At 35.8% G+C, this 69,627-nt stretch overlaps 8 protein-coding genes across 11 annotated transcripts in view; 3 read left to right on the top strand and 5 right to left on the bottom strand.

The window, feature by feature from the left end:
• LOC113781908 (probable protein phosphatase 2C 38) overlaps positions 1-1,493 on the top strand; it is a 4,957-nt gene extending 3,464 nt beyond the window's left edge. For both annotated transcript variants that reach the window (XM_027327771.1, XM_027327773.1), the window contains exons 4-5: positions 43-279; positions 782-1,493. In XM_027327771.1, the coding sequence (XP_027183572.1) occupies positions 43-279; positions 782-1,012 (468 nt within the window). In that variant the 3' untranslated portion in view covers positions 1,013-1,493. The remainder of the gene's footprint in view (positions 1-42; positions 280-781) is intronic.
• Positions 1,494-4,312: 2,819 nt separating this feature from the next.
• LOC113783156 (CDP-diacylglycerol--glycerol-3-phosphate 3-phosphatidyltransferase 2-like) lies at positions 4,313-7,793 on the bottom strand. Its single transcript, XM_027329222.1, has 7 exons — positions 7,042-7,793; positions 6,131-6,228; positions 5,984-6,034; positions 5,762-5,875; positions 5,238-5,294; positions 5,049-5,134; positions 4,313-4,921 (listed from the first exon to the last, which is right to left on the bottom strand). Exons 1-7 carry the CDS (start codon positions 7,583-7,585, stop codon positions 4,801-4,803), a joined length of 1,071 nt encoding a protein of 356 aa, XP_027185023.1. The 5' UTR covers positions 7,586-7,793; the 3' UTR covers positions 4,313-4,800.
• A 6,046-nt stretch (positions 7,794-13,839) lies between these two features.
• Positions 13,840-22,637, top strand: LOC113783288 (TBC1 domain family member 9B-like). The gene is made up of 19 exons (XM_027329380.1): positions 13,840-13,943; positions 14,045-14,229; positions 15,214-15,283; positions 15,527-16,126; positions 16,212-16,397; positions 16,492-16,605; positions 16,918-16,976; positions 17,147-17,213; positions 17,404-17,455; positions 17,597-17,689; positions 17,874-17,957; positions 18,113-18,537; positions 19,089-19,150; positions 19,753-19,822; positions 20,527-20,607; positions 20,713-20,814; positions 21,482-21,606; positions 21,804-21,924; positions 22,105-22,637. The coding sequence occupies exons 2-19, from the start codon at positions 14,153-14,155 to the stop codon at positions 22,228-22,230; spliced, it is 2,514 nt and encodes an 837-aa protein (XP_027185181.1). The 5' UTR covers positions 13,840-13,943; positions 14,045-14,152; the 3' UTR covers positions 22,231-22,637.
• A 662-nt stretch (positions 22,638-23,299) lies between these two features.
• LOC113783324 (probable serine/threonine-protein kinase PBL7) lies at positions 23,300-28,931 on the bottom strand. The gene is made up of 5 exons (XM_027329422.1): positions 28,708-28,931; positions 27,097-27,290; positions 26,167-26,356; positions 25,105-25,496; positions 23,300-24,084 (listed from the first exon to the last, which is right to left on the bottom strand). Exons 1-5 carry the CDS (start codon positions 28,805-28,807, stop codon positions 23,830-23,832), a joined length of 1,131 nt encoding a protein of 376 aa, XP_027185223.1. The 5' UTR covers positions 28,808-28,931; the 3' UTR covers positions 23,300-23,829.
• A 6,714-nt stretch (positions 28,932-35,645) lies between these two features.
• LOC113783325 (elongator complex protein 6) lies at positions 35,646-39,555 on the top strand. 2 transcript variants are annotated; one of them, XM_027329423.1, is made up of 5 exons: positions 35,646-35,923; positions 36,065-36,137; positions 37,775-37,983; positions 38,076-38,222; positions 38,943-39,555. In XM_027329423.1, the coding sequence occupies exons 1-5, from the start codon at positions 35,681-35,683 to the stop codon at positions 39,063-39,065; spliced, it is 795 nt and encodes a 264-aa protein (XP_027185224.1). In that variant the 5' UTR covers positions 35,646-35,680; the 3' UTR covers positions 39,066-39,555. The 2 variants fall into 2 exon arrangements, with proteins under 2 accessions (XP_027185224.1, XP_027185225.1); XM_027329424.1 differs by having other exon boundaries at positions 37,781-37,983.
• Positions 39,556-42,169: 2,614 nt separating this feature from the next.
• Positions 42,170-53,609, bottom strand: LOC113783122 (two-component response regulator-like PRR37). Of its 2 annotated transcripts, none has more exons than XM_027329167.1 (10): positions 53,349-53,609; positions 52,760-52,789; positions 51,924-52,430; positions 49,663-49,824; positions 49,421-49,554; positions 49,017-49,178; positions 44,350-44,533; positions 43,818-44,268; positions 42,927-43,737; positions 42,170-42,643 (listed from the first exon to the last, which is right to left on the bottom strand). In XM_027329167.1, exons 3-10 carry the CDS (start codon positions 52,279-52,281, stop codon positions 42,524-42,526), a joined length of 2,382 nt encoding a protein of 793 aa, XP_027184968.1. In that variant the 5' UTR covers positions 52,282-52,430; positions 52,760-52,789; positions 53,349-53,609; the 3' UTR covers positions 42,170-42,523. The 2 variants fall into 2 exon arrangements, with proteins under 2 accessions (XP_027184968.1, XP_027184967.1); XM_027329166.1 differs by having other exon boundaries at positions 44,350-44,536.
• An 8,424-nt stretch (positions 53,610-62,033) lies between these two features.
• LOC113783131 (probable adenylate kinase 6, chloroplastic) lies at positions 62,034-68,060 on the bottom strand. The gene is made up of 4 exons (XM_027329184.1): positions 67,412-68,060; positions 65,516-65,656; positions 63,429-63,701; positions 62,034-62,518 (listed from the first exon to the last, which is right to left on the bottom strand). Exons 1-4 carry the CDS (start codon positions 67,769-67,771, stop codon positions 62,375-62,377), a joined length of 918 nt encoding a protein of 305 aa, XP_027184985.1. The 5' UTR covers positions 67,772-68,060; the 3' UTR covers positions 62,034-62,374.
• A 1,512-nt stretch (positions 68,061-69,572) lies between these two features.
• LOC113782834 (protein TONNEAU 1a-like) overlaps positions 69,573-69,627 on the bottom strand; it is a 4,823-nt gene continuing 4,768 nt past the window's right edge. The window contains exon 8 of the mRNA XM_027328764.1: positions 69,573-69,627. This exon is cut by the window's right edge and continues 170 nt beyond it. The gene's annotated coding sequence lies outside the window, so the exon portion shown is untranslated.

A 69,627-nucleotide genomic window follows, 5' to 3' on the forward strand; every position in this document is an offset into this window, starting at 1 on the left:
ATTTCATTAATGTTGACAGTGTATAGTTTCATTAATTTGCAGGTTTCAAGATCAATTGGTGATGCTTATTTGAAGAAAACAGAGTTCAACAGAGAACCTTTGTTGCCAAAGTTTAGGTTGCCTGAACCTTTCCAGAAGCCAATTCTTAAAGCTGAGCCATCAATATTTGTGCAGAAACTCTACCCTGAAGATCAGTTTCTTGTATTTGCTTCAGATGGACTTTGGGAGCATCTGAGCAATCAGGAGGCAGTTGACATTGTCAACACCTGCCCACGCAATGTAGGATTCTTGTTCATCTTTTTGGGCTTGTTCATTTCATTGACATTGTTGCTTGGTAAAAAGATGCACATGAGCATGGACATAAGAGTCAAAAGGCAACATGTAATCATATGCTTTCTTATGTCATCTGTCTTGATGCATAGTTAGTCATGTCTACCAATTGTCCCATTGTAGATTCTATATAAAAATTTTTGAGTAAAGAAGGTGGCATAATGTACCTGTTTGCTTTATAATCCACATCTGCATTTGCCACGTAAGACTTGGGGTGAAATTTTGGTAGCTATCAGAGGCATGTGTAGCATTCTTTGAGCACCATTATCATGTGCTTTATCATCTTGGAACATTTTTGCATATTTTAAAGTTTGCCTGATTCAAGAAATCCGGTGGCCTCATTGTGTTTGCCATCATTCTGTCTCTGGTGTAAATGTGTTGTCTATCATTCTGTTTAGTCTTTTATTTGCTGATGTTATTTCAGCTACCTAATATTCATGTATTGATGCAGGGCATTGCTAGGAAACTTATCAAAGCTGCACTTTGTGAGGCAGCAAAGAAACGGGAAATGAGATATTCTGATCTGAAAAAAATTGATCGAGGGGTCCGGAGACATTTTCATGATGACATCACGGTTATAGTAGTATACCTGGATTCCCCTTTGATTAGTCGCAGTTCGTTGAGGGAGTCGGTGGTTTCAGTGAGAGGAGGTGGAGGTTCTGTTGAGGATGCTAATGCCTAAGGAAGAGGAGCTTTTAAATGGTGCACATTGTCCCGTTTGGGTGGAGAAGTTTTATGTTACCCAGAAAGGTAAAAGGAAAAGATGAGAAATATGCATAACTTGGCCTTGGGGATCTCACCGTAAATAGTGGGGTTAATGATTATGCCAAGAAGATGCAACGAGAAAAGAACACTGAAAACTTGCTCTGCTGATTGGCATATGAAACTCAGAAGGTTCTGGTTCATAATGTTGATATGGTTTGCCTTCAGAGGTAATGAATGGTATATGGAGATTAACTGATCACTATTTTGTTATTGAACTGATCACCTCATCTGGTATTATGTTCTTTTTCTTGGTAAAAGTTATACATATTTCTTCTTCGTTTATGGAGTTGAAACTAAATGTCAAAATTTTGTCTCTCTCCCCTTGTACTACATTGTTATGGGACGAAAAGTATTGGATGTCCATAATCCAGTATTCGTGCACCTTTCTTTGTTTGTGATTCTTTTGTGCTCCAATTCTGGCCGCCCGCGAGTCTTGATTGATGCTGCAATAGGCATCAATTCTACACCTACTTCTTGATGCAGCAGCCATAACTGATGGATTAAGCACATTCACTTTACTACATTCTCTTGAGCTTGTGTGGTTACAAATTCTTGATGATCCGAGTTCCAAAATTTGCTTCAGAAAAGGTAATGAGAAATCACATGTAATGTGGTACCTGACTAAGAATTAAACAAGCAAACATATCAAGCATTCTAACAAAATTTTACTACTTATTTGTGTGTACTAAATTGGTCGTTCGTCCATTTTAGCAAGTATCACAGGACATAGCACGCAAGTAGCAAGAATCGAGGCTAAGCAACCCTTTTACTTCATTTTGTTTGGCCGACTGGCGTGTCTTACCTGTGGTGTCACGTTTGTCATTCCTTCAATTCGCTAGTTCTATGAACTGTAGCCATTTTTGTAATGTATAATTGACCTTCAAAGTTATCCTACCATATAAGTACAAATTAAGCATCCAAAAGCACTAAATGATGCGAGTTAGACACGTTGGAATTGGAAGTGTGTTTTTTCATATAATCATTAAGGTTAAATGCAGAAAACTCTCACGAATTATTGTGGCCATTACACTTCACACCCTAAAGTATTGTAATAGGCAATTTATACCCTTGATCAACTAAAAAAAGACGGAAAAATCGACTCTATTATAAGTTATTGATGAAATGACCAATTTATTCTCCATTAAAAGCTTAAGTTCCAAAAATTATCTTTTTGGTGAAAAAAAATTGTGGCATAAAATAGACTAATTTTCACTTCATAATAAAAAACCAATTGAAAATACATAAAAATAAAATTAGGGTTCACTTTGAATGGCAATTAAAAAAAAAAGAAGTAGAATTAAAAAAAAAAAAAAGGAGTAAATCAACTTCAAGAATCTCAACAATCCCATTCCACTACATATTTCAAGTCAACGTAGGTAAGAAAAATTGCTATAAAGGAAAAAGCACTGTGAAATCCCTATTTATTCCTCCAATTCCAAGTTACAATTTCGATTCTTTCTATATGCATATAGCTAAGTGAATAATTTAGCTGTTTTTATTGAAATTTCTAAAGCCAATATTTTGTTTACTAATATCTGGGTTTTAATTTAGGTTTGGTAATGTTTATTGCTATTATTGTGCTAAATTCATATGAAAATTTTTGGGTTCTATTCTGCTTGATTCTTATGAAGATTTCAAGTGAAATTTTGCCTACTATATGAACCTAAGGTGTTATGATGCGTTGAAAGAAAATGATAAGATTTTAGAAAAAGTAGTCCCTCAATTTTTTTGATATTTTGCCCCCCTCGCCCTACTTTTGACAATTGCCATTAAAGTGACCCTATATTTTTATTTTTATGTGTTTCTAATTAGATTTTTGCTAAGTGAAAGTTAGTCTATTTAAAGTGATATGTACTTTCCAACAAAAAGGTATTTTGTTGGTATAGGTTTTAATAGAGGATAAATTAGTTATTTCATCAATTACTTTGATGGAGTTGATTTTTCATCATTCTTCTTAGTTAACCAAGGGTGTAAAAAAAAAAAAAATTGAGAGAGAGAGAGAGTACCAATGGTATAAAGTATCTAAAATACTTTAGTGTACAATTCAACTAGTATAATAATTTATGAGTTTTTGCTTTGAACCCTAATCATTGGATGATATGAGTGAAAAAACATGTACACGTTTAGGCATGTCAATGGGTAGAATTTGTATTAGATCCCTTTCACCCAAATTCAGATTCATTAAATTTAATTAGACCTAGACCCAGATTCAAATATGTCTGAATCTGAAAAGTATGTCCAAACCCAGACCCTCATAGATCTGGATATTCAATGAGTATCCGTTATATTTTTCTAAACATTCTAAAGTAAAAATATATTAAAAATATTTAGAGTTCAAAAATAACATAAATATCATCCAATTTTTATTTTCAAATAATAAAATTATTATTCAAAAAGTTAAATGAAATATTATAAACTCAAAAAAAAGAACTATTATCAATTAGTTCTATTTATTTTCAAAGTTTCAATTGTATCTACCTCCAATCTTTTATTATTTTGTCTTTACTTTTACTTTTTTTTTTTTTTGAAAAAGTTTGTACCGATGACAAGGACAACTATGATTAGCTTGAAAAAGAAAAGAATCATGAAATCTTACCGTATTTGATCTAATGATCATAGAATAATAGATTTTTTCTTTTTATAAATTTACTAATGTAACATGTCTATATACTTTTGTCGATTTTTATCTATATTTTCAAATTACCTTAGCACGTCTCTTTCTGTAATATCGTACACACTCTTAGTACCTTCCATAGGCAAGGATTTGTATAGCAGACGACCGAGGATATACAAGCAAGCACGTCCCTATCATAAGCATTGTTGCTGGGTAAGATTCGGCTACTCGAAGAACAGAAACATTTTGGCATAGCCCTTTTCCTCTTCCAATCACCAATACAATTATTGTTGAAGTATTAGATCAGCTCCCCAAAAACTTTTTTTTTTTAAAAAACGACAACACATGCACCATTCTACTCTAAGAAAAAGGGAGAAGCCCATTTAAACCAAACGGGTGCATTAAACTCTCTTAATTGCTGGGATACAAAGTCTAAACCCGCAACGTATAGCCTAGAGAGAGATTTTAAATCCCTTCTTGTGACCCGACTTGCCTTTGAAACAAAAAAGGGGAGAGAGAGAGAGAGAGAGAGTCTAACAAGGAAAATTAGAAAACAAGGTGTACTTTTGATCAGAATACACTGGTTGATATCCACAAGAACTATTAAGCAAGATCACTAAGATATAAATAAGCAATCATGGCACTACATCCTTGGCAAGAGTTCCAAAAAAGATAAAAGGTTGTTCTGTGATCTGTGTTGAATCATTCCTATACCCACAAATATGACAAGCGTCTACAGACCTTTCATCTCTGCAAATGCTACTGGCCTATCTAGGCAAACCAAAGATTGACAAGACCAGAAACATGAAAGATGTAAACAATTGGTCAGCGCCGAAACTGTTGTAACATTGTGAACCTGAATTTGTTAGAGAGTTACAACTTACGATGAAGAATACCTATTCAATCCACTAACAGTATCAATCAGTAAGTGTAGTTTAATGAGTAAGTGCAGAAGATTCCAAAACAGAGCCGCCTGTTGTCCTTGTGATATGGAAAAACCTCTCTTGTATAAACAAACGAAGGATTTGGTCAACAAGATACCTCAAAGATAAAATATTAAGAGCTCAAAGCAATGCTGATGCAGAAGAAAGCTACATCAACAAAACTTTCCAGATCTTTCTCATATACACGACCAAAGACCATACAGAGAGCCATGCGGAGATGTAGAGCAATACAACACCAGAAGCCACAAGTGTTCCTGCCCCTATCAGACTAAAGAGAAAGAGAGCCAGAGAAGAAGTGTGTCAGTAAACCACAGTTTTAAGGTCACTTCTCGATTATGTCCAACACTGCCCCCACAAAAAAAAAAAAAGGTCGAGCTACAGAAAGAGGACCAAACCTGCTATCTCTGGTGGCCAGCAATATGGTTAACGCTGTCATCTGAGTGGCTGTTTTCCACTTCCCCAAATTATTTACAGCTACAGCCTGGAAAATCAGTCACATTATGAGTTGCATTCAGAGAAGATGTAACTTGATTGGTCTACAATCACCAATGCAAACAAAAAAAATTACATGTAGTGGTATTTACCTCTGAGAGTTTGCCATCTTGAGAAGCAGCCCATTCCCTGACAGCAGACATGGTTATCTGAAGATAAATGAGAGAACCAGTTCATTAGACAAATCAATTACAAACCTTCCCAGAATGTTTACAGCAAGAAGATGATGAGAATGTAAAACAAGCAAAAGTTTTAAACTCAAAGAAACTACTGATCTCCATGGGTGAAGCCAAAATAACTTTATTATGCATTCTCAAGTCATGATCTTCCAAAATTCTAACAGATATCAACTCAAGTAAGCTGACATGTAACCAAAATAAAGGCAGTGGATATCTGCCAAATATATGATCCAACGAAGGTTGAAATTTTAGTTTGTACTTCAAGTGATTTAAAAGCCTAAAAAGTGGCAACCAAATGAAGCCTCGAATGCCAGAAATATGGATGAAGACAAGAACAAATATGTGAAACCAACAGAACACAATTAATACGGATCAAAACAGCCATGTTATGCAGCCCATCTAAACTCCATTACTGCGTGTAAAATCAAGTGCTTTACCTCTCTTCCAATTATGGCAATTGCAGGTACGGTTAGCAGCCATGAAGCTTGTCCAAATATGCCAGCTTCCAGGGGTTTTGAACACAGTAAAACCAAGGTGGCAGCAACCATAAGCTGAAAATATCAAGAAGAACTATGTAAAGAACCAAAGCCTATGGATCTGCAGTGGAAGTTCATTATGTTGTTCAAAGAAGTTTACTTTCCAAAAAAGCAAGAAAATACCTTATCAGCTACTGGATCCAAAAATGCACCAAATGCAGTACCTTGTTTCATCTGAAACAGCATACAGAAAACTTGAGTTGTCAGTTAGAAAAACAAGTTGAATCAAAAGGCCTCACGATTCATTGTTTGGGGTTTGGGAAGCAATACCTTTCTAGCAAGATACCCATCAAGCCAATCTGTAACTGCAGCAGCTATAAATATACCGGTTGCTGCATTCGGTCCCCACCAATTATCGGAGTAGAAGGCTGATACAGAACAGAGGGAATACTGTGAGTCTCCTCAAATATGCAACTATCCAAAGATGGTCCATAATAGTAATATAACATCAATGCGCTTCCTATCTTTTAGCAGCAATTAACATCAATGCACTTTCTATTTTGCCTCGGCACAACAGACATTATATCAAACAAGTTGGGTAGTTGCAAAACCATATTCAATATAAAATCAAAAAACCAAGTAGTTTTTCAAGCTGCAACCGAAGGAATCTGAATTTCATTCTGATTCGGGCACAATAAAATGAAATAGTGGCATTTGCATTCTGCGAATCTACTAGCATCATTCTAAACTTCATATTCTTTCGTGACCTTATCCTGGATTAAGAAAAGAGTAGGACTAGTAGTAGCATTAGAAACACAATTATAAAAGGATGAAACATGCAAAGTTGAAGCTGGCAAAGAGAATAATATGAATATGTCATAGCAATTTGCCAAAAAAACTCGTAAAACAGAACTAACATACTAACATATTTCCAACTTTTGGTAGCCATGAGAAAAAAGCTGCCGTGTAGGAGTGAAAGATAACGAGGAAAGGCATTAACTTTTCAACAACTACAAGTTCCGGATACTTGTTTTTCAATCAACATCCACCAGCAATTAAAAACATGCCAAATCTAATACACATTTACATCCACAAAAAGGGTATAAGCAGCTGACTTTTAAGACTCAAATTCATACATTAAAATAAATAGATTGTCGGGACAAAACCAAGAAACCATTTTTATTGATACAAATGGGTATTGGATCATAGGCAGGCAGAAAAGGGATTTCACAAAAACATACTGGCAACGAGAAGAGGGACGGCGGCGACGCGGCCGATGGTGAGGATGGTGGGCAATGTGAGTAATTTGGCAGAATTAGCCGACGGTGGCGGTGGTTTTTTCCCGTCGTCATCATGACCGTAAGGCGTGGGGCCCATGTGAGTGGCGAGACCACTGGGATCGTCGTTAAATTGAGTACTAAAGCCTTGCCGTTTTTCTTGAGAAGAGGAAGCCAAAGGGGTCGAAGAATGCAAAAATTTCTGACCACCAAATCCGTGTCGCTGTCCTAGTACTAGGTTGTTGTTTCTATTATTAGAACTAGAGTTTGAGGAAGGGAGGGGGATCTTAACATGCGCCGAGAGTGCGCACGGGCTTATCCTGCACCGCCGCCACCACCCCCCGGTCGTGGTGGTTGAAATAGGGTGCGTGAGCTGCCGCCCAGATGCGGCGGCGGCGGTGGTGGTGGTGGTGTTAAGGCTGCGGCGGACCCAATTATTATTGGTGGGTAATTTGTGGGAGCAGTAGAGGGAAGAGATTGTGGAGAGTTTAAGGATTCCCCCTGGCATGGTTGTTTATTCGGTTGGGTGGAGTAACGCGCACGGGAGGCTCACGTTAGCAAGGGGATGGAGTGATGGACAGGGCAGGGGTGGCCAAATGTAAGCTTAGGTTACTTTTGGCAGAGAAATACTGTGTCAGCTCGACAGTCCTGTGTCGTTCCTCCTCCTTGAAACTAGTTAAGGGTGTGTTTGTTTGGGCGTAAAATACTTTCTAGAAAATGTTTTTCTTCTGTGTATAATGAAATCAATCTAGTAATCAACCAAGAACAAGTTTTGTCTCCATATCACCGCTGTCGCCAACTCTGTTGTCAATTGCCGCTACCACCATTGCTGCTTTTATATTTCATCGCCGTCCTCTTTTGCACTTTTTCAAACACATAACCACAATGATGAACAGACCTTGTAACAATTTGTTTTTTGAGATTTAATAGCACATGAAATTGGGAAATTACCCTTTTATGAATTTGAATATAGTTTTCTATCCATAATCAGATCTATCCATATTTGTTAATTGGAGATTTTCGTTGAGTCAATTTATGATTGAATATGAGCTATTGCACGAGTGTGTGTTTATAATATATTTTCAAGGAGTTGGTTGGAGACTTTGGAAGAATTTAATTCCAATTTAAGCTTGTTTTTCTTGAATTCCGGGGGTTTGAGGTTAGAATTTTTATTTTATTTTCACATCAAGTTTATTGAAATATTGAAACTTTAAAGCTTAAGCCTTAAAAAAAAAAAAAAAAACTCTACAATTGACATTAGCAATTGGAGTGGGATGCTAATGTCAATTGTGCTAATGTCAATTGTAAGTCAGCGTTAGTTGACTGCCGACAGGATGTTTATGTTATGGAGTTTTGAGCTTGAGGAACATTTTGTGGTCTGGCCAAACATGAGGGGCTGATTTGTTATTTGGTCAAACCTCTGGGAAGATAAATATAATAAACCCTAGTATACAAAGAACAATTAAAAAAAATTAACAGGATTGGAATTTGGATGCCTATTTTTGGTAGGAGGAAATTGGATGTGTACTACTTTTGTGATAAAGATTTGTATTCTATAAAAGATTAAATAAATTTAATACAAGCTAAAAATAATACAAGAAGATTTGATGAATCATAGATTGTCTATCAAATTTACTTGCTCAAATCAGAAAAGGAAAAAAGAAGAAAAAGGGTTACAAATTCAAATCTTTCATTTATGTTGGATTGATTCATATTAGTAATAAGCCAAAGTGACAGAGTATAGAGGATTGAATCTGGCTAACTAGTGATACGTGGCATTGGGCATAGTATGTATAGTGAGCAGTAGGGGTGACGTTGAATCAAGTAATTCGACTCGAGTTTGCAGACTACTCAATCAATAGTTCGACTCGAACTTGTTTTGATCGTGTTCGAATTCCAATTTTTTGTACTTGAAGACTCGATAAACATAATCGAACTTTTTTTATAATATATATATTTAAAAATTTTTATTTTTATTATTGTCAAATGTCAATAACATTCTTTATTCAAAATTATATGTAAAATATTAATTTTTGTTACGTGAGTTTGATTATATTCGAATAGACTCAGTTATACTTGATTATACTCGAATATGATCGATTGAACTTGATTTGACCCGATTATATTTAATTAAATTTGATATCGAGTTCGAGTTCAAGTAAGGTAAATTAAAATTGAGTTCGAGTTCGAGTTCGATTTCTAAAAGTTCAATGGATTTGATCTCAACCTCGAGTTCAATTATTTTATCTCGACTCAACTTGAATGCACCTGTAGTAACTAGCATGGTGTGTAATTGCTTATTTAACGAACTAGATTAGTCCAATAAATTGCAGTCGCCAATTGCTCGCAAAAGTATCTAATTTTTTTATTATCTGTTTTCTTAATGGGAAAAAAAATCTCAATACATTTTCAATTTCTTCGTCAAGAAAAGGTCGTCTAAAATGTGAGACCTATCAAGCAATGATGTAGAGCAAACATGGGCCCCAAAAAAAGGTGATGGATTTTTTCTGTTTGGTAATAAAGGTGATGGATTTTACTCTTTTTCTTTTTGGCATGACTGAAATAATAGGTCCATTCATATCCCCTGTGCATGTCTGGAGCTTCTGTAGTCAAGTACAGGGCGTGTAAATTTTCTATATGCCCGTTACGAAGAAAAGTTAAATGGTCATGTTTGTCCACCTAGTTTAAGATTTGAGAAAATGACAACTAGCCATTATTTATTTAAGAAAAAGAAAAAGTCGAAAATTTTGGGATCATTATCTCAATCTTTAGGATATTTTGAGTTTACTTGGGTGTGTAGTGCTTATCCGTCGAATGATTTGGGCTACTTATTATGTGGTTTATGTACTTAAAACGCTTTATAAAAAGTTTACTCAATATTAGGGGTGGATTATGATTGTCTGTGCAAAATTGAGGGGTGACAAATTAATTTTTTAAACTACCCAAATAAAGGTCGAAACTCGAAAGGCATGTTGCAGCATCAATGATTATGCCGGGACCAAATCGTTTATAATCACACAGTAAAAGTCCCTTTAAATTGACCTTTCCGACATGTGGGTTTCCGTTTTAAATAAAGAAGAAGAAGAGAATTTACGGAGAAAGCGGCGGTTATCTGACAAGTCTTCCAGCCGGGGAAATGGGGCAGGGACAGTCATCAGAATGACCGTTTCTGAGCAATTAACGGTCATGATTTGGTCAAAAATTTTTGTGCGATCCAGATAACAAATTATGCATCGATTTTTACATCGTATGTGGGATCCGCAAAATTTTATACTAAAGTTACACGTTGTGCAAATAAAATTACACCGTGTGTAACCAAAGTTACGCGTCGTTAAAAATGGTCAAAACCGTTGGAAACAGTTGACGTGCCCCTTGTCCTCCAGCCGGACCTTTCTGCGCTCTTGCATGCGTTTCTAGTTATCTACCATAGCAGTTTATTTGAAATAATTATTACAAATTTTTTAAGTTGTAATATACGTGAAATAAAAATATATACTAAAAAAGTATATTTATAATATAAATAAACAATTTTTTATATAAATAATAACTATCCAAACACAATGGACTAAAGGGGCTCGAGATGAGTTATTCTTTTATTAGTGTGCCCCTAAAATGTTAACAATTCTAAAGTAGTAGTATTTTTGGAACACACGCAAAGTAAGTATGATTAAATGCACATCACATAATCTTTATTAAAAAAATTTTATGTGTGTAAAAAAATCATTACATTAGTAATGTAGAAAAAATTAGTTCAAGATGTGTATTTACTCGAGTTGTTGACTTGTTATGTATTATGGGGCATTTGAATTGTGATGTGAGGCCGCATCTAAGGGGACATTAACACAAATATATTGACAGTGGAGGAGGCGAGACCCTCGGATAAGCAGGATCAATCTTCGATGGCACATGAAATAATGTAATTGCACAGTTAATTAAAACCAAAGGATATTTTTGTTAAACATGCAATTTTTTCCCAAGTTTAGTATGTTTTGAAGTTCATATTGTTCTTAAATTTAGAAGTGAAAGAAAATTTGGTGTGTTTGGATTGCAATTTTAAAAAAAAAAAAAAAAATATTGCTACGTTTCCGTGGATACGTTTTTCAATTATCTTTTTACTTCAAATATATCAGATCATTACAGTAATTTTTCTACAAAAAAATATTCAGAAAAATGCAATCTAAACAAATATTCTTCAAAGAACTTCCATAATTAAAGCACAATTCTCTCTATTAATTGTCTCTGCCCATGATTGACAACAAACCGAAAAAGCTCAACATAGTCAATAGTGATGTTTGGTCCACCACTAAATCACATACCTCACAGCAATAATCATTAAAGCACAATTATAATATCTTATAGTTAGAATCAATCATGTTTACCATCAATCTTTATACTTTACCTTTCATTTTCTGCCGTCGCAAATTCCTGGTGCAGTTTGAAAGTCTTGCTTTGGAGCTTCTCTTCCCCTATGTCCTTTTGAACTCGATCGATGTACACTGCTGAGCATTGTTGGGGCAATCGTCCTTTGGATCTGATAAGTGCCATAATGTCACTTAGAATTATTGTTTTGTCCTAACAATTAACAAGCGGTTTGCACATTAATAGTCGACCACCATTATTCGTCGTGTACGATAAATAATAGTCTTGCTAGGGAAAATTATAGGAGTGTGAAAAGTAAAATCCAAATCAAGCCCACAAACTAGCTCCGTTGAAAATTTATTACTCATCAAAATTTCATTTTTTTAAAATTTTTTTTAATGTACGTGAGAGATTTCGGATTCGAATACACTCTCGAACCTAACCATCGTAGCTTCCCATTACCTACATAGATTGATTCATCTTTACCCAATTTATTGTAGTGTAGTACAGTGCAAAAACATTAGGATTAAAGAATAACAAAGAGTTTGGACTCTAGTATTAGTGTATCCATGGTAGTGCCACGTCTACTAACACCAACTAGCTTTTCTTCGTATCTGAAATCACTGAAAAGCATGCTTAAAAAATTACAAAATACCCCTTTATAAGTACGTACTTTTCCATTTTATCCCCTCATAATTTAATGATTCAATACAGCTCCTAAATTTGTCAATTTGTTCCTAGACTTGTCAATTTGTTGCAACCCATACATTATTATGTCTCACGTGATGTAATACATTATTAGGTCACGTGAGACGTAATAATGTATAGGTTGCAACAAATTGATAGGTTTGGCCTTAATGACATCAACGTTTTGTTAAAAGACATACGATGTCAAATGTAATATAATAAAAAGGCAATTCCGTACCCTTGATGATTTACAAATAAACGAGTCTTGTCGTGCATATTATTTAACCGAAATCTGCAATTTCTTTGTGCTTTTCTGTAAAATATGCACGAAACATGACAAAATCACATTTAATTTAAGTATACTTGTGGATTGCATTACACAAAAAAAGCTTTTTCAAAAGTTGAGGGGACAAATTAATTCAATTGAACAATTAAGAGAACGAAATGGAAAAACATCAGACTGTGTTAAAGAGGACAATGCGTTATTAATCGAATCAGCAACTGACTGGCAGAATAAAATCCCAAGATTAATTGATGCTCATAAAAATAAAAATTTAAAAATGTTTGACTGGCCAGCCAGCCAACCATGCTGTATAATTAATTACCATTTCTTTCAGCATATTCTTAAGGGACGCAAATGGTGTTGTCGACACTGCCGAGTGGTACAGAAAAACCCAAAGAATGAGTCCTAAAAAAATATGTAAAATGAAGATATAATCGATATTCCTTAATAATGAGTTGGCTACATGACCAATATTGATTGGTTTTCGACATTGTCGCATTAATGATAGTAGCTCATTTCTTTCCATCCATGTGGTTTTAAAGGAGAAAAGAATTAAATCCCAATAAATGTTAGGAATAAAATATATCTGGAGCATTGAAATGAAGCAGCTTCCTTTTGTTTTTTTTTTTTTTTACACTTATTGTCCTAGATTAATCCATCCGGGCCCTCCCTGCCTTTGCTTCCTCTTCCAATCTCCACATCCCTCCTGGCCTCCTCTTTTTCTAATCTCATGCAAGTAGTAATATTCCAGCCTACTTTGCCCAACAATTCTTGCCTGCCTTTGCATTTGCCTCGCCGGACGCAATCGCTCTGCTCGTAGTCCGTGCTAAGTAACTTGCCACTTACTGAATAAATACTAATTGTATACACTCGGTGCCGACGCCCCTAATTTTAAGTCTCTTTAACAAAATGTCACACCACAAGTGCGTTGCATAAACATACAATTAACTCATCAGCCGATAAGTATGGATTATTTTTTCACAAAAGTTCGTGTAGTTCGAATCTCGTTATTAATATACACAATCAATTTAGTTAGTAAGGACGGACCATTTCTTTATAAAAAAGTTGCGTAGTTCGAATATCTCGTTATTGATATATACAGTCAATTTAGTTAGTAAGGAATGACAATTTCTTTATAAAAGGTTGTGTGGTTCAAATTTCGCTATCGATGATGTGAGGAATGTATTGATGACCAATTCGTGAAAATTTTTATAAGCAACGAGGACATGTTCTGACCTATAACACTAATCGAAACCAAATCCATTTAAACTCTTTACTTAAAAAAAAACAAAAACTTTATGTAAACGTTAATCTCGCCGATCCCATGTGACCGGTCCCCCACCACGCCCCATACGCCCTCTCTCCCCCATGGACCCATTAATCAACAAGGAAAAAGGATCAAATCCACGTCAAACCAATTCAGTACTACCAATTCAGTACAATTCCTGCTGCTGCTATAGCTGCACTAGCAGCCATGAGCCACCCTACCCATCCTCCGCCTAATCACTCTTCCCTCTTCGGTTATATTTCTCAATAGGTACTAGAAGTAGTATATATGGTTCTATAAATAGTTACTACCATCGAATTCTGTCTTCTTCTTCTTTTTTTAAATTGTTTTTTGGTTGATTAAAAGTATAGATTTTTAGATCAAGAAAAGAAGACCAAGTTCAATTCCAGTTCAAACCCCTGGGAGATTCCATTTCGCATTCCTCGCCGGCTTTTTCTTCTTCTCCTGCTTTTCCGAGAATGAAGGCCAAATCAGCATCTGCAGCAGCAGCAGCAGCAGTCTTGAGTCCTCCTGTCATTTCTTTCGATCACAAGAGGTACTGCTCTAACTACTGTTTGTTTTCTCAGTCCTATCCCATCCCTCGTCTCTCCACGTGTCTATCCCATAATCCCACGTTCCACATTTTTCTGTTTCTTGATTTTCTTCTTTTCATTTTGTAGATTCTCATGCCGGATTTTTACTATTCTTTCTTGATTCTTCTATAACTTGCCACGTGGATTATCTTGGTACCGTTTGATGAATCACCATGAGGAAATTTTCTTGATTTTCATTGGCAGTGTTAGATATTCTGATGGGCCCTTTCTAGTCCTGATTAGATTACGACAATTGTAAATCTTTTTTATTTTTTTTATTCACTTAATTCAAATTTGGGGTCTTTTTCTGATTTGACGGCAATGGGATTTTGCAATTCAACTTGAAGAAACTAGAGCGATTGACAATTTGATTATCACTACCATTCTGATGATGTTGTTATTCCTGATTTGTTTGCTTAAGTTGAATATAATTGAGATTTTCTTCCTTTTTTTTCTTTGTTTTTAGAAGCTTCCAAATCTTGATTTCAGTAAAATCTAAACGAAGAAACGTATTTTTATCCTAAATCTCTTATGAATTTGATTAATTACTAGTGTTCTCGTTGAGCGCCTGTTAAAGGGAAGACTGGTTTGTGATATAGTTAAAATTCAGAATGTGGTAACGGCAACGCCAAGAGCAATATGGATTCTAGGAAAATGGAAATACACAGTGGAAAATGTTGTTATCTGATATAAGCCGGCAATGTTTTGAGGCTGATGGAAGGTAGCAATGCACCTTTATTTCTAGTCTTTATGGAAAAGTGCAACGGTTTTTTCCTGTTATGGTTTCTGTATGTCGCTTCATTGGATTTGATCTTCATGTACTACTATGTTGTGTGGTAGGACCAAAATTTTTGAGCTGTTCAAGTTATTTGGTGTCTAACTAGCTTGGAATTTACTTTGATTGCCTTGTTGTGTTGGACCAATTAATGAAGATCTTTCTTGATCAGGGATGCTTATGGATTTGCTGTGAGACCGCAGCACTTGCAGAGATACCGTGAATATGCAAATATATACAAGGTGGTTAATCTTATCTCTAGTGGTTTTTAGTAATACAGAATCATGTATTTGATTCAGGGAATTTGTAATGGTATAAAATGCAAAAAGATTTGTGTAACACTTAATCTGATTCACACTATGCAAAATGCCTACTTAGGACAAAGCTAGATTAGTTTATATGAAACTTCAACAATGTGCCTCAGCCAAAAGATTTAAGCTTTGATTCTGGCTTATAGTCTCTCTTGTTGTTTGTAATCCCTATAGGAAGAAGAGGAGGAAAGGTCTGAGAGATGGAAAGATTTTTTGCTACGTCAAGCAGAGTCTGCTCGATTGCCTATAAATGGGTTATCTCCACATAATGATGGTATCACGTATCATGCTGGAACCAGAAATGAGGATGCTGATATTGTTGTCGGGAATGAAAAAGAAGAAGAGAATATAGGTGGTGAGAAGCCTGATTCTGGAACTTTGACTACAAATGAAGGGGAAGAGGGGCAACCAACAGTGAAGACAAAAGCCCATGGGGTCCAGATATGGACGGAAGTTAGACTATTGCTACATCCAATTGAGGATGCAATGAGCTTTCGTGTTAAGAAGACAGCTGGATATGTGAAGAAAGAGCAAGGTGTTGGAACTGGAAAGCATCTTCCTCCTATTGAAGAGGCTCGACCTGCAAAAGGAGCATCTGAAGAGGACTCTGAAGAAGAATTTTATGACTTGGAGAGATCAGAATCAACTGATAACATAAGTGCCTTAGGAGCGGGTGCCACTGGTGATTTAGCTTCTCCAGAATCTTTGATTCCTTGGAAAGAAGAATTAGAGATTCTTGTGCAAGGTGGTGTGCCAATGGCTTTGAGGGGAGAGGTAGACATACCAGTCTTTGATCCTTCTTTGAACTCATTCAATTCAATCTTCTTCCTATATGCTCAGTTTGTTCTTTTAATTATAGCTTTGGCAAGCCTTTGTTGGTGTCAAGACGCGTCGTGTGGAGAAATACTATCAAGATTTGCTAGCATCAAACGTTAAATCTGCTAATAACACAGATAACGGACATGTGGAATCAGAGGACAGTAAAAAGGAGTCAACTGCAGACTGTATTGCTATATCTGAGAAATGGAAAGGGCAGATTGAGAAGGTCTTTGGTTTACCCTTCTATTGTGATTATAGATAGCTTCTTGTTACTAATTTGATGCCATTCTGAGTTTTCTATTATTGTTTAAACTGTATAGGATTTGCCTCGGACATTCCCAGGCCATCCTGCTCTGGATGAAGATGGAAGAAATGCTTTGAGACGATTACTTACTGCTTATGCTCGGCATAATCCTTCTGTTGGGTACTGTCAGGTACTTGTCTGCAAAGAGTTTCTTTTTTTTTTTTCTTATGATTTAGCATGGGGAATGTGGCGGTGACAAGCTGAATTTAATTGTCTTGGGTAGTTGTTCTCACATTATTATTTTGTTTCTTCATATGTTTTTATACCTTAATGCATCAAGACAATATTGTTGATATACGCTGGTTTCTTTATATGATTTTTGCTCTTCTTTTGTGTTCCATAAAGTTGATCTCTAGTTATATTCGCTCGTGCCTGTGACCTTAAGCTAAATGACACTTGACATCTTCCAAATGCCACTGATTTATTGCTATTTACTTTGCAGGCAATGAATTTCTTTGCAGGTCTGCTGCTGTTACTGATGCCTGAAGAAAATGCATTTTGGTGAGTTTGGAACTTGCTCATGGTGTTCATTACTGGAACCTTTTGTTTGGGTGATAGTTATATGATTTTTCAAATTATTTTGTTGTAAATTTTGGTTGTCTGTTTGGTGTCATTATGCACCAAATGCATTGCTGTTAGCATGGGATTTTCTTAAGTGCTAGCTTTTTCAGGGCTTTGTTGGGGATTCTTGATGACTATTTTGATGGCTATTATTCAGAAGAAATGATAGAGTCCCAGGTAATGAGCTTTGGGTTTTGGTTGCTTTGTCAATTGGTTGGCCTTGGCCATATTGATTTGTAAGATTGTGGATGTCTAGTTCCTTTTGGATGAATCATGTATTTGAATTCTTGAACTAAATAATGTGGATATGCGAAGAAGTTTCAAAAGTTGATTAAGATATATTTTCTTTTTTTGAATTATGTTTCAGGTTGACCAACTTGTTCTTGAGGAGTTGGTGCGCGAGAAATTTCCAAAACTGGGTTTGTCTCTTGTTGTCATACTGTCTTCTTGTTTTTTTTCTGTAGACAATGCCTCTACTTGGTGCTTTAATCCCATTAATCTTTGATTAGACAACCTTGCTGTTATTCTTTGGTTTCATTCTACCTCTTTGTATGTTGCAGTAAACCATCTGGATTATCTAGGAGTTCAAGTGGCATGGGTTACTGGACCATGGTTCCTTTCAATATTCATGAATATGCTTCCATGGGAAAGTGGTCAGGTTCTTTGCTTCATTGTGCTATATCTTTGTAGGTCTTTATATGTTGAGGTTGTAGGAATGTGCTTATCTGCTATTCTCATGCCATCCAGTTATGAAACGTCTCTTCTCATTTTGCTTATCTCACTGGAAGTGCAGTGTCATATGAGAGCTTGAGCCTGATAAGTTTGCTTTTTTCCCAGTTCTTAGGGTCTGGGATGTGCTTCTCTTTGAAGGAAACCGTGTGATGCTATTTCGGACAGCCCTTGCTTTAATGGAACTATATGGTAATGTCATAAAGTGTTTGGGGTCACTCTACATACCTCGAATGTGTATATTGATGTGACCTTTTCGTAGTTCTTTGATGTGCTTAACCATTTTTACTTGAAATAAGGACTCTACTATTACATGAATGAAACTTATTTTGCTCAGTTTTGTTTAGGACCTGCCCTTGTCACAACTAAGGATGCTGGTGATGCAGTAACTCTGTTGCAGTCACTGGCTGGCTCCACATTTGATAGCAGCCAACTGGTTTTGACAGCATGCATGGGTTACCAGAATGTTAATGAATCCAGACTACAGGAACTGAGAAATAAGCATCGGCCAGCAGTAAAGGCTGCTATTGAAGAAAGATCAAAAGGACTTCGGGCCTGGAAGGATTCCAAGGGCTTGGCGTCCAAGCTATATAGTTTTAAGCGGGATCCTGGATCTATAATTGCTGGGGCGAATAGAGCAGATCAAGGGGTTAATAAACAGATAAATGGTGATGTATCCCCCATACATGCTGCATCTGCTACCATGGATCAGTTGTATACGGGCCTGACAGATGATATGGAGATTGATTCTGTTCCAGATCTCAAAGAACAGGTACCTTCTTCCCTTTCCTGACCTCTTGTCCTTATTATTGCTATGGATAAATATGAATACTAGGTAAATATCATTCTTGTGTAACATGGCAAGGTATTCTTGTAGAACTTTTGATACAGATTGATATATATGATTAAGGAGAGTTATATTATTGCTTAATCATAAATCCCTTCCTTTTCCATACTTGAAGTTCCAATGCTTGGTGCATCCCTTAAATGCACTTGTGTACCACTGAATAGCTATGAGATTTTAGAAAACCTTCGCCAATGATAATGATTTTGCCTCCTAAGGAGGACTCGCAGCTTAGAAGTATGTCTATTAGCTGATAATGACTGGAGGTTGAACTCAAACTGGTAATCAGTGGAATACAGGAGAGATGGATTGTTATATACTTTTGGAAAGTTGATATGGCACCACGCTATGCATATTGTGCAATTAATATATTCTTCCCTTGTACGAGTAAAATTTGTTTCACTTTGTTTTGATTGTCTTATTCATCAAAAAGAGTATATTTTTTGTTCTTCCCTTGGTGACATATAGAGCATGTGCAGGTAGTGTGGCTGAAGGTTGAATTATGTAAGTTGTTGGAGGAAAAACGGTCTGCTGAACTCAGGTAGATGTCAGTGTTATGTGCCGTGCAGTTTCTTGCCTCCTGAATTCTGACTGATTTGCTGTTCAATTTTCTTGGATCTTAATTTTGGGTCCTTCTGTTGGAAACATGGGCATTACTTTCACTCAGTTTGAAACAAAATACATGCAGGACCCACAAATCCAAAGGAGCCCAAATATTGGCTTTATCTTCTAAAGATTGTCTTCTTAATGGTGCCTGTATAGTTATTTTTTTTCACATCAATTTTTCCTTTCTAGCCAAATATTTTTGTGCACATGATGTCGAGTATAGGTCTTGCTTTATGTATCAGACATTTAAAAAACGATTGAGAACATTCCTTCACCTTGTAATGTATCTTAGTTCAAGTTAGCTTTTCTCTGATACTTCTAAACTATACATGCCTTTTTTTGTGATACTCCATAACTATACATAACAGCAACTTATAAGTCTTTTGGTATTTGTATGTTTTGATGTTCTGTGCTTTCCTGATGAAATATTTTGCTTGTTATAACTGCCTTCAAAATGCATATACGGCTGCTTCACAGAATTTTTACTTCTTGTACTGAATATCAAATTTTTTTTCTTTTCTTCTCTTGGTTTTACAGATCTGAGGAGTTGGAAACAGCACTAATGGAGATGGTCAAGCAAGATAACCGGAGGCAATTGAGTGCACGAGTACGTGAATAATTTTTCCCACCATGATTTTTTTCCTTTATTATTATCTCATTGATTTATCTTGCTGATTCTCCACTTATTTTGCTCTTTCTGTACGGTGCTTTTTTATGTCTCTGATGAAATTGCCTTTTCCTCCTGGTATCAAATAAAGCAATTACTATAAATTTTGACTGCTAGATAATTCAGGTCTTATTTGATTTTACCGAATATTGGTCATTAATTGAAAAAGGGATTTTTTTTTTTTTCCGATCACCGCTATGTACATCACTTGTTGCGGGGTCCACTGCAAGAGGGCTATTCAATATTTTTTGTATTCTTATTGTATTTTGGCTTTTCAAAATTGAGCTTTTTGCCTGGGCTTCTTTCCTGATTTGCTGTTTAGTTGTTCTCTGATGTGAGTATAATCTTATTGCATGGGATCTACAGAATGAATTTCATATGCAAGTTTTTCTAATAAAAATTTTTGGCTTAGTGTGTCAAGTTCAAGAGTTGCTTCTTTTTCTTTTTTATTCTTCCCCCCCCCCCCCCTTTTCTTCAGGATTTTGGTTCCTTTTTTCTCGCTGGTGATATCAATGATGTTTTCTTTTCAAAATTTGTCTAAAATCTGCTTAATTTCAATGAGGGTTTTGTGGTGCAAATCTAATCACTCTCTTTTGAGATACTGATTTTCTGAATTCAAGGTAAATCATGTGTCTTCTCTTTAGGTTGAGCAATTAGAGCGAGAACTTGCAGAACTTCGGCAGGCTTTTGCTGATAAGCAAGAACAAGAAACTGCCATGCTTCAGGTACTATGTTTACTACTAGTAGATGATTCATGACATTGTAGCTGATTTTACCCCTCAGTCTCCTCAGTGTTTCATATAGTGACTTGGTCATGACCTGTTATCTAGGTTTTGATGAAAGTAGAGCAGGAGCAGAAGGTAACTGAAGATGCTCGTAGGTTTGCTGAACAAGATGCAAATGCTCAGAGATATGCTGCTCAAGTGCTTCAGGTTTACTAGGATATTATGTCTTTCTTGAGGCATCTCATTCTTTTGTTCATATTGCTATTAAACTTTTTCTTCGTCAATTATTCTTTTGTTTGTTGGAACTAGCAAAATATGTCAGTGTTGTGTTTGTGCATCTGTAACAAATTGACAGTAAAGGGAAAACCAGTTTACATTCAATCTAGTGGAGCATTAGTGATAGCATTTATACCGTGCTTATTCATTACAAAGTTTTAATATGGACTTGTGCTATCAGCTTGCCAGCCCATTCATTGTTTCTTTTTAACAGAGGACCTATAAGCAATTTATCTCAACTATTGCATTGATTTTGTTATCGTGTGGTTACCTTATTGAAAAGAGCCCACTGTTTGTTTGCTTTGAGGTGGATTCCTATCCTTTAAAGTTCTCCTCACAATACTGTTCCAAGCTTTTGAAAAGTCAGCCAGTACTTGAGTAATTGTTGAACTTGAAAGGGAATTAAGTCTGGCTCTGATTTATGGCTGAAAGTTGGTTAGAAGTTGAACCTTTATCCTCTGCATTTGTCTCTTTGATGTCCATGATATTGATTAGAATTTTTGCGCCTAATTTGCAAACTGTAATTATGCCGGTGCTTCAGAAAAATACACCAGCTGGAAATGTCAGTCATTAAGTTATATCGTCTTTCTAACGGCAGGAAAAATATGAAGAAGCTATTGCTTCCCTGGCTGATATGGAAAAAAGGGTAATTATGGCAGAGTCCATGTTGGAGGCTACATTGCAGTACCAATCTGGACAAAATAAAGCACAACCTTCTCCAAGGTGCCTATTGTCTCTTTCACTATCTACTTTCAAGTGTTTAATGACATTGACATTATGCTGTTTGATTATTTTTTTCTTCTTCTGCAATACTGAATTCCTTTATTTTTTGGATGTGCTACCGCTGGCATGAGCAGAATTTGGTTTTGTGGTTTGCATTTGTTAGTGTCAGTCATAGTTAACTCAACTGCACTTCATAGGTCTGTACAGCAAGATTCTTCTCAAGTTCGAAACAGTCAAGATTCTTCCCAAGACATCCCGATGAGAAAGATTAGTTTGCTATCAAGACCATTTGGACTTGGTTGGCGTGATAGGATTAAGGTCAGTTTAGACTTCTCCAATTTTGAAGAATTATAATGTACAAATTTATTATCAAAAGAGTTTCATTAAGGATCACTGTAGGGAGCTGAAAGAAAGATGGTTTAATGCAATAATAAGCTCAAATGTAGATTGTGCCACTTATTGCTTATATATGCCCTACATTTGCTGTGAATCATATAGGGAAAGCCATCTAATGTTGAGGAATCCAATGATGATAAATTGGTAGACGCGAAAGTGGAACAAACTCCAAGTACCCCACAGAAAGAGACTAACAGCCATCAGTTGGAGGACAATAATGTACAATAGCTTCTGAAGATGAAAAAAAGGCTTGGGAAACTGCAACTCTTGTTAGAAACAGGAACTGCTCTCCAGCTTGAATGTCACTTTTGAAACGAGTAAATGTGGTTTCTTTGTCTGCATCTTATTTTTTCACCCCCTCCATCCCTTAGAAGGTGAAGAAAGAAGGTATAAGAAAGTATAGTACCATTTATTGGTTTGTTTATTATAGAAAAACAATATTAATAGCATAGACAAATTTAGAAAAGATGAAAAAGGGGATCTTTTAGCTATCCTCCGGCTGTAAAATAATGCTTCCTGTAATATTATTGTTATATTTTTTTCTTCTCCCCCTCAGCTACTCAAATGTATAATGTTTTAGATGCACAGAGAGAGAGAGAGAGTAGTGATATCAATTCTTTTGAAGAAAGTTTTAAGAGTGATTTGCTCAATGTTCTAGCCTCATTTCCATAGAAAAATGTCACTGAGGCGTCCGGTAGTAAGAAATTTGTTGATGCTGTTGTATTGAACATGTGATGAAGAGTAGAGGGAAATCATCAATGCAGTAGTTTTTTTACTGCGGAAGATTATGAGTTCAGTACTATTATTAGGCGAATTAGGGATTGATTTTTTTTTTTTTTCTTTCAAGTCATCAATCAGTCAAGTTGATGGTTGTATCATGACCGTCCCAGTCAATTTCTTTCGAGACTAAAGCGTGGGGTACTAGTTTGTTGCTAAATGAATCACACTTGGCTGAAATTTCTCCTTTAGGTGGGTGGGAGCACGGATGAATTCTCCTCATTTTGAAAGGGTAAATTAGGCATTGTCTTTTTAACGTAATCTCAGTTAATGAATGACTCCGGTCCCTGTAGGATCCAGAAAGAACCTTTATACGAGCATATTTTCAATTTCTGGTATTTGAAACATCAAATGTAGCAATCAGAATTTCCATAATTACAAACATTTGTTAATACACATGATTCATCATCTAAATATGTATATGCATATATGTTCATATAAAAGAGAAAGTAAAGAAAACAAAACAAACAAAAACAAAAAGAAAATTAGAAAGAAACAACCATACCATGCATGTAGTAGCTGTAGTTCAAATTAATCATCACATTTCAGAAGAAAAACAGTTCCTACAAATTGCTCGAGTTTCTTTACATATTTATACATAAGAATATCGCTAGAACAACTTTCTTGTTCCTCTGTATGATGGCATAAAGGTTACCAAATCCAGCTACTCAAAGCCGTGGCAAAATACTTCTACACAAGCAGATAGTGGCACAGCGGACAGGGAAAGTAAAGTATCAAATTAAAGATACCTATAACTAATTAAACTTAAAAAAGAGAGAAAGGAAAGGGGTTTCCTGGCAAGGCAACTATGGTGTGGTTCAAAAAATCCTGGTTCTTTCGCTTCCTTTCCAGGAAGAAATATAGTATACTGTAACAGCTTCATCAAACCTTTTGCATAGAGTGGCGAGAAAATCTGTTAAAGATGCATCACCATTCAGACGTACAAAAATTGCCAGCTGCAGCTAACCATCCTTGGATTGATACTGGTGGAAGAGGGATCAGAATATTCAATTAGGTCGTCAACTTAGATTGTGCTCTCAACCGCTGCAATCATCTTGTTCTTGGTGTGGATGCGCCTGAGCGCGGCCTTTGGACTGGCTGAGTCTCAGGATCATATCTCTGAGAAGCAAGATAACTTAAGGCTGTGACTACATCTGCCATAAGAGGGCGCATGTTTGGCTGCTCCTGAACACACATTGCAGCAACAGCGAGAGCTTGATACAAGCCTCTTGATGGGTATTGACCTTGAAGCAATGGATCAGCCATCTGAGAGAACTTCCTTCGGTCTTTGAACAAGGGACGTGCCTGCACAGTTGAATCGGACAACATACGAAATCAACAAAAGATGCTCCTCCAGAGTTTATTCAACTTGTTTTTCTTGATGCCATTCCTATCAATCTTTGAGTACCATTTAACAACCACATTACATTGGTGTTCAAATATGTTGAAATGACAAAACAAGCAGCAACTACATTGTTCAGACAAATGACCATTGTACAGAAAAAAATTGTATGAACAAAAAATCTGCGTTATGCCACCCAAACCATAATTGCAAGATTATTGAGATTTAGTCAAGTGATGTAGCTACTAAATCAAGTTGCCTATCTTCAATAAAGGTGTGCAGTTTTGCTTCCAAAGTCTTTCTGCTGCAAGGTGTAACATAACCATCTACTTCAGTCCCTTTCAGTTGGTATCCATTAAGAGATCAGTATAAAGATATTTTTTTTAATGCTCGAGTTAGATTAGAAAGCATACAAGTTTAGTTATTCTCCAGAACACAGGAGTACTTGCATGAAGATGCAGATGCTTCCTTAGATTCAGGTACAATCTCAAAATACCAACAAAGATTCCTTACTAGAAGGTGCTAAAGCATGATTTCCTATGATCCAGGTATCAGAACAGCAATTGATTTCCAGGAAAATATGATATAGCAGAAATCAGTAACAAACATCCAAAGTTTAATAGAACTGGACAGTCAAAACTATTTATAATGATTGGAACAATTGGTCATTACTTCAGCAGCGAATCTTCATGACCTTGAACAAGTTTACTTAGCAAAGCTCTCCCTTTTAGTTAGAAAGGCTATACGCTTCCCACAGTAAAATGCATGCTAAATTTTTAGAATCATATGCAGAGATAATTATGTGAAAAGTTCAAGCCAGTACTATTCCAGTCATGGAACGGGCCAAAGTTCTAGCTAACAAATCAAAAGAATTAGTCAAGTGGCAGCTGAACTCCTGTTATTATATTGAAAGGTACAAGTAACTAAACAGCAAAATATTGACCCCCTCAAAAAAAACCCCAATGGTAGGATAAACCTCTTACCCATGCAACAAGATTGTGCTCCCCAGCACCTCTTGAATTGTCAATTGCTTTTCTGCCTGTTATGATTTCCAGAAGAACAACTCCAAAACTGTAAACATCCGATTTCAGTGTAAGCTGTCCAGTCATTGCATACTCTGGTGCACAATATCCATAGGTTCCCATTACTCTAGTTGATACATGTGTCTTATCCCCAACTGGACCTAATTTGGCTAACCCAAAATCTGATAACTTGGGATAGTATCCTTCATCAAGCAGAATGTTTGAGCATTTTAAATCACGATAGATAACAGGAGGGCTTGCTTTGTCATGCAAATACTCCAAGCCTTTTGCAGCACCGGCAGCTATTTTCATTCTTGTATTCCAGTCAAGTGGATCTTTATCAGGTGGAAGGTCTGAAAAACACAAGTCAATATATTCCTTTGTCATTAGATGTTACAAGAGGGATCTAGCAAGAGAGTTTCAGATCACATATTCATCGGGAAAAGTGGCAGTTCCATGTGCATCATTGCAGATACCCGAACATTAAGAACTTGGATTACTTCTCTTCGCTGACAGGTTGACCCAGCCCAAAAAAAAAAATCCTTAAAGAGTTATCCACAAAGAGATGATGTTAAATTTGAAGACGCTAATATAACTGTTATTTTAATTCTAGAAAAAAAAAGGATAGAGCACTACAGTCATGTTTTTAGTGGCTCAAAGCCTTCCATGCGTGCAAATGAAGGTCGAGATCAACCAGACCAAGTGTCCGGGAAAACAGATTGGATTCATCAGATTTCAGATCTACAGGCATTGTCCACACCCCTAACTGAAGGTAGGATTCAATCTTAGGATGCAGTAACAAATTATAAGCATTTCTAATTTAGAGGGTACTAATTGTGGAATCATCATCTTCTTCAACATATCAATAAGAAAATATGATATATCTTAAACTCTCTTCACAAATCCCTTGTACATTTGGATATCCAAAAGAAAATACAGGTCTATGATGCAACACGGCAGTGCCTGTAGCCAAGCATGAATCTATTTAGTAATTTGAACATTTGAGTCTAATACAACACATACCATGGAGATGGTCCTCCAGTGATCCTAATGGCATGTATTCATAAACCAAAAGTCTCTGATCCCCATCAGCACAGTACCCGATTAAGTTCACCAAGTTCGGGTGGTGAAGCAAGCTCAGCATTAGTACTTCAACAAGGAATTCCCTGTTTCCTTGCAAGCCATTGCGATCAAGTTGCTTTATAGCCACAACCTACTCAATGGACAAAGTTGTATTATCTCACGATATTTCATTAAAGTTCTGAATGATGTACAAAGATACACGAGTACAAAATCTAACAATCGGAAAAGGCATAATGGTGGAAAAACATGCATGAACAAATATTTACCAACATACAACTGACAAATAAGATGCTAGATGTATAATATATAAAGATAAGCATATAGTTGGCTAGTTGACCTATTGTCACTGGCATCCAACAGATCTCAGATAAGTGTTGTATTGACGTATTTCTGTGAGTTTCAAAGGAGAAGTATAATCACATCATAACCTGAAGACTGGTTTCACACATCTGAAAGGTAATTCAGCAATACAATATCAAAACCTGGTAGTATTTTGCTCACTAACTGAGTGTTACTGATTGACTTGTTATCGAAATGAACCTAAACCCAACATTTCAGGTCTCAAAATGATGACAATTTATGTTTTCAACTTGTCTTTCTTTGCCAATTCTTGGGTTGTATAGGGTAAATGGGATATGAAAAGACATATATGCTCATGTGTGCTGCTCAAATGCTTTTCACATATCTTGACAAGAAAAGAAAAGATAACTGGCCTTCAAAGGAAGAAAAGAAACAAAACAGACACACAAGTATAGAATACACCTAAGAAAACAACTGTAGCTGGATAGTACTCATTATGGTGAGGAATAATGAGACTAGAGCATCATTTCAAAGTTGTGTAATGTTTCAGACAGCAAAAGTTAAACAAACCTGATTAGTACCCTCTAATCGACCTTTGTACACTTTACCAAAGCCTCCTTCCCCTAACAGACAATCGGCCCTAAAATTCTTTGTAGCAGCTGCCAATTCACGAAATGTGAATGTATGCGCAGCAATATGTCCAGATCCTCCATCTTTAGAAGCTTCACTTTTGACACTGAATGAAGGATTTACCTTCAGCTTCTCTGAAATTAATATGGACCAACAAATTTTTAGCTTCAAAATTATGTGATGCGAGCTTCTAACATGGTAGTTAAAGAGAAGTAACACTGCAGCAAAAAGATCAAATTTTGAAAAGACGAACAGAAATCGATGGAATGTATGAAAGGTAGGAAGCTCAAACACCACTACTTGCACAAATATCATGTTAGACTTCTATGAGCCAACACTATCTTGCAACAGTTGCACCAGTCATAGTCTTAGAATGAGTAAGCCATCTAAACTAAGATGAAAAATATGCCAAAAAATTCTTTCCACTAACAATATCCCAACATGCAAAACTATTACCAAAGCATTAGTTCCCAGCTGCATTCACCGACAACAGCGATCATGAATTGTTACCACAATCGCCCAAAGCATTTAAAACAGGTGGACTCCAAAGAAAAAAGAGAACTAAAGTCAAAAAACCAATCAATCTCCATTATATTATATCACACTCTAACCTTGTTGCCTACAACATATGGAACCGCTACTATCCATCAGAAAACAAAGATAACTTGATGTCCCGCTGAAGACAACATGACAAAAGCTTAAGTGTCAAGACTTCAATGACTTTATTATAAAACAACAAAAGTTCATTTAACTGCTTTTTGAAGGAGTCATACAATGAAAAGAGTCCAAAATTTACAAAATAACATCAATAACATAAATCTGATCCAGAACACGAGGATTTCCAGATATGGAAATTAGCACTATCACTTGCATTACTTGGACTGCGCGAAGTTCCTTTAAAGAAAGGAAATGTGATAATATCAGACAAAACTGGAATGACATTTAATTACCAGGCCCCAGCTACTATCATCCTCGAAAGTGTAATTTAAACTAAAATGAACTTTCAAGCCAACTAATTCAAACACATACACAGATAGGGGAATGATTTTAAAACCCAATAAGAAAAAAAACAATCTTTTGAGGCAAAACCAGGAAATAGTGAAGAAGCCCATTTCGCAGTACACAACATAGCACTGTACAACTAATATTTTGGTTTATATTACACACCAACGCCAATGATTATCAAAATCCAGTAGCAAGAAACAAATTCCAACCAAAAGTTACACAGATCAATTAAATGTCTCAGCATAAAGCAGCAATATAAACGCCATAAGACCCTTCTCGTCTATCCATACCGTAAACCCCACCGTGTCTCACCAAAAAAAATGGAAAAAATCCTGTTTCCCCAAAAAAATGGAAAAAAAAAGAATAATGTCCCCAAAAAATGGAAAATAGGGAGAAAAGTGCCAGAGGCGGTGACAATTAGGATAGCAAGATTGGTTTTTTATAGTGAAAATAGTATATTGGGAATAAAGGGTGAATGCTTACTACATTTTCTTGGATAAGTATGTATTGATGATGGGATAAACATGCATTTCCTTGGATAAGTACCTATTGATGATGGGATCTGATCATCAGACTTGTGGGATTTCTGGGACTTAATTTTCTTCTTTGATTTTCCTGTGCAGAGGAAGCATAGGAAGCATCCCATGGCTTTCTCCTTAACCTATTTCTTCTTCCTATGTAATTCTCTTCTATTTTGCACCTTAAACTGATAGTAGTGACACTTTGAAAAGAAACAAAGGGAGGGGCCAACAAGGGGAGACCAAACACGATTTCGGACAGCTGAGAGAGAATGTAAGAAGAGGAAAATAAAGAAGGTAAGAAGAGGAGTATAAAATACAAATTTAGATTGAAAAAAAAAGGAAACTACACTAAAACAATGGGTAATTTCAAAAACTTTCCCTTAGATTTTTAACATTAATATCACTTAGCACCCTTGAGTTTAAAAAATTATTTTTCTCCCCTATTTTCCAACTTCCGTAACATTTCTTAAACCAACTCAAATTATATTATGATTAAAATACATATAGAGAAAAGTAGTTCATTCTAAAGTTGGCCCTGTGATTACTTGTTGTAATAACAAATCAATTTAAAATTTCTTAACATTTGAAAACTTGAGGAATGTTTTCTTTAATGAAAAATTATAATTTTGGGGTTGAGAGTTCCTTTAACAAATTTTATATATAATCTGGAGATAAATTTTAAAATTGACAAATTATGAATAATTAAAAAAATATAAAAACTATTCGACATTGTGTAAAGATGAAGAAATTACTATTTTTCATCATCTAAATATTTCAAATAAGTTTTATAAGTAATTTTAAACATTTTTCTTTTTTCTAATTTTCATGCTATTAAACATTCTAAACTATTTATTAAATTTGGTCAAAATATTTTACATAAAAATAAAGATTTTTCTCATTTGGTAATTTGAGGCCACACAATAAGCATCCATACTATATATAAAGGGAAATAAGAGAGTTTGATGTAAACATTTTATTGTCACTTTATACACATTTTTGACCCCTCTACCAAGATACAAAATATCCATACAATAAACCCCACCCTGTTTCCCCAAAAAAATTGGAAAAAAAATAAAAATGTCCCTTGAAAAATGGAAAGATAGGGAGAAAAGTGGTGGAGAGGGTGACAATTAGGATAGCAAGATTGGTTTTTTATGCTGAATATGACATATTGAGAATAAAGGGTGCATGTTTACTGCATTTCCTTGGATAAGTAACTATTAATGATGGGATATGATCATCAAACTTGTGGGATTTCTGGGACTTAGTTTTCTTCTTTGATTTTCCTATCTAGAGGAAGCATCTATAGTTTTCTCCTTAATTTGTTTGTTTTTATTTTGTAATTATTTTCTCCTATTTTGCACCTTAAACTATAGGCAGTGAAACTTTAAAAACAAACAAAGGAATGGGCCAATAAAAGGAGACTAAACATGATTTTGGGATGGTTGGGAAAGAATGTTAGAAGAGGAAAATAAAGAAGGTAAGAAAAGGAGTATAAAATATAAATTTAGAGACAAAAAAGGAAACTATAGTAAAACAATGTGTAATTTCAGAAACCTCCCCTTAAGTTTCGAACAATATCACTTAGCACCCTTGAGTTAAAAAAATCATTTGTCTTTCATATTTTCAAACTTTCGTAACATTCTTAACCCAACTCAAATTATATTATCATTAAAATACTATATTTAGAAAAGAGAAAAATATTTCATTCTAAAGTTGCCCCTTTATTGTGATCACTTGTTGTAATAACAAATCAATTAAAAATTCTTTAACATTTGAAAACTTGATGAATGTTTTCCTTAACGAAAAATTATAATTTTGGGGTTGGGAGTTCCTTTAACAAATTTAATCTATATTTTGAAGATAAATTTTAAAATAAAAAATTATAAATAATTAATAAAATATGTAAAAATGAGTATTTAATCATATAATTTGAATCTGGGTTGGGAATGTTACCAAAAAAAATTGAAAATAGGGGAGACAAATGATATTTTAAAACTTGTTAAGGTAGAGGGAAGGCTCTTGTTGTTATGGTATATACTTTTTTTTTTTTCTTGTGGGCTGTTTTTGCATGAATTAGTTTCTATCTTTCTAAAGTATTAGACAACTCGACTCTAATTATCAATGGATTTTCTTTATGTTTTTTTTTTATTCTTGAATAGTGGAAAAAAATCTTTCATTTATTATACTAATAATTGAAATTATCTGATAAAACCATCCTTATCTCGTCATCTTGACAATAAAAAAAAACACAAAATTAGCTATTTATTTCTTCGTATTGAGTAAGTGGACATGGTATTTTCGCTTGATACTTTTTGGGTTTCTAATTTGAGCTTTTTTTTAAAAAAAAAAAATCTATGCGGTGTATACTCGTTTTTGTTCATGTGGCTGTTTTAGCAACAACAATCTTCTATCTTTCTAAAATATCAGACAACCCGACTCTAATTAACGAAAATTAGCTATTTATTTCTTCAATGATTCTTTTGCTTGATACTTATTGGGTTTCTTATTTTAGTTTTTTAACAAATCTATGCTAGTAATGGATAGGCATGCTTTTAGGGAGCCAAATTAAAAATCATTAATTTTGATTTTAAAATCTGTCTCTTTTCATCTCTCTCCTTCTCTCTTCTCCTCTCTTATGCTCTCCTCCCTTTCTTTCCTTCTTTCTCTTTCCCTAAGGGGTGCAAACGAATCGAAATTAATTAAGTACCTCGTGAGTTTGTTTAGTCAAAGTTCCAGTTCAAATTCGCATTGGCTAAGTTCGAGCTCGAGTTCAAACGGCTCGAATTATTTGAGGAATCAAGTTCGAGTTTAATATGCGAAGTTTGAAAGCTCATCGAATTCAATCGAACTTCACAAACACACACACATATTATTTTTTATTTATTAGTATGAAATGTCTTTTTTGACCCTTTGTAAAATTTTATAGAAAGATAAATTTATATTTATTAAACTCGATTAACCTCCAAACAAGCTCGATTGAGTTTGATTAGCACGAACTCAATTTTGCTCTTGAACTCGAGTAATGTAAAATAAAATTGAATTTAAGTTCAAATTTCAAAAGTTTGAATTCGAACTTGAATTCAAATTCGAGCTCGATTACATCCCTACTCCCTCTCTCCCATCCTCTCTTGACTACGCGATTCAATGGGGAGTGAAGAAAGAGGAGGGAGAGAAGGAGGGAGGAGGGAAGGAGGAGAGGGTGAAAGGGAGAAGTGCCGGCTATTGGTGGATGCGGTGATGGGTAGAGGTATGGGGTGGAAGAAAAAGAAAGGAGAGAAGAAAAAAAAAATTTTGGCAAAAAGTTCACTAAAATATTCGATAATGCTTTATAAAACTCCAGTTGCAGGGGACTGCAACACTTGATAAATGCTTTATAAAATATTCGGGAAAAAGATCTATTTGAGAAAACCTTTAGGCGGCAAATTCGAGGCTTTGAACTGACTTTTGTCAAACCGTGTTTCAGATTTTGTCTTTTGCTCATACATCCTAGTATTTCACTCCTACATCAATTGACCCCTATAATTTCCTCAACTTTCATCTTTTTAGTCTTTCCCTATATCTTTGTTTCACCTTTTTAGTCCAAAATTTTTGAGAAAGAATAGGTTTGTGTGTTTATATATATATATAAACACACGCACCTTTTCTTTCTAAAAAAATTTGACCAAAATTGAGAGCTAGATTATTGTCTCCTGTGAATTATTCTGCCGCTAACTTTAGCATACTCGGTGAGAATGTGGGTGATTTGTCATCCTCGTTGCATGGCTATGTGTACTCTGCTGCCACTATACATATGCAAATTTTTTCTTTTTTCTCGTACTCTTCTACCCCTTCTACCTGCTACGTATTGTTAGAATAATATTAATTTTATCATATGATAGTTTGGAAAAATTTTTTGGTAAGCTTGAGTTTACAATATTTAACGTGTTGACGAGAAGAAACCCTAAATTAAACAGGGAGATTAATCAAATAATCATTTCATTACAAGCCCACGTTTGGACACCCATATAATTAAGATGCTTTGAGAAAAAGAAAATGAAGATTAATTAAACGTATTACATATGGAATGAACTTGGTTATCATCATTAACCAATACCTGAAGATTGGTTTGTTTTCAATTCAGCCCTTAATCTAAATGTTTACATGCCGTTTTGTTTTAACTGCCCCCAGTTGAACCAATAATTTAATGCCGACCACATAATACAATATTAATCCATAACCTTTCCATCCACTTTATAGTTAAGACGCAATCCACTAGAATTACTTATATATTTGAGACTTCATATCCAAAAATTCTCAATAGGACAAATGAAAACCAAGACATCAACACTGAACTCTAGTTTTTGTTTTTTTTTTTAATTCTGAATCATTTAAACTTCATTGAGTCATGAGATCCATTATACATATGTCTTTAAAAGTATTTGATGGATGCATGCTCCACTGCCCCCACTCGATTTTCTTGTAATGGTGGGCTCTAATTTGATTGCTTAATTGATTAATAAATTCATTTTCCAGCAACGCACTAATTTTTTTTTTTTAAAAAAATTCCTACTAAAACTAGACCGAGGTCTCATCTAAACGTTTTGCACCATGCATAATTATCAGAACAACTTTTAAGATTATGCATAATACTCTTTATAGTATGAGGTAGAAACCTAGTTAGGTTAGGTTAATGAGCATCATAGGTGATTAAGAAAAGGCCAAGTCTAGACCTTAATAGAAGTTAAAAATGCAACCCTACTTATCCGTGATTGCCATTTGTTTATTGGAATGTCTGCTAGCCTTTCCTTTTTCAAAAGGCAACGGCATGATGGTTAAGTACAAAACTTCAAAGCAAATTGATCTGCTGCCCCTTGGTCACAGCTTGATGACTGCGATTTTGTCAAGACCATAAAATCAATTTGGGTTAAAATCCCAGATCGATAAAAATCTTGACTTTTTAGTTATTTTTAACGTCAATCTTATTGGTCGAGCAACGGTCGTATTCACGTTACATAGATAAATTCTGAACTTTTTTTTCCCTTATATATTTTCAAAAAATTATTTCAAATAATCTCTTATCCAAACACACTTTTTTAAGTTCAGTACGTGAGATTTCCCTCTAAGCACGCACCACACACACACAACAATATGTCATTTTTTAAACAGCTATATAGTGATGGATTGATGATGATTGAAGCTTTTCTTCTTAGCATACACTCATGGATAGAAACTGAACGTAATACACTAGTACTTAGTTGTTTACATGTATTGGTAAGACAGAGGATATTGACAGTGCCAGCTGGTGCCATATGGCTGCCAAATTTTGTAGTAGTAATAATTGGTTGGAAGCAAATTTTTTTGAATTTTTTGAGGGACGTAGGCCAGGTCAGGTGATAGGAGACTCCAGTCCTATAGTCCATTTTTTTTTTTTTATGTCTCTCCAATTAATACCTCTACTTATTGGGTATTTGTCTCAGAGAAGAAATTGTATGTTTGATTCGGCTAAGGTAATGGCAAAGATGGATGAGTTGGTGGGGGCTATAAATTGACATGTGGTGGTAGTGTTATAAACGATCATTGTACAATTAGGGTTTGTTATCTTCTTCTTCCTTATGACAAAATACCTATCATCTGTTTTGACGTACGGGATGCTTATAGCACTCGAATGATTTATCTGAAATATGGGTATGAACTTGTACTGCATTGAGCAAGCATGACAAGCTAAATATGAGTCTTAATTCGTAAAATAAGCAAGTTTAGGAAGATGGATAAATCCATATGGTTACTAAGATTAAACTTTCTTACACTGTCAGTTTATATATTAACAGGTCTAGATGCATACTATAATATATCACCTCAATTGAACTTAAATACCAAACTTCACATATTTAGCGTGCATCTTGACCCGCTAGCGTATACAGTAACAGTACATAAAAGATTTATCCTTGTTACTGCACAAAAGGCAGTGAAATAATTGTAAAGATTTGTCAAGCGCAAATGTGTTATTAGATGTAAAATGGGTACAAAAAAGAAGCTCTAAGGATTTTTTACAAAAAGTGGCAGGAGAGAAAATATAATGGGTTATGAGTTGAGAAGTAGGCCGGGGCATGTTTGGCTTTTACTGGACCAATCCAATGACCCTCCTCTTTGATATCATGCGATCTCAAGTTCCAGCAGAAAGCCCAATTAAAATTTTCGGTCCAAAAGGATACCATTTAGTTGGTGAAAATGTCTAAAGATTTGATAGGTGTAAATTTTTTTTTTTTTTTTTTGAGGGTGATAGGTGTAAATCTACAATAGAGTGCCACCTCCACTATCCTCCAATTGACCCTTAAAAAAAAGGAAAGAGTTTATCATAAAATTCGTGTTTGCTGAGTTTTCTATTGAAAAATAAAAGAAAACACTTGTCCCAAAAAAAATATAAAAAGAAAAGGAAATACTTTTACCTAAATTTTTTTTCACTACCTGCATACTAGTTAGCACCATAGAAAACAACTATTTTATTGTGTTTATTTCATTTCGTTGCTCTATTATTACTGTTAATTGTCCTATATACTTTATTTTCTTTCACAAGAAAAAAATAGTAAACAAATTGACCTCAAATATTTAACTTTCAAAGTATAGTCACAAAAATGATTTGTCATCTTCCATTTGCTATTTTCTTGATAAAACTATAGCAAAATTAACAGGAATTTAAAAATATATTTCTAAAAGCTTATTGGGCCTCCTGTTAATATGAGGTTGGACTTGGTGGCAGGCCCAGTTATATCGTGAGTGGTCATTGAATCAAGAAATTGAAAACATTTTGTTCGTAGCCCCCTGATGTCAGGCCTACTTGCATTTGGAGTGGCCAATTGGATTGATAACATTTTACACGTTTCCTCTGATCACGTGCAATTCACGTGAAACATAAGGAACATAGGCAAGCGGAAAAAGGGCTGCGGGAGCTGGAGAATCAGAGCTAGAGGAACTGAGGAAGAAGAAGAAGTTGAATTACAGACAGCTGAGTCGAAAGAATGATGAGCAGCAACTCAGCAAATAATCTGCTGGACGAAGCCCTAGGTTTCAATGACGACGGCGGCGGCGGAGGTGGCGGATTATTGCTGCTGATAGAGGACCGCGTGGAGACCAGTGGAGCTTTCATTCTCCACCACCTCATCAAACGTCGTCTTTCTTCCCCAAATCGCCCCAATGACGTTGTCGTTTTTCTCTCCTTCGCTCATCCTTTTTCCCACTACGATCGGATCCTCCGCAAAATGGTACTAACTACTGCAACTGCTTTCCCATTACTCTGTTGGAAAAGTTTCTTTCTTTTCCTTTTTCTTCTTCTTGGTTGATGTAGTACTTGTTTTCAAATTCGAATAGGGAGGTTAAAAGGTTAAAATTTTGGTATGTTCCAGGGGTGCAACTTAGGTGTGCAAAAGGAGAATAAACGATTCGTATATTATGACATGCTTAATCTTAATTATCCAGGTGCGAATAACAGTCCTATCATTTGAATTAACCTTTTCTTTCTAATTTTGATTTATCTATTTTGCTTTTGCCGGCTTTTCGTTTCGTAACAACTTTGCTTCGACTGATATGCTGACATTGCAAGGTTTTGAATTCTTTTTAATCGGTTCTTGGAAAAATGTATAGAAAGACCTGCACTTTCTGCCATTCGTACTTATTAATTTTACTAGTATAACATTGCAAAGGCTTTGAAGTTCCGGTATAAGTAGTACAGTGACTGATGCTAGGATGCCTGAATGTAGATTTTTATGTTAACGAATTGGAAGCATGACAAACGAGGCGTTGATTTATGCATTTGTTTTGAACACGTAATGCAATGTCATAAAGGGTTGTCAGCAGATAGACTCCATATGCAAACCTGCCTCAGTTTGACTCCTAAGAGGAGTGTCATTTTTTTCTAATGGGCCGAATTTTCTGAAATGTGAGTTTTGAAGTCAGTTTTAACATGGATCTAATCCTACTGTAAGTTTTAAAATCAAGTGATGTTTAGTGTGTAACATTTTGTTGTATTCAGTGCACAGTAAAGTATAGTTTTTTATAATTTTTCAAACCTGTTATGTAAAAACAAAATTTCATATGTCCTGCAACAGGTACAATTGAATATTTTGTTGAAGTCATTAGTATTGGAGAATGCCAATGATTCAATCTGTGTGCTATGGTTAATAACTTGATAATTGCTGATATATTTGTCAGGATTCAAGTTTTATTCTCATGATAAACAAAACATGGTATGGTATTCAAAATAGTACAGCCATTCATTGGGGGAACATTTCCTTGCCATACTTTTCCATTCTCAAAACTCATTACTTTTTCTTTCCAGTCTGCTGTCATTCCTTCTTAGAGTCATTGTATTGTTGTGCTCCTCACCTTGTTTTATTTAAGAAAGAGCATGTCCATGTTGGTGGCGCATTAGTTTAGTTGTAAACTCTCTTATACTCCTAGTGTGATTTAAGTTTAAAAATTTTTCCAACTTGCACTCTTAATTAAACTTGGAATTAAATTCTAGCGATGATGCATCTCTTACGAAATTGAGTACAGCCAATGCTGACAGAAAATGAAAATAAAATAGTGTTGAGGGTACTTTGGGTATAAATGGATCTAAATGCCTTAGCCTGTTATGGAGATGTAATGCAACCGTGATATACTTAACCTCCTGGAAGAATGTAGTGTAATTGGTCTTTTTCATGGTAATTTAACTATCTTGGGTGATAGGTGAGAGTAGTTCAATTTCTGGTAGTTTTACTTGTTTTATAGGTTCAGCTAAGATTGCAAGATGTTCTGTTGTTATTTTTATGTGACCATTTAAACAAAGTCAAAAAGAAAGGATGCTAAAACTAAATATTGATACTATGGATATTGATTAAAGATGTCTTTCTTTATGCCCTTGTTTTTCTTTTTCTTATTGTGGTTTGTCAAAATCAGTAGCCACAAAAGGCGTTTGAAATACTGAGGGCCACTGTGATTCTTAGAACATATCTTTGCTTCCTTTGAGATCACTTGAGTACTAAATTTGGTACTTATAGTTTGTTTAGACTTTGTTTTTTCTTTATATCAATTGAATCACTGAAGTTTTCATTTTTGCTTTGATTGAGGATTAGTAACAGATGGAGAGAAAGGTGCGGAAGACTTGCTTCTTTCCGTGTATGGGAAAATTCAGAAAACAGTGGAACTGTGTTCATCACGTGAAGGCTACAAGAATAGTACTATTATGATTGATGATATCTCTCTTATGGAAGTGGCTCTTTGTGGCTCGTCAAATCTCGTGTTAGATTTTCTTCATTACTGCTACAGTTTAGCAACACAATTTGTAAGACTTCATTTGAAGTTTATTTTGGAATGTTGTGTGTAGGCACATATTGCTGCTATAAGCCAAATGTTATGCTTGAATTGTTTCCTCAGGATTGTCTGGTTATCATTCTTAATCACGAGGATGTTTATTCCACCGTGGACGTGCCTAGCCCACTTCTTCAAATGGAATACCTTGCAAATATAGTCATAAAAGCAGAACCTTTAGCAACTGGTTTGGCAACTGATGTTCATGGCCAGGTACATTTTTTTAAAAACCTTTTCCTTGTGTCTTCAGTGTGATTCATCCCATTCATGTAACTGTTGTGTGTTAGCAGAAAACCTTGATTGTGTAACAACTTTTAAACTTGTTGCTTGTAAAGTGTTAGAAATTGACTCTGGAACATAATCAGGCCTGGAAAAAGTACATATTGAGTGCTAATCAGGCAACGGATAAGGATGGTCTCTTTCCTCTCATTTTTCATTGCATTTGATAGGCATGTGTAAAACATGAAGTAGCAGCAGGTTCCCCACCCATCTTCATAATCTTGTGTAGGTGCATATAATTATTGAGGAGAAAAGTTAATGTTACGAGTCCAATGTAGTTCCTTCGACCAGCAAAGCATGCTCTCTTGAGATCAAGTTCTACTAAGCCTTATGACCTCTTTTGAATTATAAGCTATTGGAAGAGTTAAAATCAAATAACATTGTCCAATTTAGAAGTACTGAACCATGCCCCTTTTTTCCTCGTCTGTCTATAGTGCATCATCTCAAACTGACGAATGGTTATAGTCTGAACTGGCTTTTACACTGGAAACTTTTGAACTGTTTATCTCTAGATCCTGCAGGGCCCTTCTGACGTGATTCTCTGTAATACATTCTTAGAGCTGGAAAAAAAATATGAGTAAATTTATTTCTTCAATTTGTTTTGTACTTCTTCTGAGCTGGCTTGTGATTGATCATGTTGTGTTTTCCATCCAGTTAACTGTTCTCAACAAGGGAATTTGTCAAGGTTCTGGATGCTCAAAAGGCAAGATTCGCAACTTCCATTTCAGGGTGAAAGAAAATTGCGTGGAATATTTCTATCCTGGGAGTCGGACTTGAATACTAAATATCCTTGTGAAATGTAATGCATGAATGCATTTTTTTTTTGGTGGGAAACTGGTGCAACTGGTACTCCCAGTCCTAAGGAAGCTAGCAAATTCATCAACATTACTCTTAATTGGCTGGTGGTTGTCATCATGCTGTATACCTTCAGAATTTAAAGGATGATGCGAAGATGGTCGTTTGCAATGCCTGTTTCTTCTTGTTAGCCATTTGCAAGCACGTCACGGGCTCCAATTTTGGAAAATCATCATGATTCCGGCTAGTTCTTGTTGGACATCTTATTCAAGCAGTGATTTCTCACCAGGCCGGAACGGGAAATGACTTAAAATCTCTTATCCAGCAACAGACGAGACAACCCTTTAAAATCCAATTGAAAAGGGGAGAAGTGGTTTCTTCAGTCGGACTAGTTTTTTGGAGTTTTTACAAATTGTATGATTTTAAGAAATCCCAAATTTAGCTTATTTTGGTCTTTATTAAGATTTTCAAACACAATCCTTGTCATTACTCATGAGGATGGGGAGGATGGAGATATGAAAGTTATTCGATCTCAAAACAATGTAGAACTTGCATGGTTCGTGCATACGCTAAGAGCAACAATCCCCCGGTGCATCTCATGGAATCCTTATGTGGAGTATATAATCTGGTTTTGGAAAATACATATTGTGTAACGCGATTATACACTTTTTATTATCAGTAAAATAAAATATTTTTTTTCCTTAGACCGGTAAACTAGAAACACACATCAGTAAGAATTATGGTTAAAAATCTTAACATCCATTACGCCCCGGGGGGGAAATTAGGAGAAGAAAAAAAAATTAATTTAGAATTATTGCATTTTAAATGAAGTACAAGAGATTTTTTGTCTCAAATTCTTCGGCACGAAATTTGAAGTTTCATGGTTCATCAGTTTTCTACAATCCTTATTAGAAGAAAAAAAAAAAAACAGGTAAAGGTCAAAGAAGTAAAGGAAGGTTGATTAACCAGAGTAGGGAAAAGAGTTTTTAAGTTAACAATTGAAACAATTAATAATTGGGGAGCGTGGCCTATAATTATGGAGGTAATTCTTTATTTAAGCACATGCCCATATGCTTCACGTGTTATTTAAGCACAACTCCTAATTTTCCTCGTTCTCTAACTGTAATGCAAAACAACAGAAGCACCATTCAATATTCACCATTCATCACTACGCCTTGACCTGAACAATATTCATCATTCAAGACAGGTATGTTGTGAATTAGCTCACAGTCAAAATGGAGGAATCCAGGTACAGATAACTCCAATAAATGTGTATATTATAGAAAATATATATCGCAGTTGGTGTACTTATTTATCTTTAAGATCATTTTTATTTTCTGATTACCAAAAATTGTAGCATTTGATATTTGCAAGCGTGTGATATTTCACGTATCTTTTTTTAACTGTTTTAGCAAAGTGTGCAGTTTCTTGCAGAACAATATGGTTCTTTGCATTGCGGCCATCAAGGTATGAATCTCTTCATCCTATGTTTCAATCCTTCTTGATGCAATATGTAGTCTAAAAGTGCATAATTTGTTTACAATCCTGGAGATTCTGAGATCTCCTGTTTGTGCTATATTGCTGCGCACGTTAATTTTTTGTGTATCGTCTCATTTTTTTTTCCCCTAATCTATACGTAATTCTTAACATGCATGGATCTTATATCACGCTTAATTGTTTGTTTTCCAGCTTCCCAGAATCTATTATTCATCTGTAACCATATGATATGAGAAATACGGATAGGGATCAGAAGTATGAATAACCAATATACGTGCATGATTGGATCTTATTGTGTTGATCTCTATGGAGATGCAGATATACTTGCATCTATACACGTATGTGGTGCTGGCTTGTGCTATGTCAGTACGCCTGTTTCTATACAAATAAACACCTGCGTCTGTTAGAATTTAATCATCAAACGTTGCCATATTCAATGTTAATGAGAGGAATCTCAAATGGAGAGGGTTAGAAAAAGAATTTTAGTTGCTAGGAAATACTAGATCCCAAAAGTAAAATGCTGGCATATAATCTCATCTCCATCGTGTATTTTTTTTTGCCTTTTTTTGGGTCGATATGTCGGCTTAGGAATCCTTCTTGTTACACAATAGGGATTCCTTAAGCTTTAATGCTTTCAGCTCCTTCTTCATTTGAAGTAGGGTGCATTCGCATCAGGTCAAACTCGAGTAATGAGTTAAAATAACTCGTCGAACTTTTAGAAGTTGAAATCGAGTTTGAACTCGACTTTAATTCACCTTACTTGAATTCGAGTCTAATCGAACCTAATCAAGCTCACTTAATAAAAATTAATATTTTATATATAATTTTAACAAAGGATATAATTTACATTTCACACTAATAAATATAAAAATTCTAACTATATATATTTATTTATTTAAGATTCGATTAGGTTTGTCGAGTCTACGAGCATATGCATATAATACTTGAGCTCGACTTGTACGTATTCTCGAGCAACTTGAACTCAACTGGAGTTTTGTCAATATTGAGTTTGAGTCGAGCAATTGATCGAGTTAGTGGCAAACTCGAGTCGAGTAACTTGGTCAACTTGTAGTCCTACTTTGAACGCTGACTAAGCAATACATGCCGTTCTTTCTTGGTTTGGTCTTGCAGTGTTTCTAAATTGAGAGATTTTCTTCCCTTTCCCTTTCCCTTTTTACCCGAGTCTAGCTTTAGAGTAACTGAGCATGTTCAGTACTTTACTGCCGGAGTCTAGCCTTAAGATAACTGATGAGCATGCTCAGTACTTTACTGTACTTGAAAGTTTAAGCTGCTTAGAGTTCCATTATGGTCCATTTTCCAATTTCTTTTTCATTATATTTTTGGTATACTCGATTAAACTGGAGATCTAGCTGTCTTAGGTTTCATCTGTGGGCACCAGTCCTTTTGTGTCTCCGTCCTGAGTGCCTTTAGCTATTGCTATTAGCCAACAAACCGTCAATTTTTGTTCTATAGGAATCTGATAATGGCAGAAGTACCCTAGAGTTAATTTTCATCTAGTGCTAGCTATAGGACACAAATTCTGTTCCCGTTGAGAAACTTTGCATGTGAGCACTTCGATCAGATGATAATGAACTAAAACTGAGGAGAAATACACTTTATTTGAGAACTTTTCAGACATCGTCCAGGAACAAATCATAAGCAGAAACACATTCCCGATTTTAAGAATCTTATTAGCATAGACGCGGTCATGAACACTTACTAGCGGTACAGTAGCAACTATATAGAATAGACAACCAACAGAACTCAAGAAAAGGGTTCATCACTCGATTACTATGGCCTTCAATTGCCATACATCCAGTTGATAGCTTTTCTGACCTTTGCAAAAACCACCAATCATGTACTCATAATACTCCTGCCCTATCTAGGATCAATGCTAATCTTCATTTACATATCTGTGATACGCACCCAAGAAAGGGCAGGCGTTAGCTGTCTGGATCTTTGTCTCTGTCTTTGCTTTTGTTATCATCAGCTGTTTGTCGCACAAATTGCCCACGAACACGTGGCCTCTGTTCAGCCAACTTTTTCCTGCTCTGATATCTCACCTGAAGTCCATCATGAAATTAGAAAAAAAGGTAGTTCAGCAATTCTATATAACATCACTAAATGCACTAGCAAGATAACTGAATGCAAATTTTACCTTCTCCCCACATGTGAATATTGAGCACGATGTCTCAATAGTGTTTATGGTGCTTAATGTAATTGCAGGCAAACATGTATTTCTAGAATGACAACCTAAAAGAAGATTGGTATCCCATAGTATCCCTAGATTCTTCTAGTGGTTTAAAAATAGAATGCAATAACTAAGTACAGATTGAATGCAAATACCTTCTTCTCAAAGCATCTTTCTTTCCTCTTCTGGCGAAACTTGTACAAAGCAGCCTCTCTTTGTGCTAAACGATCCTGATCTACACAACTCCTGCTTCCACTGGCAATTCCTCCACCAGCCCCACATGTTCCAGTGGCTCCATTATCACTTGCCACGTTTGTTCCTTCCACAATCACAGCAGTGCTGCTCCCGTTCTGTCCGCTGCTCCCGTTTTGCCCGTTACTTCCATTGTTGCTTCCAGATGCACTACCATAGTTAGCGGCATTACCTTCAATTGCGACACCTAACATGTTGGAGGGCCCACATTGTGGAGCACCCGACATCATGTTTCGCAAAGACAAATCATCACCATTAAGTAGCTGCTGTTGTTGCTGCAAGCTATGAACATGGTGGTGATGGTGATGGTAATGGTGGTGGTGGTGGTGTTCCACTTGAGGTTGCTGGTGCATGGCCCTTGCTTGAGCCACCATTGTCTTCGCAGAATCAGGCTTCCCCGCTGTCATAGGCTGGGGGGAAGTATCATAGCCATTTTGTACTGGCTGAAAGGCAGAACAAGGACGAACACTAACCGCAGCTCTGGGGGTTGTTTTCTCGCCAAATGTTTCCGCCTTAGTAAAACCGTTGTTTGTAGTGGAGCCCATGTCATTGTTGTTGCTACTGCCATTAGAACCCTGATTAGGTGTTCCACTTGAGTTAGACTGTAAATTTTGCATTGATTCAGTCTTTGCGGCTTCTGAACTATTATTAACTGGAGAACAGCTGCCGACAATTCCAGTTGGTGCCTGGTTAGTGGTAGATGTGGTGTTATACCTGCATAATAACAAATAAGCGTTGAACTCTGAGGGGTCATTGCTCAACTCGAGGATAGCTTTAGGCCTGAATTCATATACCTAGAAAATGCGGAATGATCCGAATGTCTTAATATATTACGTTCTGGGGTACTGTTTCCACCATTGCCTACATCTCTTAGTCGCTTCAAACTAAGCTCAAGGGATGGCAGTTCTTTAGCATTGTACAGGTCCATATCTTTTTGTACAGCGATCTTTGATGGGTCATTCTGAACTTCGTTGCGTGCATTACCTCCGTGAGTCATAGTGATATTGGTAATGGCACCCATCAGATCATTGTCTTTGTCCTGTATTTCATCTTTCGCCATCTCATTGCGGTACTCCACCATACCCTTTTCCATTTTCTCCCAGTCTTTCTTGATGTCTGGAGTTGAAAATTTGCGCTTCTCAGTACTTGCCATATTACCTTGTACCTCATCACTTTGGTCTTTGAGCTGCAAGTCTGGGTCTCTAGGAACTCCTATTCTCAAATCTTTGCCCATTGCAACATTATCTGCAAAAATCAGAATTTGGTAAGTTAAGAGCTGTACAGCACAAATAAGTGTAAAAGCTTATTCCGTTGAAGAAACGCTACCAGGATCATCATCACATTTATGGGCCTTTCTGGTGGCATTTACGGGCACCCAGTTACTGCTATGTGCCTCTGGCCTTGAATGAATAACCTGAGCACAGGTGCTATCAGGGGGATCTGCTAAATCATCCCATGGTGACATAGGTTGAGGACTGTCAACTTCTACAGCCCTTTTTGACCAAGAACTCTGCTGGAAGGAGATATTACAATCAATTGACACTATAAACAGACTAGATCACGGTATGTTTAAGAGTAATCACACGTAAAGTGGACATTATGAATTAGTTTCCACAATGTTTTTGTGTTTTGCGGTGCATGTGAATAGCTATACATACAAAGAAAATCTCCAACAAGAAAAAGGAAAAAAATACGGGTAGCAGGTCGGGCTACTTGCTCAGTACATCTTTAGTTGAAAATAGGAAAGACAAAATTAGCTATACCTTGAAACAGTTGATTGCACTTTTAGACCTCTGTCCACTCTCCCAAAGTGGTCATGGTTTACTTGTACATTACATTACTTTATGGGCATAAACTCCATACCAATAACATGTTTTGGTTCCATTAATGCAGGTGTACTTGGATAACATATCAAACTTAATTCTCCACGTACATCCAATTTTAGTTAATGATTAGGTTTTCACCCCACTTGATGTGTTTTACCAACTATATGATGTTTTACCAATTGTATGACTAATGTACAAGTATTTTAAGTGGTAAGCTTTTACAGGAACACACAGTTGCAGGATGTCAGTCAACATAAAATATCAAAGCTTTTGCAGTTAGAAGGTTTAAATGAAACAAAATTATATTCTACTTTTTCTTGTCTTACCCCAGGTATTTAAAAAATAGGACTCAGGTGTGATAATAGGTCAATGATGAAGAATTAACATAAAATCTTGTTGCAGGGGAAAGACAAAGGTCAATGCTGACTCAGTACTTCCAATCATCTCCTAGTAGTCTTATCTGGGATCATATAACTAGTCGCACTTTATCACTCGAAGATGAACACAGACTCCCTAAATTACAAATGCATGATAAAGTATTTTTACTATTTCCATTTTGTTGATGACGCCAAACAAAATGAATTGGTCAAGGTCTTCTTGCATATCTTTCCCCTATGGAACAATTTGGTTAATGGTAATATTTCAATCCAATTTGATCACTCCCTTACTAACATCCAAGTTCCCTTAACCTTTCGCATTATAACCTGTGACATCACCATTGCAAACAGGGAGTTCCTTGCTTGAATACGACTGAGTTACTTTTGCAGGTTTAGATGAAGGCCTTGCAGTATCATATCCCCAAGATGAATACCAAAATTTCTCTTCCTAATTTCAAATCAAGTAAAAATGACTTCATAAATCAGACAATATAACTACAAGGTCTAACCTTCAGTTGTTTGGTTTGTCAACAGATGCAGACATGGATCGACTATGGAATCAAGAAATATGTCTACCAGCAGTGATGAAATCTCAAACTTCTGATTGGCAAGAAAATAAAGTTGAGTATGGCGCTACAGAGATATGATTGTTTAAAGTGATATTCTGTTCTGGGTAAATTTCACGTTCTCCACCAGGATAAATGTTGCCCAACCTATTCTTCATGATAGCATTTAGAAACACCAAGCAACATAGACATAAAGCAAGGAGGGCTTCATTATAATATTCTTTTCTATGGACCAGATGACCTATTTTAGAGTATAAAGACTCCGATAGAAAGCTGAGCAAGAGAAATGTAAAGCTCACACCAAAGGGTGAATTGAAAACAAGGACAGCCAAGGTAGAAGTATCTCATGTACTGAAACATAAGCTCTTTATTTCCTAGCACTACAGTCCTAGGACAGTAAGAGTCTAGTAAGTGTCAGGTATGAGAGGAGTTGGTAGGCTCATTAATATAGTAATGGTACAAGAGCAAGATAACACCATAGGGTCATTATCCTCGATTCTCATCTGGAAGAAAGTAACTGAAAATATATAGTATCTTCTAGAGTATAATATAGTACAATTACTTACTAAACAAGAATATACTATTTTCTATGTACTATCTTTTATAACAGAAAACGAAGTACGTACCATCTTCTAGAACTTAATATAGCAACAACACATACTAGATGAGAAGAGGAAAGCCGAAATTGGTGAAAGAAGAGCGATATCAAAGAAAAGCTGTTGGACAAATATATCCAAACATTTTGGACAATTTGAGGACTGTTGAAAATGTTCCACTGGATTGCAAGTAGCACAGGATTATCTGGAGAAAAGAGGAACTAGCGCCAAATTCTAGATGGATGAGTGGTACTATGTGAAGCTAGAGTAGCAGAAATGTTCAAAAGTAGAAAGCCACAATATAGTTGGATATCTCTAGGCTAACATATGGAAATGGAAAGGAAAAAAAGGTATATTTGACCAATGAGTCTTTGCATTAGACATATTCCAGGTCTAATGATTTGAAAAACATTACATTATCATAATTGATGTATATAATCATACTGCAACATCTTGTTTTTTCTTCTGTAACCGTCTTTTATATGATTGTACTTACAGAGATTTTTTTTTTCTCTTTTGCCCCTCTATCTGGAACCATCTCAAGCAAAATATTAACATCGCTATGTATATTTCGATAACACAGCAGAGGAATGTTAAATCCAGTGCATGAGATTACAGGGCAGGCAACAGTTACTGGTTTATAAGAAACTTAAAAAAAATGGTTCTCTGGAATGAAGCAGATAAAATGGTTCTCTACTCTACAACAGAAAATTAATTAGCATAGAATTTCTGCAACGTATCTGTGCTAGAGAAGAGTAGCTTTACAAGTTTACCCATTTGAGACAACCTAATACCAAGTAGAATGCATATTCATGAAAAACCAAGAAAGAAAAAAAATGTATATCCAGTTGCGCTGTCAGGCAAATGGCACTTAAGCACTCGAAGCGTCAAAATGTTGGTATTTCAAAGTAATGCAATATCAAGCAGGTTCTATTTCACTGCTAAGGATGCTTTGGTTGCATCAGTTATAAACTTTGAAATTCCAAGGGCATTAAACTATGCATAGCCATTAAAAACCAAAAACAAGTATACTTTTTCACAATTCTAGCTGATGCTTCATTTGGATTAAATCATGGATTCTAAGAAAAATATGCACCAGCAGACAAAATGAAGATGAAAAACTTCTTAAGTATGAATAATGACATCTTTCATGAACAGTAACTCCACAAGCATCTCTAGCACATTATCAATTATTATGTCCCTTTTTGAGAGCCCCTCTAAGTACAAACTTCCGTTCTACTTTTATTTCAACAGTACAAGCTTTCTCATTGATTATGCCTTTCGGAGTACAGGCTAGATAAGTCTAGGTGTGAGACTTTTTAGCTAAAATGATACTATCTAAAACACTAAACCAGTGGGATCTCGCACTGGCTGCTTTTGGGTCTTTCGAATTTATGCAATTGGCAAACAGCTTAAGCACTCTATGCATCAAACCTGCAACCTCTACCATAAGCATTAGTTGATAACAGATCTATGCGATCCAAATACCTCTAACAAGTGTGACAACAGTTAAATGAGCCAAAACAATGGCTTCACCTTTCCAGTATTTTAGGCCTTTTAAAACAACACATTTTTCTAAGAGATCGCACCCCCAGACAAAAACAGAATTTCCAGTTCTTGTGAGTAATCAAAAACAGTATCCAGTGTTACTAAATAAATTGAATTCTTCATTTGAACAAAATAATTTAAGTATCATGGTCAAATAAAACATAACTTTAATCTGAAAGACACAATTAACATTTTTAAGTATCAGTAACTGGTCTTCCTGTTGCATTTCTATTTATGAAATTTGTATTCTTGATTCAGTGGTTAGATTTTAAGAATTATGAGCTTTTTCAAGTTTAAGTTGCAATTACCTGGTAGAAAAATGATACTGCAAACATTACTCTGTCATCTATGTAGAACTTCCAAGTTTTAAATTGATTAATTTGTACCACTTCCATCTAAACTTTTTGGCATTTGAAAGGCCTTTTTCCCAGGTCAAGGCTCAACAGAAAGACAAATAGCTGACTGGCTGAGCAAGAGTGTTGACAGAATATAATAGTTAAGTACCTTTTACCTACTTATCTGGCTAGACTGGGACCCAATGACTAAATCCTTTACAGAGTTGATGCCTGGATTTGTTCAATTTAAAGCCTACAAAGGCCCCAACGTATCCCTTTATCCTCATCACTAAAGTCCATCATGGACCATTCTAACAACATTAATACTATAGATCCAAGTTTTCCTGTTCAGTCTCACCTCCCATATTGTAAAACCACTGTTATGGTGTACATTCCCATTGCAGTCCATTCTTAAACTGGTAATAGTATGCCTACACTGTAGCATCAAGAAAATTCAACTCTCACACCACTATTCCATTTTTGACAACGGTGGATAATGGATTTAAATTTTGCTAAATACAATAAAGTGAGTAACAGATTCCTACAGAACTAATCAAAAGCTCCAAAAGCATTTCAAGGTCTAAAAGGCAACATAACCACCTGATTGGATGAGCATAATGGTCAATGAAATTATTCAGAAGAAGACAAATATTTTTTGGCTGCACAAGATAATGCATATAAGTTAAACAAAAAAGGGTAGAAAGACATAATTTAACAAGGGATGGAATCCAAAATTAGGCAATACCTGAGTGCCACTTCCATTGTCACTTCCATCTCTATAATTCAGCCCAATGCTTCCATTGTCATCCTCATCATTACTGTCAGTGTTATTCTCCGAACCTTCAACACTTTTTGACATTGTTGATTTTTGAGTCCGTATCCCACTTTCACTCCCACTACCACTTGACTGCGGAATGATACAAGACAGAACAATATGCTAGACCCATTAGAGGAAAGTGATAAATCAAACCATAGAGCTCTAAGAACCACAAACAGTAGTTAATACGTCAGATTTGTTTCAGATGCTATCTGACGCTCCTTTCTCATGGAATTCAATCAAAGAAACCTTGCCAATATTACATACTAGCACCAACCTGAAATAGTTGTCTAAACCTGTCTATGAAAAAATTAGTGTTGGGATTAACTTACACTGTGACATTTCCTCCAAACATGCTGCCAGAGATTTTTAAGCTCATTCTTTCGAATAGGCTTCACTAAAAAGTCAACAGCACCCTTTGACAGACACTTAAAGACTATGCCCATAGAATCATTAGATGACATCACTGCACACAAAACTCATCAGTTGTAGCAGTTAAATGTATCAATCGGCAGAATAATAAATGACAAGGCTTGTATACAGAGCTAATACATATAGTAGGAACAGTACTCACTAATTACTGGGATATTCTTGCAAGTTTTATGATTCATGATCTTGGATAGGAGGCCAATCCCCGATAAACAGGGCATGACTACTTCTGTTAGAACAAGGTCAATATGATTGGTTAAGTCCTCTAATAGTTTCCATGCTTCCACACCATTTGATACAGCAGTCACTGCCAGAATCAACCGGACAAAAAATAAGAACAGTTGGAGTAAGAAAGAAATAATAAATGAAATGCTTCTTTAATATGGAGAACAGAACATCTAGAAAAAAATAACAAAATTTTCTAAAACATAAAACTTGAAGTATTAAATTAATCTCACATTTATTGATTCTATTTTGAAAATGTGCAATTTTGTTCTAGCCAACAAAACGACAATCGAAGATGAGAAAAGACATTGCATTATTCCCCTTACTTGAAAAAGGAAAAGCAACAAACTTAGAGAGAAACAAAGCTACATATGCATAATAAAGCATGGAAATTCACAGAGATTAAATGAAACTTCTATATCAAGCGTATCAATATGGAAAAGTATAGTTAATTGCCTTGTATATTCTGGTTAGAAGGAGCTAAGGGAAGACCAGGTAAAAATATTCTAGATAACAAGTAACTTGGAAAAGTGCAAGGCTGGTAATAGGAATTGCGAGTTCTCAATTTCATTTCAAGGCCAGTAATTGGTGATTCTAATTGAAATAACTAGTAATATGGAAAAGCACAAGGCTAGTCATAAGTAATTTTGAGTTTCAAAATTTCATGCAAATTAATTCCTGTTTTGATAAGTCCAAGTCGCTAATGCAGTTTTTGTAATCCTGCTCTCACTTGAGATTCAGAACATGTTTTAAAAATTCAAATTACAATTTCATCAAATTTAGCCTTTCAATCAAAGTAGCCAAACCATTAGTATTCCTTTGGGTAACCCAGCTGGCATCATCTCACAGGCAGTGTGCATGTTGCTCCATGCTTCATGAGTGGAGGAAATAACATACAAGCACTGAGCCAAATCCTCAAACACTTCAATTATTAACATCTTCGTCTTCCAGATACTACTGTTCATGTTTCTACAATGGTCAATCTAAATACGAGCCTATGCCTTTAATCTAAATCCTGCTTTGAATTTTTTCTTTTAACTCCTCTAGGTAAACTCTCCTATAGCCACTCATGTCATCCCATTTTTGTTACCTAATATTTTAAAAGCAATAGGCAATAGATCCACAAAGAAGTTCCAAATAAAAATCAAACTAAGTATAAACATATTCAAGGCTAACATACGATGATAAGAAGTCAGGGGAGAAAAACAAAACTTAATCGATGAATCTAAAATGAACAAGTAAATTTGCCGTATGTTGTCTATGACATACTTAACCTTAATCAATACTTTAACAAGCCTTTAATCATACCATTCAGAGCCAGATACATGGCCTTTCTCCTATTTTCTTCAATAAATGGCAAGATCTGGAAGTCTTGAAAGATATAATATGCATATAAAGCGTCACCCAGCAATAGCTAAAGTCAATTCAATTGCCCTAGGGCACGTTTCGCACTAAATAGAAAACCACATTTTCTTTTCAAGAAACAGACCACAGTAAGAGTCTGTTTGGTTTGAGGGACTTGTATGAATTGATTTCAAACCCTCGAAGTTGAAATATGTCATCTCCGCTTAAGGTGAGTTATAGTCAAGTAAGGTAAAATTTCAAACTATAATCTAATTTTAGAACACACATTCTCTTTTTAAGAAAGAGATCACAGTAAGAGTCTGTTTGGATTGAGGGATTTGCATGAATTGATTTCAAACCCTCGAAGTTGAAATATGTCATATCTGCTTAAGGTGACCCATAATCAAGTAAGGTAAATTTTTAAAATATAATCTGATTTTCAAGTATAAAGGAACAATAACTGCTCTTAGCAAAAGAGGGACAACCAAGATACATGTCAAAGGATCAGTTTTCATTTAGCAGCAAATGGTAGAAAATTATCCATTAAAACCACATGAGGCCATACTGGAATTACAATCTATAACTAACCATGTAGCATAGACAAACAAGAGACAAGCAATAGATGTCAGGTATTAAAACTCAAAAGTATAATGTAAATCACCAACATGCCGATCACTTTTCTTTTGTTCAAAAAGCATACGACCAAGTTAATGAGAAACAGGTGCAGACTTGGTCAAAATAAAAACGAAGAGTGAATATATTTTGTTAGTCAATGATGATTGATCAGATCATAATTCCAAGACAAGAGAGTAGGCAGATAAAAATGTGATAACTCACCTTCATAGCTGCAATTCCTAAGCAGTGCACTGACGACATGGCGGGTTGAATCATCATTTTCCACCAACAGAACTTTTAGGGACCTGACAGGAAGAAAGCGCTCCCAACGGACAACTGGCCCCTGAGGCTGCTGCTGCTGGTGATGCTGAGCAAGGAGAACAGTCTGGGCCTGTACAAGATCTTTGCGCCCATTATTGACTTCCTCATTGGTCCTTGACTCACCTTCCTCGGAGATTCCATGTCCATCGCCTGTAATTCCATTTTTTACTGCCCTTTGGTCATCCTGCACATGATCCTGATTAACTTCCACCAACCCTTTAGTTGGCAGCCCATCCACGGCCACCCGAACACCCCTCATCAACCAGATTCAAAAAGACCAACGATGAATAAACCACCAGATTGAGTCGGCAAGGAAACCTCTAAGTTGGAAAGGTTGCACACACCGTTGTCTTCAAGTTACCATATATTTTAGACTGCAACAGTTCAATGACTTCCGCTGTTAAAAAGCTAAAGCAAAAAAAGAAAAAAGAAAATCAGGTATGTTATAAGAGGCCCTTTAAACAATTCAAAGAATAAGCTTTCATAAAAAGGAAAAAGAAATACCAGTAATGATATTCACACTGGACTCCTATGAATGCAAGTATGAAATTTGCGCAAAAATCAGGAGAGACAATACGTGACAAATTGTAGCAACATATTAAATACTCCATAATTTCAACATAAACCGACAACAGACATTTTTCTTTTCTTTTTTCCTTCTTGACTTATCTCTACTAATTCTCAAGCACAGATAAGGAAGGAGAGAGAAAGAGAGATGGAGAAGATGAGAACTCAACCTTGGTTTTCCTTGATCCAGTGCTGAAATCCTAGAAATCAAACAAAAAATCAACAGGTCAATAGCAAACAGTGAACATTAATTCAGCGACATGTAACTAAAAAAAAAAAATCGACCCAGCGCACAGATCCTAAAAATCAAGAAAAATCAGCACCTCATTATTCGAAGGAACAATCATTCATTCAGCAATATATTTAAAAGAAAAAAAGAAATATCACAGGACAAAAAATTCGAATTCCTCTTCATTTCGACACATCAAGCCACTCATTCTTAGCTACTTAAAAGCAGAACCATTTCAGTCTTCAAATATTCCGAATTATTTTGCCTAAAAGATGAGAAATTGAAGGCAATAAGAACTCGCCATTCAAAACACTTCGCCCCTCCTTATGTGTCGCTCAGTCTCGGTAGCCAAGCAAACAACAACACAAGACTAGATTTCATACTTCAATAACTCGAAAGAAACAAATGCAAAGAAAAATGACAACAACAATAACAAAAACAAAAACGCCAACAATTATCCAATATAATTTCCAAATTAAAAATAAAAAATTTCTAGAAAAAATTCGAAAATAAACTACAGAAATCATTACCTACAGAGCCTTGATCGATTTCATTCACCAAAAATCCCTAAAACCATCGCGCGCACCGAATTTTCCTATTCAGCTGGAAATTTAACTGCTATACCGGTGAATTTCTCAATGATTTTACTAAATTATGGCGGAAACGTTTTACACTAGGGTTTGGTTTTTGAAATGTTTGCTGGGAAGAGTTCCCTTTTTACTGGTTCAGAAACTGCGAGGCTAAAAGCTGAGAGAGAGAGAGAGGAAAAAAAAACCACGAAGTAAATGGCAGTATAATAAACAAAAAATAGATGTGCCTGCGAATGGAGAGAGAGAGAGAGATATTATATTATATTACCCTAAACGCCGCTGACGTGGACAATGTGGAGGCGGGGAAGGGCTTGACCCTGCCAGGTGTATGACACGTGTCTATGACACGTGTCTTTGACACATGGGACGATCCGGTGACGTGGATGGTGTATCTAAAGACGGGCGCTGAATAGTTTACGGCGGATCTTATGAGATCTGATCCGCGACACGTGGCCTCATGTGAGCGCAGTTAAAGGTTTCGAACTAAAGCCCTGTGCGTGAAGACGTCGTTATCCGGTGACGTCAGGGTTGCCCACATTGGCTGGTTTGAAACTAACGGACCAAGTAACTCTGGTCACGTAATTTGTGGAATGCCTAATTTGCCCCCGTGAGTTGCTCGTTTTTTCCGGATTCTGTTCCATGTCAGCAACAAAATATCTGGAAGTTTTACTCCCATGTCCTGTAGGCGCAGGGTAAAACGAGCACGGGTGAATTCAGGATCACCAATCAGAAAACGCCGCGTTCTCTCAGCCTACTTGCAAATTAAAATGCCACGGATAAGGGAAAGTTTTGGCTCTCGTCAACGCCATGAAAACTTACAATTTTGTATTCTTGTAAAATAAAAATACTACATTTTTTTTACTATAAATAGAGAATTTAAAAATCCGATGGCCCGAGGACAATGATAATATATCACGGACGAGGGACCTCCATGCTTTTTATGGTCTTGGTTTTGGACAAAAACATTTTCATTTTCATGAATGAATTACAGTAGTGTGTTGCGTACATAAACAAAATCTTTGTTTGTCTTAGAAGGGAACACAACAAAAGGAGTAAGCCGTACAGTAGTACAAGTGTAGTTTTGTGTTTTTTTTTTAAATATAATTTTTCTTATAAGTGAAACGTTTTGAATCCAAAATCTTCTCCTTACGGTTCTTTCTTCCTTACAGCCCACTCCAACTTGGGAGACTTTTTTTTGTGTTGATTGGTGCTTTGCTTATGCAATTATGTCGTTCGAGTAGATAATACCAAAACGTTTGCAAATGTTACCGCTCTTAAAGTCACCAAAAAACCATCAATGACCTAGTCTTATTTCTCTCTTTTTGTGTTTTTTTGTTTATAAATGTAAAAAAGAGGAAGATCCATCAAATCACTAAGGATGGAAAATAGGCAATGGAGTGCAAATTGTGAAGTCAACCAATATTTTGTTGTATTGGGACACACTATAGTTGTATATATTAATGCTAAATGTTCAGAGAAAATGAAGAGTGAAAGAAGTTGTTTTATTCTTTTCATTTAATTTTTTGGATCAACGGGAGACACCAAACATATCAAGGGGTAAAAAATGGAAAGCATAAAGAATCAAATCAAAGACCTCATACTTATTTAGCTAATGCCCTTATCAGTTGAGCCAAATCTTATGGACTTTCTTTAATTTAGTTTTTTTCTTTTTAATAAGGGAGGGGTGAGATTTAAGGATCAGAAAGGGGTAAGAGGATTAAAATCTAGAATCTCGACATTTTGAGGTCTTAATCTTTAATTTAGTTTAACTAGTTGTAAAAGTGATATATTCACAGTCCGTCGTGAGTGTGTTTGGATTGAGATAATTTGAAAAAAAATAATTTGTTTTTCAAATCTCAATTACCTTTTTATCTTCTCAATCATCTTTTTATCTCACATACATCACATCATAAAAAGTGCTACAGTAATTATATCAAATAAATCATCCAAACAAACTCGAGCATAATGTACTACTATCTTCTACTCATACGTTATTAATTGCAATTTATTAATAAATTTGTGGCCTTGAATGGAGATAAGAACAACACTTTCTTTGTGGGCTTCAAACTATTAGAACCAATCACGTTATGCCATCTACAACTGTTTCCTTAATTAACTAGCCAATCACGTTAGACTCGCTTTTGTTTTTCCATGCATCTTTTCATGTGGTTGCTATGTATGTCATTCACTCAAAAGGCATAAATGAACCATGAATCTGCACGTCTATGTCAATGCGCTTGTGTGAATGACATTAATCTGCAGTGGGGGGAAGTTTGCATTGAGATTAGCAGATTGATAAGCCATATATAGGAAAACAAAATTAGCTGCAATTTGTTGCCTATTCCTTTATGGCAAAACTACAATCTGAGGCCAACAAGGGTGAAAAAACACCTGCTTTCTTGCAGCACCTAGGCAGCATGAACAGACAATTATACGGCAGTTCAGGAAAGATTGACCTTGCTCGCCTTTTGGTAGATGAAAAATACTAGTACTTTTTGTGGGTTCTAATGCATGCATAAAGATTGGCGAGTACGTAAGATGGGAAGAAGAAAAAAAAGAAGGAACAAGAATGCAAAAAATAAGGTGTACGTCAAGAAAATATTGAACTGTGGAATTAACATAAATTAAAAATCGACATCAGAAAATAAGATTAAAGAAAAGAAAAACTAGACCCTTGCATTGTTAAAGGAGAGAAGAAAAGAGATGAATGATAACCTAGCTAGGAAACTCTGAACATAGGTTTTTATTCTGTTGATAAACCCCATTCAAATTATAATTTATTTCAAATTATGAGACTCGTTCCATTTGAAGGTTTCATCACCAGCAACTTTCCAGGAAACCAGGATTTCTTTTTTTCGATTATGCTCTTTTTCTTTTTTATTTCATGTTCTTTTGGATATGTATCTGGTAGAGAGTATGTGGTTCTTTTATACACAGAAAGACGACGTGCAGTACATATGCATTTGATTTCATTTACCTTTTCCTCCGCAATTTAGATTGACTTGAATTTTGTAGTAGTTTCTAATTTCACTTCTTCGTTCCACAAACTTTTAATTCTCCATCTCTAATTAGCAAATCAGAATAACTAGGATCGGCATTTTGAAGTTAGTTCAATGTGATATCACAAATTATCAATTGCAACACTTAAAAACTGACAATTTGGCAACGCCACAAGGTTCAACGTGAAAGTAGGTGCTCTTTTAATTTTATGCTTGAAAGAAAACTAGCTTTTCGAGCTGTTCTTCCTTTCCCTTTCTGTTTAAGTCACTAGAGTTGCTTAGTTTTTCTTCTAACTCCCAGCCTAATTCTACTGGTTACGTTTCCATAAACTAATTAGGTACTTATTCACGTCGGGGCTAGAACAATTACATAGAGATTTAGTGTACATAAAATAGCAGGCAATAAGAATGCCAGTTATCCAGTTAGGTTCTAGTCTCTTGTGTTTGCTTGCAAGCATTTAAAGTGACATTTTCTCAAATACATAGCTTGTCAAACTCTCACATCTTGAAAATGGATTTACTCAGCATTGATTTTTTTTTCTTTTTAAAGAAAAAAAAAACCAATAATCGTCCATGTACGAAAATTATTAAACTTCACTTATTGCAATAATAAAATGTTATTATTTTTGTCATGCACAGGAGCATCCCATCAATGCTCTACCATTGTATACTAAACAAGGATAAAACAAAAGAAATTTTTGCATTTCCATGAATTCTCTTATTCTATTGAGCTGCCAATCTCTGAGGTCCTTTTCATTCTATAGCCTCTCTCCATTGAGAGTTTGGAATCCTTGACTAACAATTCCATTTGAGCTTGGTTCAGTGGTTACCACCAAAGCCTGCAAGGCTTACAGGCTTTGGTGGGATGGAAAAGTTAAGAATTCAAATTTTGTCTCTCATCATCTGTTACTATATGTGGCCCGTCACTTTATAGTGCATCCGTCTGGATCGATGGTGATTCAATCCCCACCGGTTTTCCTTTGGGCCTTTTTAAATCCCTCCGTAGCATAGAATAAACTGTAAGTCTATCGTGTCCGAAAAAAAAAAAGACTAACAATTCCATCTTCAAACATTCAATAATGCATGCTAATGACCAATTAGCAAATAGTATATAACAAGAAGATTTTGGTATTAATGAGTATATATAAAGCCCTCCCTGGGTTAGCTCATCCAGTAGCAAGCGCCTCTTCAGGCCACGCTTACCAGGTTTCGAGTCTTGCCTGGGGCTACTGTGTTCGAGAGGGTAGGGCCTCCCCTCTCGGGTCACAGGGGGATAAGTCTGGCCGAAAACCCGGATACCCCCTGTGTCTGGAAAAATAAAATAAAAATAAAGAGTATATATAAATATTAAACAGAGGAAAGATCCAATGCAAATCCTAACATATATTTTTCCGTGAATATATTTTTGGATCACATATTTTATTTCACATGTATTAAATCGCTACAATACTTTTTTTTTTTTGTAAAAATTCTAGAAAAAAACAATCCAAAGGGATGCATGCGTGATATGGTTAGAGAAAAATCTCTAAATACTAAATTAACTTTTGTTTTTTGTCCCTTTGTTTTCAACATGAGAATAGAATGAAACAGCAGCTCCTTATCTCTAGACGACATGGGATTCCCCAATTTATCTTTAGCATCTCCTTGTTCTGTGGTGATCTTGTGCTACGTTTCTAATCCATCAAAGTCCAAATTGATCAAAAGTTGAAGCACGGCATGAAAACAGATGACCCGATGACCTGTATCTTTTTCGGATTTTCACATTTTCTGCTTCTTGTTAACCATGTTGGCATCTTATCCCTTTGGAAAATATTATTCCCATGTAGCTTTGCATCTAGGCATGTTTTATGGCTTAGGTTTCAGATCCTTTTCACTTCCGATCTCTGAACCTCAGTTTATACAAAAGCAAAAAGTGCCAGATTCTTCTTTTGAAATCCTCACTTTGGCATCTTTTTCTTCAATTTGCTTTTCTTTGTTCTTCTGTCGGTCCCCTGGTTTTTGATCAAACCACTATAGCTACTAGTTTTTTATTTTGACAAGTATCCATTTTCGGTATATATCCCATGAGTCTTGGGTGAAGCCACGACCAATTTTCTCTCCCTTCTCACTGTTCTTATTTTTTTAGAAGTCATATACATGTATGGTTTCTGGGAATGAAAAAGGAGAAAGCAATTTCTATTTCTTTAGTTACCCGAATTACTGACGAACAATAGTTCTTACAGGAAGTTAAGCCAACTTCTGTTCAGGTCTTCTACTGTTACTATCAAACGATTCAACAAGCAAACAGCAAAACACCAGACAAAGTGGTCAAATTATTTGCAAAATGAAATCTTAGACATTTTAATTTTTTTAGTTTTAAGCTCTTGGAAAGGAATTTAGCCCTTTTCGAGATGAATATTGAACACTCAAGTTATGTCAAGACTAAGGAAAGTTCATCAAAATATATGTCACATTGTAGGAAGTGCTTGTGTAACCTAGCAGTGAGGGTAAAGTTAATATAGAAGGCCTTTCATATTTTAGATAGGTTCATTAATCTACTTCAAATATAGAAAAGGGCTAAATTGAGACAAATGAAGGAGTTTAGTTACTAAATATCATAACCTCGACCTTAAATCAAACATGGCAAAACTTTAAGTGCTTTAGATGTTAGTTTGCTCAACAACTAAGGCTAATTTGTTCTCGATTGTTTTAGATTTTACAAAATCTGATTATATATCAGAATTAGCAAAAGCAACTTTTTGGGTGATTATCATTTTTTGTCATTAAAAAAATCTATAATCAAAATATAAAAGCAGTCGAAAACATCATAAAAAATGATTATGTATAATCAGTTAAAATAATCAATCGAAAACAAGCACTAAGAATTGTGTAATTAAGTTACTAAAAGGATACGTGCGTCGCAGTTGTAAAATATACTGTAGTAGTTATTGTATTTGCAAAGGAAGCAGATTTTGTAGTCCAAAACAAATTAACATGTACTTTTCACACTAATCATCTAGAAAAGGTAAAATTATCATTTTCACTAATTATTGAAAATTAAACCGTGTTCTTTCCTCTTCCATATTGCCCTATTCACGCCAAACCCTTTTGTCATCTCATCTATAGTGGAGGACCTTTTACTCCACTGTACTCTTCTTTATTCTTCGGAAGGACTTATAATGCTCCTTGGAGCTAAAATTCAAAGGAGAGCGTTGAATGCAGGCCCTATGGAGGATCTTTTCACCAAAAGACATGATGATCACATGTGAATTTTGCATTCTTAGCTAACGTATGAAAAGTATATATATAGGGATACCAAATTATTTACTGATGAAAATACTAATCTAAGTCCCCAAGCAAATTGATTTAGGAGTAACAAATAGTGATTACATATTATAATTTGTCGAGGTTAATAAATGCGAGTCTCAATTTCGACCATCATATAGCTTTAAAAAAAAAAAAAGAGAGATTGAGAAAATTAAGGTAGTGTAGAGTCTCTAATCCTTCCTTTGGGTGCAGGTGCAAGTTTCAACTTCATTTCGTCTAACAAAAGACATCGAGAGAGGGAGAAAAATTGAACGACTAGCATACTTCTTGTATACAACTGGGCTGTCTAAGCTAAAGGGTCCTTGCTCCCACGTCTGCCTGCCCTTTGTGAAACAATACACAATTTTTTGAAAAAAATATTTTTGTTTTTTGTTTTTTATTTTATTATAAATATTTATTTATTTATTTTACATACATCACATCACAAATTTGGTATAATAACTATTTCAAATAATAATATATTCAAACACTATTATGGAAGATTCACTTTTCCACATTAGAAATTACTCCAGCTTCAGTAAAAATGGATGAGAAGCCCGAAGTCAGCATGGCTATTAACGGGAGCAAATTCTCTAGTGTTCATCCAAAAAAAAAAAACTTCTTCGCAATGCCAAAAACTACTAAGATTGAGATTTGAACAATGAGTGCTTAAAAAAAAAAACAAAACCCGGTATTCACTTTACAATGCCAAGTTTCAATTAATTTTCTAAATTTGAGAAATTGTATTGCAGTGATTTTTAGGAGTTTTTATAGAAAAATATACTGTAACAATTTGATGTACATGAGTTAAAAAAAATTAATTAAAAATGCATTTACGAAATTTTTCCGCGAAAAATCATAGTCCAAATATTTTCAACCAAAGTAAGGTCGAAGAAAACGCGGCCCTGTGGCAACTAGAGTAAATCGCTGGAGCTTAGTCGGCTTTGATACTTTAGTAGGTATGACCCTCGCCGACTAGCGTACCAAGGCCGGTGTGTGTGCCCGATGCTAGTTTTCATTCTCTCTTTCGTGCATGCGGCCATGCTCCGACGGGACCATGCATTACGGACAGAATATCCCAATCGACAAAAATCAAGAATTGAAAGTTTTGAAAGATTTAATGGCGAGTGGGAATGACAGACATGTTGACAGTTCAAAGTTTCAAAACTGCAGCCAGAGGATCATGTATGGAGCTACTCTTCAACTTGCTTGCATATTTGCACACATGCATGAACTCCCTGACACAGTTCTTACATCGACAACGAGATTTGAGCGCACGTTATTTTGTCAGGAAGAAAAAAAATACCAACTTAGAAACTGATCTGTGATGGGCTTCAACTTTCAAAGTAAAAGGCATAATTGTGTAGTGCCTTTCGTGCTGGGAAGCACAAGTACAGCCAGCCATGGATTATACCTTACAGGCATGGAATCAGACAGATCTGTATAACAATGATATTTTGGATGCATCCTTAAAATATTGATCATAAAATAAAGTAAATTTTACAATAGGACTAAATCATCTGGTTACCCTCTTAAATTTAAGGATGTTTAGGCTGCTCATCAAAAACTCAACATCCTGAAATGTTTGTAACTTGGAAAATCATAGCATGTGCTGTGATATCACAATAAGCCCAATTGGAGTTGAAATGTAAAGAGACACTAAAAGGAAAAATTCTACAAATGGTCCCTTAACAGTTCAACCTTTTATAGTTTTTAAGTGTCTCGCTTTTAAAATGATGCATTTTGATACCTTACATGTGAGATTTCATACTTTTCTAGTTCCTCACTTTTACAATGACGGCGCGTTTTGACCCTTCACATTTCCAAAGTGCATCATTTCATCCTCACTCTCATCTCTAGCTACATTTTCACTTTTACAATAGAAATGAGAATATGGATGCAAATGGTGCACTTTAAATATATAAAGGACTAAAAAATATCATTGTAAAAGCGAGGGACTAAAAAAGCATAAAACTTGATACGTAAAGGACCAAAATGCATCATTTTCGAAGTAAGAGATCGAAAAGATTATAAAATCAAATATGGGCAACGATTTGTGCAGTTTTCCCGATACTAAAGTGAAGACTTAGAATTTAGACACGAAATTTATTTACTAATTAAGTACTAGTTTTAAGGGAATTGGCCCCAGTTCAAATTACAGGGCATTGGGATAGGCACTGGTTTTTTTTTCCCCCCTTCAAAATTTAGTGTACATTTATATGCACGTTTGTTTTCATACACAAGATTGGTATAAAATGACCAAAAATACAACTATACAAACACACACACACAAAAAAAAGAAAAAAAGAAATTACAAGTGTACCTGTCCCAAAACTAAATATAACAAAATAACAATGCAGTGTTTGGATATTTATTTGAAAAAAAAAAAAAGCATTAATCGACTACCATCCGCATCATATATCTTACAACAGTACAAGTAATCACATCCTGCATCAGCTCAAATCCCAGTGCTCTCCAGGAAACCCCTTCAGGGAACTTAATGTTTAATTGACTAATGGAAGTGGAAGGAGGTCTTTGTTGTATGGAATCATGTACGCAAATATGACTTCAATTTCATTGAGGTGGGCATGTACATCACACATGCAAAGAATGATTTAACTACTTAACCAGGAAAAAGCTGCCATTTATACGACTACGACAACTACCCGCAGCTGTGAATGTTCAAGCAGCTAATGACTCTTTGTTGTCATTGTCATCAAGATTCAAGGCTTGAAGCAACCTAGGCCAGGATTCAGGAATCCCTCCAGGAAGATCAAACTCCAGCAATTTCCCACGCCTTCGATAGAATTCCTCCACAGGTCGGCTCTGTATGAAACGCGCAGCATTAGTCGGACTGCACCAGTAAAAGTACCAAGTACTCTTTTCGACGGACTCAAAAAACTCTGATAAGATATTCATCTCGATCTCCAGTAGAACACAGCTAGTGTAAAACTAGCAATATTATCAGCATCAAACAAATATACATATTATCTGTATGCAATGGCGTTCTCAAAGTGAAAAGGCTAAATCTGTAATTCAAAAAATATATATATCTATAGACGTATCAGTAACTAGATTTAATTTACCTCATTTGCTACCACAAACAACCAGAACTCTACCATAGATGTATTTCTATATGGAGTACCCAAAAAGAATCTTAAATTGTAAATAAACTGTAGACATAGGTAAAAGAAGTTGTTTTCTATATAAAGATGAGTAACTCGAGGGATATCCTCCCAAGTTTTGGAAGTATTCTATCATAGGCCATACCTCTTACTACCTGGAAAACTCTCGTGGCTTGTACTTGAGAACTGTACTCAAAAAATACCAAATGCAGTACCAAAAGTTCCAAGTCCCTCAACCAACATCACTAATTGCAAGGTGGCAATTCTATTTTTGTTATGCATGTACCAGAACATAAAATGATAACATGCAAATAAGTCAAATCAAGTAAAAGTTACTCAAGGTTAAGGAGTTTTTAAAGTTCGCACAATATTGGCTTGCTCATTCAGTATCCAATCTAGAGAATTACACCTCAAGCAGCTTTATGTGAAATTAAACAGTTCATAAAACATATGGCCTTGGAGTCTCTCAGAGCTCCATTCATCTTACAAACTGCTCTCACAAGCTTCCGCTGTTCCAAACACCAGCCCAAACAATGACTGAACCATTTCATACCCCCATACAAAATGAGAACAAACAGAATAAGAAAGGGCAACAGGAGATCAAGCTGTACCATTTCATTGTAGACTCGGAGGCGCTCCTTCACAACTTCTTCAGTGTCATCAGACCTTGTGATTAGTTTTGATTCACAATTTGGCGGAGGAAGAAGGGGAGGCATGTGCATTTGAGGGCTTCCATCTTCACCCTTGATGTCAATGCAGGCAACATTATAGTTCCCTCCACACTCGCTACAAATCCTTCTTCCAAGGCATTTGGCAAGTAATGCTTCTTCCCGTAGCTTCAGATTAATCACCAAGTCAATATCGGTTACCCCCTCCAGAATTTCCTTAAATTAACCAAAACAGAGAAAAACTAAATTAAATGAAGATGAGTAGAAATGAATTGATTGCTGTCTTAGAAAACTATGCAACCTGAACATTAGAAAGTTGGAGAGTCAATGGCATAAATTGATCAAATATCATAATTACCAAAAGAGTATAATCAGGGAAAGTGAGACACAATATTTTTGGGGGGGTTGCGCAACGAGAAAATCAATGATTATAGTACTCACATTGTCTGAAAGTCCTCAGCTTGGACATGGGTATGCTTTTGAGAGTAATAGGTGTCATCATGTCAGGTCTGTTTCTCCTCTATATTTTAGAACTCAGAAAACAGACATCCAATACTTGGGACAAATTGTAGTGGTGAGGTTTGTGTACATAGAACTAGCACTGTATGTGGAAAGTAAGAAATGATAAAAGAGAAGACTAAGGATTAACAAGAGGTTGATGGAATGAAGGAAATACTGAAGCATCAATGAAACGTAACTCACTCAACTTTCAAGATTTGACAGCAAACCACAAGGATCAAAATCCAAGATTTGGAGACCAAGAGAATTAACATGGCTAAACCCAAAGAAACAACCCAGCAACAGAATACAGACTGGAGTGGCCAGCCAAATGGAAGAATTAAAGATTATGTTGTACTTGATAAAGGGAGCGGAATAAATTACAAGCAAATAACATATAGACTTTATTTGCATCTGTGTTTGTGCACAAACCTTACTGAGAGGAAAAAGAAAAAATAAAAATAAACAAAAAGGGTGGTTTTGCTCCATTTCAACAGGCAAAAGCTGATTAAGGACAATCCTAAGATTTACTTCAAGGCTAGTTTCATTTCAAGATATTACAGTAGAAGTTCTAGTTGCTTTTGTTCTATGTCATTGTCCAACTGCATTTGAGATTAAAAGTTGCTGATAGGATACAAAATAAGCATGAAGCAACTTGCTTATATCACTGAGACAAATGGATAACAACTAGAGTAATCGAAAGAAACATCAATACCTGCATAATTTCACAAAAAGAATTGATTTAATTTGGAACGATTTCAAACCCGTAAAAAACCTCTTCAGTACCTTTATCTGACTAACTAACAAAATATATTCTACTTGGTGAATGGAAAGTGCTATTAGATAAAAGAATAGCACCAGTTTCGTTTGTTTATATTTCCCGCTACAAGAGCTGTTGGGGCTCTTTTCTCCATCAAAAGCACCCCAGTCCCCATCCCAAATGCTGTTCCAAATACAAATTTTTTTAAACAAACTTAAAATCAAAACACTCTTCCAATATCACCCAACTTTCAACTCTCTCCTCATACTCACCCAAGCCCATTCTGGGCTTTGTAGTCCACAACCTATGAACAACATTATGTGCTTTTCTTATAAAAGCCAAAGTTATTTTAGAATACATTTCAGTGAACACATACTCATAGACCCAATAAATGCCATTTGAAGCACTTCAATATTTAAAAAAATATTTTAAATGAATTGAGTTACCACAACAACCACTTATGGTCTCAGTTACTTTTCTGCCAAAAGGTGCTTCCAGCCACAGCAAAGGTTGGAAGGCTTACCACCCTCCAACGCCCCTATTCCCGCAGCCGACCATGCAAACCAAGATTAGAGGTATATGGGGGTCAATTTACACTACTATCCAGGACTTGTTAAACTCTGGCTTCCACATGCACCTGTATTGCCCTCCTGGGTATTCACTAGGTAATAAAGCAGAATAATCTGTTGCATCTTAAATGGTCCTACTCAAACTAAAACCAAGCCAATCTAAACAAACAGTGATTCTCAAAACTAATATAAGTAAATCTCACCGCCTGTCTTATAGTTCGAGGAAAGCCATCAAGAATGAATCCAGTTTCACCATTGGCTTCTCCAGCTTCAAGACGCTTGGAAAGAAGATTTATTATGATCTCATCTGAAAGCAATTTTCCTTGGTTGACAATCTCAGCAAGCTGAAAATGCAGAAAGAGTTTACCAAACATAATCGATTAAAGAAAATCAACATGTATAGTTGCACAGATACACAGATGCATAAAAAAAACACTCTAGGATGTAACTGCCAAAAAGAGCCCAGTGCAGCTCCATACTTTTCTGAGTGAATGCAACTCCATCAAAAGTAAGGAAGACGAAGGTAACCAATTATCCAGGTAATCTAATATTCCAATGCTCTCACAAGTAAATCATGACTTGTGATACAGAACTATCCAAAAGGATACTTTTACATATCCTTGACTTTCTTTTGCCACGGGCTTTTTATTCGAAAGTGATTGAGTTCTTGTAAACATAAATATTGTGCTTAAACATCACCAGAGCAAATATTTTCCTAGAGAACACGGAGGACTGAGGCAGCTGTCAAGGTTAGTTAGTCTAAGATTCAGTACAAATTGACAACTACGCGTACACAGAAATTTAGGATTATCTTAACAATGATCTACCATCTGACATTGTTCCATGAAGTTCTGTGAAGAAGACTACGACAGGTATACAAAAATATCTATGGTGTGCAGAAGGCCATCATAATTATCTTCGACAGAAATTACAGAATTCTCATAGTTTTGTCCTCCAATTCACATATTAAATAGAACCTGATTGTACATGAACATGAGTGATTAGCAGTTCATTTTTGTCCAGTTCATGGATGGAGCATAAGTTCTTCACCACTAGTCATTTATAAGGCTAAAGAGGCACACACAACATCAAAAAAGCTCCATGTAATCACAGAAACTAAGGAAATGACCAGAAAATAACAAGTTCTGATGACTAAAACCCAGAAACCAGGAATGCTGTTGTCAGAAGCTAGCTTTTCTTCCTTTTTAGTGAGCCCTTTTTTTAATTGGTATCCAACTACAAGCAAATATTCTACTACAGAACATTTCTATTTCCATCTTTGTGATTAGTAAAACCTAGTGACTATTCCATTTATTGGTTGTCCACAAATTCAAGAGGAGTAGGGATAGCAATTAATACGACCACCATGAAACCATGCATGTCAGGATGAATTGTCCATTGCAATAGAGTATATAATATCAAACTAGCACAACTAATATTCAGATGAAGTCTATGATCAAAAACATCTGCTGTTGCTTTCCTTCCCAAATAACCTACTGCAAAGGAAGCTACCATCCAAGCTTTAACTTGAGTCCTACCTTCCATAATAACCGCATGACTTCATAAAAAGTCCCAAATACGTCCTAGCACTCTCCACAAGGTTTTACTAGTTGAATACCAACAATCACACCACGAGGCATTGAACGATTGAATTGAAATAAAAAAGAAAAAGAAGTTGCTCAAATATCTTTCCCCTCCTGGCAACACCCATACCGACCTCGGTATTAACAGTAAATATCAAAGTAATGAAAGGCATTACCTTTTTAGACAGTGTAGAAATTTTTTGACACAAGCGGACAGACGTTCATGACACCAGATCGTATTCAAAATTTGAAATTTCGCTTGTTGTACATCAGGTGCACCACCTACACTCGTGACTTTTACAGACAAATCTTTACGCTTGCCAGACTAATTGTATTTCAACTAACACCAATAAATCAAACACCTGCTCAACATTGTTTAAAGATTCTACCTTTCTTAATATTTATCAAAATTCACTTTCAGATTGAATGCAGATATCTCAAGAAAAGACAGAACGCATAAATCTCAAAAAGCAAAAGGAATTAAAAAAGGTCAGAAGGAATTCGAAACAAGAGGACCTGAGAAGACAAAGGACCCTGGGAGGAGAGCTCATGGCGAACGAGATCACCGGTGGAGATGTGGGGGACACCGAGAAGAGTGGAGAGGCGAGCGGCGTAGGTTCCTTTGCCGACCCCAGGGCAGCCCAGAAAAACCCACTGGACATTTCTGCCTTCCCGAGGAGTTGGAATTACAGAGGGACCGGGAGAAGCAGGGGTTGAGGTTGAAGACGGTGATGGTACTATGGGGGGTAAGTTGATCCCACTACTCTCGCATGACTTGAAACAGAAACTCCGGATTGAATGTGAATACGGGTAGGAGCTCAATATTATTGCCGAGCAGCCTCGGCTTCTTGATATTAAGCGGTTCAGTACCGCCATTTCAACCCAAAAAAAAAGGAAAAAGAAAGGTGGGAAGAGAGAAGATTGGTGCTTTTGAAAGATTTTTAGACTATTTGAGTAGCAGGGAAAAAGGAGGTGGACCGACGACGTAGTAATATAGTACTAAGTCGGAATGTCCGGAGTTAAAACTTACGAGGGAGGAAAAGGAGGAGGAGGAGCTGAGGAGGAAGAGGAAAGATTTGTGTCTTCTTGACGTTGAAGCGTAAATTTGCCAGCTTCCAAGAAATGCACAAGGAAAGTACCCATCAGACTAGAGCACTACTATTCCCAAAAAAAAAAAAAAAAGAGAGACTAGAGTGCTACTATTCAAAGTCGCTCAAACATTAAAATGGAAATGTGGACATCATCCTGCATACTCCAGCCAGCAATTGCACTGGTAATTCTAAAACAAAGGTTTTTTTTTTTTTTTTTACAAGAGAATCCGCAGATTATTTGAGAGCATGCATTGAATAAATCTTATTTCATGTAATAATCCGTCAATTACATGACGAAATAAGATGCAGTAAACAAACCTACGCGATCTAAAACAACGGTTATCAGATTATTAACTATAATTTACTAATATATATATATATATATACATGTATATGTTCTTTATTCTTAATTTTTTTTATTCTAATCTCCATTGAAAGAAGTCATTTAAAAGTTAATCACAATTAAGTGACATTTGCCCAAGGGACTGTTGGCCCCTTAATCTTAATCGTGTTTGTGAGTTTGTGGAATGGTTTGGTTGAAACACTTTGCTTGCTTTCTTGTTCAGTCTGGGTACCGATGGTGGGGTGTAGTCAACGCCACCATTTTTTCTTCTTTAGGAAGGAACAGAAAAATAGAAATGGATTACCCACAGATTTCTTTAGACTTTATAGAAGTAGTCATAGTAGTAGTTGAGGACTGGCTTGCATTTCTCAACGTGATGCGCGATGACATAAACGGAAGTATGTGACTCAGGATTAATCCACGTGAATGTAAAAAGTACATTTCTCCACCCTCAGAGTGACACGGCAGCTGGGAGAACTCGGCTCAATCACGAATGTGTACAAAATTGAGTGGGTCATCGTGGTGGACGAAACGACTACGAGGTCTTCTCATCTCAACATTAAATTAAATAAATGCCACAAAACAAAAGCTGGCAATTAATCGACTCAGGACTCAGGAGCAAAGAAATAGTAGTAAAAAACGTAGAGCGAAGAAAATCAGACCAATAGTAATACTGCAGAAGGATGAGAAAACGCGGGAGACTTGCCAGAACAAACCTCCCCTTCACCTCAATCATCCAGCAATCACACCATCATCTCTGGACTCGAACAAAGCCCCTCAAATCGGATCAATTAGTTAGTACTCCTCTATTTTACGTTGGTTGGGGATGTAAAGATTTCTTGGATGCTTTGTGGTTAGATTCCTAATAAAATGTTTTCTGTATTTTTGTTGAATCTAATTTGGAACCCTTGCTAACAACATCTTTTCAATTTTTTTTTTTTCATTTTGGTGTTCTGATGTTTGATGTTGGTTTGCTGGAAAATTTTGGAGTTAGATTCTGGTGAGATTTAAAGGTTGAAAGGCGTGCTACAAGCATAAGTAGGCTTGCATGAACATCAATTTAAGGCCATTGGAGAAAATATGAGCAGCAGCCACTGGAAGCTGTCTGTCTGATGGCTCAACCTGAACATCAAAAAGCATCATCCATAAGCAACGCGAGTCCTCAAACTGAAACTACAACGAAAACCAAAATGAAACTGAAAAGAAAACCAACAGCATAAAATTTTAAAAGAAAAATCTTAAATTGGAAAACAGGAAGAAGAAAGAAATCACACAAATCACCAGAGGACGCACAGATA

The sequence above is a fragment of the Coffea eugenioides genome, chromosome 9, assembly GCF_003713205.1.
Source record: "Coffea eugenioides isolate CCC68of chromosome 9, Ceug_1.0, whole genome shotgun sequence".
NCBI lineage: Eukaryota > Viridiplantae > Streptophyta > Magnoliopsida > Gentianales > Rubiaceae > Coffea > Coffea eugenioides.

What these genes read in the sequence shown, in the direction of transcription:
- LOC113783156 (XM_027329222.1), bottom strand. Translation starts at nt 7,585, where the DNA reads ATGCCAGGGGGAATCCTTAAACTCTCCACAATCTCTTCCCTCTACTGC. An exon ending in ATGGGTATCTTGCTAGAAAG is followed by an intron (nt 6,035 to 6,130) that starts GTATTGCTTCCC and finishes ATGCTGTTTCAG; the next exon opens with ATGAAACAAGGTACTGCATT. An exon ending in CTGGCCACCAGAGATAGCAG is followed by an intron (nt 4,922 to 5,048) that starts GTTTGGTCCTCT and finishes CTTTCTCTTTAG; the next exon opens with TCTGATAGGGGCAGGAACAC.
- LOC113783288 (XM_027329380.1), top strand. Translation starts at nt 14,153, where the DNA reads ATGAAGGCCAAATCAGCATCTGCAGCAGCAGCAGCAGCAGTCTTGAGT. An exon ending in AAACGGTCTGCTGAACTCAG is followed by an intron (nt 19,151 to 19,752) that starts GTAGATGTCAGT and finishes TTGGTTTTACAG; the next exon opens with ATCTGAGGAGTTGGAAACAG. An exon ending in AAAGCACAACCTTCTCCAAG is followed by an intron (nt 21,607 to 21,803) that starts GTGCCTATTGTC and finishes TGCACTTCATAG; the next exon opens with GTCTGTACAGCAAGATTCTT.
- LOC113783324 (XM_027329422.1), bottom strand. Translation starts at nt 28,807, where the DNA reads ATGGGATGCTTCCTATGCTTCCTCTGCACAGGAAAATCAAAGAAGAAA. An exon ending in TCAGATCCCATCATCAATAG is followed by an intron (nt 27,291 to 28,707) that starts GTACTTATCCAA and finishes TATTAATTTCAG; the next exon opens with AGAAGCTGAAGGTAAATCCT. An exon ending in AGCACAATCTTGTTGCATGG is followed by an intron (nt 24,085 to 25,104) that starts GTAAGAGGTTTA and finishes TCAACTGTGCAG; the next exon opens with GCACGTCCCTTGTTCAAAGA.
- LOC113783325 (XM_027329423.1), top strand. Translation starts at nt 35,681, where the DNA reads ATGATGAGCAGCAACTCAGCAAATAATCTGCTGGACGAAGCCCTAGGT. An exon ending in GCTTAATCTTAATTATCCAG is followed by an intron (nt 36,138 to 37,774) that starts GTGCGAATAACA and finishes ATTGAGGATTAG; the next exon opens with TAACAGATGGAGAGAAAGGT. An exon ending in CAACTGATGTTCATGGCCAG is followed by an intron (nt 38,223 to 38,942) that starts GTACATTTTTTT and finishes TTTTCCATCCAG; the next exon opens with TTAACTGTTCTCAACAAGGG.
- LOC113783122 (XM_027329166.1), bottom strand. Translation starts at nt 52,281, where the DNA reads ATGAGGGGTGTTCGGGTGGCCGTGGATGGGCTGCCAACTAAAGGGTTG. An exon ending in TAAATGTGATGATGATCCTG is followed by an intron (nt 44,269 to 44,349) that starts GTAGCGTTTCTT and finishes TGATTTTTGCAG; the next exon opens with ATAATGTTGCAATGGGCAAA. An exon ending in AAAGATGCTTTGAGAAGAAG is followed by an intron (nt 42,644 to 42,926) that starts GTATTTGCATTC and finishes GATGGACTTCAG; the next exon opens with GTGAGATATCAGAGCAGGAA.
- LOC113783131 (XM_027329184.1), bottom strand. Translation starts at nt 67,771, where the DNA reads ATGGCGGTACTGAACCGCTTAATATCAAGAAGCCGAGGCTGCTCGGCA. An exon ending in AGGGTCCTTTGTCTTCTCAG is followed by an intron (nt 65,657 to 67,411) that starts GTCCTCTTGTTT and finishes CTGCATTTTCAG; the next exon opens with CTTGCTGAGATTGTCAACCA. An exon ending in CTCGAACTATAAGACAGGCG is followed by an intron (nt 63,702 to 65,515) that starts GTGAGATTTACT and finishes GGTTAATTTAAG; the next exon opens with GAAATTCTGGAGGGGGTAAC.